Source organism: Oryctolagus cuniculus, chromosome 2, assembly GCF_051225735.1.
Source record: "Oryctolagus cuniculus isolate XC-2025 breed Fujian yellow rabbit chromosome 2, ASM5122573v1, whole genome shotgun sequence".
Classification (NCBI taxonomy): domain Eukaryota; kingdom Metazoa; phylum Chordata; class Mammalia; order Lagomorpha; family Leporidae; genus Oryctolagus; species Oryctolagus cuniculus.
This window is the reverse complement of record NC_142868.1, coordinates 49,714,963-49,787,051: the sequence shown is the minus strand read 5'-3', so window position 1 is coordinate 49,787,051 and position 72,089 is coordinate 49,714,963.

Below are 72,089 nucleotides of genomic sequence, written 5' to 3'. Positions count from 1 at the left end.
CCACCCCTTTTAGCATGTTCTGCTGCTGTCACCAGTAACCTGCAACTCAGTGGGGTCCCTTACCTTAGACCTGAGCCAAAGTTATCAGTACAAGCTTAATGTAAAACAGCAGATACCCTTTTCCATGTTACCTATTCCACCATGTATAAAAGGATTAGTTAGATAATAACCCTATAAGCCTTCACAGACAGGTAACTGCCTTTTTTTTTTCCAATCCACCTGGATTTCAACAAGAGAGATAAAGAGAAAAGTTGCACTTCTATCTTGAGTTATACCTCCAGCAAATCTAACTCAATATGTATAGGCTCTGCTTTATAGTCTTTATGTGTTTTATCTTGCAAATCTTTATTCAAACAAAAATATAGTGCTATATTCTTGTTTTAGTTCCCTTAAGTTAAAAATCCTAAAGAAAATCTTTCAGAGAAATATCTTCTTATGAGGCCTTGGTAAAAAGAAAAAAAGGGGGGGAAGAAAATGCTGGGTTATCAATAAGCAGCATTGGATGGTTACAAATGAATGCAGCCCTCCTCCAGGGACAGGGCTGTATCCAGGCAGAGGCTGGCAGCACTGCAGCATTGCACATAAATGAGTGATGCTCTGCAGATAAAATGCAAATCAACCTGTCTTCTAGGCAGCAAGCCCGTTCAAGGAGGAAACCTTGCTCTTTACTGGAAGCACACCATCTTCCCTGTCCACACTCCCTAAATGCCTGCCATTTCAAGAAGAGATCAAATAAAGGACTGGCCTCAGGGAAGAAGCACTGTCCTTGAGGAAGATCTTGACCATTCAAAGCAATTATCGAATTCCATTTGCTGAAGATACAATTTGCTTCAAGTATTTAGATGTAATAGGATTTTTCCCTTTAATTCATTTCTTAAGATGTTTATAAAACACCCCAAGGAAATTTAACTGCAAACATTTATGTCTATTTTCAAGCATTTGAAATGATTATTATAGATTTAAAATGTATAATTCTGCAGCAGCTATGATTGATTTAAAAGACAGAAAAAGTTTCAGAGAGCATCTAGTCTGATGTCATAAGCTGTCCATAGCAGGAAAGCTCCTTTGAAACATTCTTGAAAATTCTAATTTTACCTGTCTGAGAACAGGAATTGGATCAATTATCAAGGCAGCTCATCTCTTTGAAAGCTAATTGACAGGAGTTCCTCTGTACAGGAAACTGAAACACACATCACTTTCTTCCCACTACCCCTGACCTCCTGCACACAGCCACCACTCTTATCGAGTCAACCCTAATTAATTCCACCTGCTCTTCTATGTGAGCGCGTCCATGCCATCCATACTTGTACATGGATTATGAAGGACATGCCACACTGTGAAATTTACCAGTACCATACCTGTACTAGAATATTGCACCTTTATGTTTCAATAAATGCTAATATTTCTTTAATATTCATCTCTAAAATTTGAGGACTTTACAATTAGAATGAATTTTTGAATATTCTCACATATAAATGTCTTCAGAAAGGGAAGTGAAGGGTAATACGATTTATATTTCTCAGATGACATTTTCTCATTCAATATATCTCCAACATGTGCCTTGTGTAGCACTGTTCTACCTGTTCAAATGAACACTAAGAGGATAAGCATCTGCTCAAGTTCACACAGTGGAAGGGTTCAGGACATCACATACCGATCCTCAGATATCTAAAACCATTGTCTTTCTATTGTCTCTCTTAATCTGTCTCTCCAGAGATACAGGAATATGGGGCTCGGAGAGTATGGGGTTCAGTGGGAGACAAGCAACCCCGCCTATGTGCACCAAGCATCAAGTTGACTTTTAGTGGTCCGTTGTTAAACAGGAATTTACAGTCAATTAAGGAAAAATTGTCAAAGATAGATGAACTGACATTTTAAAAGATGGGAAGGACACAGATATGGAATAGAGAAATATGCTTTTAAAATCTACATTAATAATATCAAAGATAAAAGATGTTATAATCATGAAAACAGGTTGCTCCAAAAATGATATTAAGAAAACAATCTAAGAGATGTTAAAGATTAAAATGACAAAGGTAAACCTGAAAAAATCTCCCAAAAAGTAGGGAAAATATAAGAAAATTCGATAGCCTTTGTATAACACCCAATCAAAAACATAGAAGTCACAGAAAAAGAGAATAAAGAAACTGGTTGGTTAGAGATCACCCATGAAATAGCTTGAGAATATTTCTCAGACTTATAGAACATGAGCATCCAGATAAGAAGGGCCAATTTTATGTTCAGCATGATGGATGAGCAGTAGCGTCACTATAAAATTCCAGAAATCTAGAGATTCAGAAAAGATTCTCTTTTTTTTATCCATATTAAATTCTTTTTTTTTAACTTTTATTTAATGAATATAAATTTCCAAAGTACGATTTATGGATTACAATGGCTTCCCCCCCATACCGTCCCACCCACCCACAACCCTCCCCTTTCCCACTCCCTCTCCCCTTCCATTCACATCAAGATTCATTTTCGATTCTCTTTATATACAGAAGATCAGCTTAGTATACATTAAGTAAGGATTTCAACAGTTTGCTCCCACACAGAAACATAAAGTGAAAAATAATAGATGATTTTTTTTAAATGATGATGAGATCAGATCAGACCTATTGTCATGTTTAATCCCAGTGAGAGTCAAGTTGGGAGTTGATAATTTCTTTTCTTTTTTTTTTTTTTTTTTTTTTTTTTACAGAGGATCAGTTTAGTATACATTAAGTAAAGATTTCAACAGTTTGCACCCCCATAGAAACACAAAGTGAAATATATTGTTTGAGTACTCGTTATAGCATTAAATCTCAATGCACAGCACATTAAGGACAGAGATCCTACATGAGGAGTAAGTGCACAGTGACTCCTGTTGTTGACTTTACCAATTGACACTCCTGTCTATGGCATCAGTAGTCTCCCTATGCTCCAGTCATGAGTTTCCAAGGCTATGGAAGCCCTCTGAGTTCTCCGATTCTTATCTTGTTTAGACAAGGTCATAGTCAAAGTGGAGGTTCTCTCCTCCCTTCAGAGAAAGGTACCTCCTTCTTTGAAGACCTGTTCTTTCCACTGGGATCTCACTCACAGAGATCTTTTGCCAGAGTGTCTTGGAGATTCAGAAAAGATTCTAAAATCTCCAGAGAGAAAACTGGTTTCATATAAGAGAGCTATAATCACATGGTGTTAGACTAGACAATGACCACTGGAAGTCAGAAGAACATGGAATGCTTTCAAAGAGAAATTATTTCTAATATAGAATATTTTCAGCCAGGTATTCATTTAGGTATGAGGATAGAAGAGAAGACATTATCAGCTACTCAGAGAATCAAAGAAAAATAAACATTATACAAGATCCAGAAAGTAGGGAGTATATAACACAAGATAAAGTAAGAGAATTCTCAGCATTGGAGTGAATGGAGATGTCCGCAGGGCGTCTGTGCATGGCAGATTTAAAGATCATGTGAAAAAATCCTGGAATTTGGATAGGTATCTGGCTTAGAGGTTAAGATGCCGGTTGACATGCCAGGAAGTCTGGGTTTCATTTCTAGCTCTTCTCTTTATCCAAGCTTCCTGATGCATAGCCTGGGAGGCAGCAGGAGATGTGTGAAGTGGTAGGAACCTGCCACCCACTTCGGAGACCTGGACTGAGCCCCTGGCTCCTACTTTTGGACTGGCTCAGCCCCAACTATTGCACATATTTGTGGAATGGACCAGAAAATGGGAGCTGTCTCTCTCTTTATCTGTGTCCTTCTCTCTCTCTCTCCCTCTCATATAAGTAAATGTTTCTAAAAAACTTCTGGAATTTTTATTTTAAAGTTATATTAAAAATTTTCTAGAGGCCAGTGCTGTGGGGTAAAAGGTTAAGCCTCTGTATGCAGTGCCAGCATCCCATATGAGCACTGGTTCCAGTCTCAGCTGCTCCACTTCTGATCCAGCTCCCTGATAATGCACCTGGGAAAGCAGTGGAATATGGGAAGATGGTCCAACTACTTGAGCCTCTTCACCCACATGGGGGATCCAGAGGAAGCTCCTGGCTCCCGGCTTCTACCAGAGCTGCAGCCATTTGGGGACTAACCCAGCAGATGGAAGATATTTCTCTTTCTCTCTCTCTCCTCCCCATCCCCTCTCTCTCTCTCTCTCTCTGACTTTCAAATAATAAATATAAATCTTTAAAAAGAAATCTCTTTGTGATAAAGGCATTGTGGTAAAGTGGGTTAAGCAATGCCATCCCATATCAGCACCAGTTCAAGCCCCGGCTGCTCTACTTCTGATCCCACTGCTGGCTAATGTGCCTGGGAAAAGCAGCTGAAGATGGACACAGGTATAAAATGTATGTGTAATGTGGAGGCAAATGTCTATCTCACATAATGATTACTAAAGTAATTGTTTGGTCAATCAAGCAGCATCATCATTTTCACTTGAAAACTCACTTTAAATTCTTCAGATCTGGGGCTGGCACTGTGGTGTAGTAGGTTAAGTCTCTGCCTGTGATACATATGGATGCCAGTTCATGTCCTCTACTTCATCCAGCTCTCTGCTTATGGCCTGGGAAGGCAGTGGAAGAGACAGCCCTAGTGCTTGGGCCCCTGCACCCACGTGGGAGACCAGGAAGAATCTCCTGGCTTCAGATGGGTCCAGCTCTGGCTGTTGAAGTCATTTGGGGAGTAAACCAGCAGGTAGAAGACCTCTCTGTCTTTCCCTCTTTGTAACTCTGCCTCTCAAATTAATAAATAAGTCTAAAAAAATTCTTCCGATCTAAGCTAACTTAGTTGTAAAGGCAGTGAAGCAGAAATGTGTATTTAAATAAGTTCTCTGATTCCATCCAGTGCACAGAAAAGTTTGAGAATCACTGATGTAACCAAAATTCCATTATCTGAATTAGAGACAGTGGAAAGTTACTTACATGTGTGTAATGGGTATGTGCAAAGAGGAAATTTGGTAACTAATGCTTAACTCAAATAATCAATACAGTCAAGACATAATAGAAGCCCACAGGAGATAAGGGCAGAAAACCTAGAATAGTCAATGAAAAGCATTCATTGCCACAGTCTGGAGGCACTGGAATGGATGAGAGCAGGGGAAAGCTGCTACAAGCTTCATCTGAAGCAAAACAACTGGAATCTAAACCATGGACATGTTTTAATTGATTAAAAGAAAAATAAATTTAAAAATGAATTCACCTGCTCAGTACAGCCAACCTAATGTCCTCAGATGAAATACAATCAAGGATATTTTCCCTTTGTGAGTTATAAAAAGAGCATCTGGTGTATTTAAAAAGGTCCTTGTCTGAAGATACTAAAGCCATTTAAATGAATTCATACACATCCCTTTAAAATCACTCATACATCATAAACCACAGGTATCAATGTTCTAAAATATTCAACTACAAATTGAAATTACTATTGCTATCATGTATGTTGGGTTTTTAATGAAATGTCAATGTCTGAGGACATTTGGGGGTGAAGTAATGTACTATGCCTTTAATTACTAAGTCTATTGGCTAATATAATATACCCACATATATAAAAGGGAACTTGAAAAACTTTCTAGAAATTTCATATTATGAAAAAACTGTTTATTAGCTTCAAAAATTTTGCACCAAAATAAATTTCTCCTTTAATTCCACTGTTGCAGGGACTTTTTAAAATAACTTTTTAATAACTCATTTGAAGGGAAAAATGGTTACCTGCAATTTAGAGACAAGATTTCCTGGCATAAAGGAGGCACTGCAATTGTTTAACATCACCCAGCTGGTGACACTGCCTCCAGTGACAGCCTGTAAACTCTATTCAGATTATAATTATTCCTATTTCTACTAGTCAGACTTATGCACCATCTGCAGCCACTTAATTACAGGAGACAGAAGACCCAGTCTTTCCACTATGGTGTAAGGATCACAGTAAAATAAAAATGAGCAAGATTACTACATAATCTTTAACAAGAAAAACAATGTGTTAATCACCAAAATACCAGGTCCAGTTTAGTAGCCAATAGAGATAACCTCCTTTTCTACATAACTCAGCCCCAACTCTTGATACATGGATTAAGTGAGGGAAAACCTAGTTCTCTAAGCATCCTCTCCTTAGAGTGTTGCTGCAGGTTCTTCCCTGCAGTGTGAGCACAAACTCACCCTAACCCCTACTCAGTAGTTAAGCTCTCCAGAGTCCACCTTGTTTCCAGTTTTACCCAGCAGACATGAATGGAAATAATGCAACATGGTCGCACATCAGCCCTGGTTGAGCAGAGAAGCTTGGGAGGTTGTATAGATTCTTGGTTTATAACCAAATTTCTCTCTCTTAAAAACTAATATCTCTGGGATATTCCATATTATGCACACATTCAGTATTCATTACAAATGTCACGTTCTGAGACAAGGAGCCCAGGTCCCTGGCTTCTTAGGCATTCCTATGTTTTTCTCATGTATGGCTTCCTAACGTGCATTTATGGGTCTCCACCTTTCGTTCCCTAACTTCCTTGGCTGCTTCTACCTACATCAAACCCCACTCTGAGTTCTTTGCTTTCCTTAGTCCTGGACAGCCTGCTTGCCAGCTCGCTCACTGTAACCTCACTTCCAACTTGACATTCTTTCATTGGGAAAACAGGACCAGAAATGCCTGACTGCACACAGGAGCAGGCGCCCACACTCTGCCCAGCAGCTGCGAGGATGACTGTTAACGATAATATAATGGGAAAAGCATTGGTGTAAGACCAAAGCCGACATGAGGCCGATTGAAAACAAGGATGTTTTCTCTTTACTACACGCATATAATTTGGTTCTGTCTATTGACGTGAGAGAGAAATTGCAGAAACCCCAAGAGACAGACTAGTTTAAATATTTCTCAAGACCTTTACTGCTTCTTAAATGTAGTGTCAAACCTCATCCAAATCATTGTACCTCTTCTGCCATCTTCTGCATCAAGAAACAATCCAAGTGTTTCCCCAGCAGTCTGGGCCCCATAACCAGCGGAGCTGCTATGGAGGGCAGTCAGCAGCTGTGCTGGTGTGACACAGCATCCCTTCCAACTGCAGGACGCTGGGCAGAAAATTCCAAGGGTGCAGCGCGGGGAAACTTCCTATTATTACTCTCAGCAGAGAAGTATGTCTTCTGATGAAACAGATTTCTATTCTTTCTTAAATCTTTTTATGTTAAATATAAAACACAATTCGCAGATAGAAAAGTGCATGAAACATGTGTACACCACTGAAGAAATTATTGAAAACACCCTAAAAACTACCTCCCAGGAACAAGAGAGCGAAGTTTCCATCCTAGAAACACTCAACACCCTGTTTTTAATCAGTTTTCTCTCTTCTATCCTGGGGTAACCCTGACTTGTCTTGGATGATAATAATTTATTCCCTTGGTTTCTGTAACAGTTTTAACACATATGCCTGAATCTCTAAATAATATAGCACTGCCTATTTTTAACCTTTACATAAATGGAATTATACACCATGTATTTGGGATGTGGTTGTTTTTCTTATTATTATACTTTTGAGATTTCTACATGTATTTGTAAAATGCATAGTTAGCAAACATTCATTCAGTTTTTCTGGTAAATGTTTCCTCATTTGATAGATTAAAATATAAATATGCCTGTTGGTGAAGATCTTTTTATTTCTAATTTAAGCCGATACCAAAACACTGCTGAAAATATTTTATGCATATCTCTGTTCATCTTAAAAGTCCTTAATAGATACATTAAAAGTGAGCCATTGCTGTGGTACAGTAGGTTAAGACACCACCTGTGATGCCAGCATCCCATATGGACTCCAGATCAAGTCCTGCTACTCCACTTCTGATTCAGCTCCCTGATAAGACACCTGGGAAAGCAGTAGAAGATGGTCCAAGTATTTAGGCCCTCACCACCTATGTGGAAGACCTGACCTGAAGAAGCTCCTGGCTCCTAGCTTCTGCAACTTCCGCCTGACCCAGCCTCAGCCATTGTGGAAATTTGGGGAGTAAATCAGCAGATAGAAGATTCTCATTATCTCTCTCTCTCTCTCCCTCCCTCCCTCCCTCCCTCCCTCTCCCTCTCCCTCCCTCCTTCTCTCTTGCTTTCTCAAACTCTGCATTTCAAATGAATAAAATTATTTTTAAGTAATTCTGAATTCAAAGTTGAGTCTTTTAAAAAGAAATTTTTTCTTATTGCTAATATATATATATATATATATCCAATTCTGAAGAGGAATATGCAGGTTCTTATTTTCTTACTAGTCTAATTGTCCCATCTGCTTTCTGTGACCTAGAAAAATCTTTCATGACAAGATCAGAGGAATCAGAGACCCTAAAAGACTATTTTTCAAAGGGGAACTCATCACACATGGGTCCTAGGATTGCAGTACTGCCATTTTTCAGTATAAGACCTTAAGAAAGCAACTGGACTTCACTAAGACTACATTTATGTCAAATTCAAAAGAAGATGATTATTATATGTAAATTATATTAGACACAAGGCAATTTGCTATCCATAGAGTTAACTCCCTTATTTAAGCATTTCCAAACCTTCGTAGTATAGGCACCCACACCTTCATGTTCCTATTTCCATCTCCCAAAGATGTCTGGGGGAAAAAATGAAATACTATATGCAAGTGTTTGGCACAGAGATGAAATGCAACACATGTTCATTATAACTGATCTTGCCTCATCAGTCTAAGCATGTTTTTTAAAATATTTCCAGATCCTGAGCACATTATACAGATGTCTGATCAAGTAAGAATACCTGATTTTGTCATCCAACTTACTTCCATGCGATCCCTTTCTTTGATTAGTTGCAGTTGAAAGTAAGTGCAGAAACAAGAAGACAATGGAATGCACAAGTAACGTAAGATTTAAAGTGAGCTTGCATTCAAATGTAGTAATTTTCTTTAAAATCTCTTCAGTCCCCTGATCAAAGTATACTAAGAAACTGGAACTTAGATTTTAAAAGCAGCATTAATTAAATAAATTCCTTGTCCCTGGAAAGTACTGCTTAGAGCTAAATCTTGCATTAGTTGTACATTTAGGTTACTATGAAAAATAAAGAGAAATATGTAAGGAGTCTTGTGATGACATTTAAGATCTATTTTTTCTTCATGTGTTAGGTCGCAGGCTTTATCATGTTATTTTACTTTGACAGGAAAGTAAGGAATCTTCCGCAATTCCTATTGACAAGGCTTGTCCTGCCACCAGGTTGAGAAGTTGCTTTGGTCCCACCACTTAGAGTAGGAGGAAGTGTGTCAGAGGGCAGTGACAGGGAGCACAGGAGGCTAAGAAACAGTTATAGAGCAGCTTTTGTTCCCCCACCCAGCTCTGCTGCTTCCCAGCTGTTCTGTTTGATCTGATGATAGCCAATAAGGCAATGCAAGTTGCTAACAAGACAAAGACTTCATGCATATCATGGCTCTTGACTCAAAGTCTGAAGAAAAAGGAATGTATGGGCCACTATGCATGGGAAAAATGTGTTGGGTACAAACTGTGTAATGCATTGCATAAAATAGACATTCACAAACATGTTTCAACTGTGAAGTCATGGAGTTATTGCACCGATTTCACTTTTTCTACCCCATGGTACAGACATTGCATTGCTATTATTTTACAAAAGATGAACAATATCCATCCCCCAGTTGCCCATCCTCCTTCTTGTGCTGCAGTTTCTAAAATCTGCTTTACTTTGCAATTTTTTTTTTTTTTTTGCAGTGTGAATTTAGTGCCTTGAAGCCAATCCCTTGGGTAGCTCTGTCAGAATCTTTAATTCACGTCTGACAGGCTGATTCCTGTGAGTTCTTTACTGTTATGTGATGGGAGGTAAGAGCCTATAGCTGAGACAGGAGCCACATGGGGCAGAGGGCATGGTGTTTCACAATCTGAGAAAAAAGAGCATTTCAACAGAATAAAACACCACGTTGTGGCCGCTTACACTGGGCTATGATAACAAGGTAGTTCTCTAATCATCAATGCAACTCTATTTCTCTCTTTCTCAGTGCTGGAGTGAGATACAATTCAATGTATTCCCTGGCAAGGGACTTGTCTATGACAGCAGTAGCTATAAAGCAATGAGGCTGAACAGAAGACACGGTTTATGTAATTTTTTTTTTTTGACACGCAGAGTGGACAGTGAGAGAGAGAGAGAGAAAGGTCTTCCTTTTCTGTTGGTTCACCCCCCCCCCAATGGCCGCCGCACTGAGGCCACTGCACTGAGGCCGGTGCACCTCGCTAATCCGAAGCCTGGAGCCAGGTGCTACTCCTGGTCTCCCATGCGGGTGCAGGGCCCAAGCACTTGGGCCATCCTCCACTGCCTTCCCGGGCCACAGCAGAGAGCTGGACTGGAAGAGGAGCAACCGGGACAGAATCTGATGCCCCAACTGGGACTAGAACCTGGGGTGCCAGCACCGCAGGCGGAGGATTAGCTCCACTGTAATTAAGTCATAGCATAGTTTAAGATTAAATAATTTTATTAAATTCTTAATAATTTGGGCTGGCACCACAGCTCACTTGGCTAATCCTCTGCCTGCAGCGCTGGCACCCTGGGTTCTAGTCCCGGTTGGGGCACCAGATTCTGTCCCGGTTGCTCCTCTTCCAGTCCAGCTCTCTGCTGTGGCCTGGGAAGGCAGTAGAGGATGGCCCAATTGCTTGGGTCCTGCACCCGCATGGGAGACCAGGAGGAAGCATCTGGCTCCTGGCTTCAGATTGGCATAGCGCTCCAGCCATAGTGGCCATTTGGGGGGTGAACCAAGGAAGGAAGACCTTTCTCTCTGTCTCTGTCTAACTCTGCCTGTCAAAAAAAAAAAAAAAAAAAAAAGAGTAAATAGCTGAGAAATTTTACATAGACCAAATCCTATGTATTGTCAGACACCAAGCAATTTTATCACAGTCACTGTGAGTCCAGAGACCAAACTATACCACCATCTTTTAAGAAACAAGACTTTCAAGAGATACAAGATATCCTTAGCAATAACGTCAATGTAGCTCCAGTGGGCTTAAGTTCTTACTATTTGTCAAACAATGTATCATAGGATTTACATGCCTAATAGCCATACCTCTCTACAAGTTTGCAGCATAAATTGATGATGCCTATTTTACAGATGACAAAGAGAGGTCCAAACATATTAAAGAAACTTACATGGGATCACCTGACTAATAAGTGACAGAATTGGCATGGAAATAAAAATTTGCCTCATTCCAAATCCTATTTTATGTTTATTATCCTACTTATTTATACTTCTCACCTGTTCAGGAGCATTCATTCATTCGATCATTCCTTCATTCAGAAGTTATTCAATGCCTAATATGTATCAGACACTATTCTAGATGCTAGGATTGTAGCAGTGAATGAAACAAAGGCCTACTCATGTAGATCTCACATTCTAGTAGGCCTTCATCTATAAAGAAATGTAAAGCAGGATTAGGGATGAGACTAATGGATGACTACTTTAAATAACGTGGTCAGGAAGCCTCTTTCCAAAAACCCAACATTGAGTACCTAGATAAGGAAGGAGTAAGGTGGGTAGATGTCTGGGAGAAGAGCTTTCCAGGCAAAGGGGAGAGGAAGCACAATGTTCGGAGACACAATGATACCTCCTAGAGTAAAGGGTAACAAGGTTAAAACTGCTGGAGCCAAGCGAGCATGGAAAGAGTAGCAGAAAATGAGCACAGGGAGGACAGCAGGGACCAATCTTGCAGAGGCTTGTATGTCACATCAGCAACTGTGGATGTTAAGTGGGATGGGAAGCCACTAGAGGGTTGAAAACGCAGTAAGGGAAGATCTTATTTCCAATTAAAAAGGATTATCTTGACTGCTGTGTGAATAATTTGCTTTAGGTTAAGAAAGGAAGCAAGGAGAGGAGCTAAGTGTCTATCTCAGAAGCCCAGGTGGATAGGGAATGTGAAAGAAAGAGAAATTAACAAGACAATACCCAAGATTGTTGGCCTGAGAAATGATGCAAGGAAGTGCTGTCATTGATACTGGAAGACTAGAACAAAACCAGATCTGGAAGGGAGAGATGCATAACCAAGAGTTTAGATTGGAACGTGTTGACCAGGAGGAGTCTGTTAACACTGCTATTCAGATATGGCTAATAAAATTTTTAATATAGGACTATAGATTCCAGGGTGTTTCCAGGAATAGAATTATTAGCAGTCTCAATAAATCATTTCAAAGCACCTCTTTTCAAAACTGTTCACTCTGTGCTTTCAAGTTAATCTCCTTTTTCTTATTCATCATTAAATTTATTAAGATTTATTTTCTATTAATTGGAAAGACAGAATTCCAGAAAGAGAAGAAGGAGGGGGAGAAATATTTCCCACCTGCTGGTTTACTCCCCAATGTAGCAATAGCCCAGACTGTGCCAGGCCAAAGCCAGGAGCCTGGAACTTCTTCCAGGTCTTCCAGGTAGGTTCAGGGGCCCAAGCACTTGGGACATCTGCCACTGCTTTCCCAGACATATTAGCAGAGAGCTGGATTGGAAGTTGGAGCAGCCATGTCTCTAACCAGCATAGTTTAACCTGCTATGCCACAATGCCAGCCCCTAGATTGATTTTTAAGAACAATAATTTCCAATATATATTATGCCAAACATAAGTACTTTAAATGCATTATCTTCTTCAATTTCACCACATACGTAAGATGACGGTACTATTATTATTTTATTTTGGAGAGACATGAAAATTAAAGCAAAGAAAACTTAAAATACTTTAAGATACTTTAGCTATGATTGCCTTTCCACAGGAACATCAAAATACATGCAAAAGTGTCATATCTAATTTTTTATTTTCAGAAATCTCAAAAATAACAAAAAAGCAGATACTTAATCAAGAAAAAAGAAAGTGTTCAGAAATGCTCTTGTCATTCAAGGAAATTGCCATCAATACACTAACAACATAGGCTTAATGATCGGTGACTTCAACTGTATGCTGTTTATATGTTGGAAGACAACACTTTTAAGATGTTACTAATATCCAAGGTAATCTGAACACTCTCAATTCTTGTGACCTTTTTTTTTTTTCAGAAATGGAAAAGATAATGATTCATTTCATGCTAAATTGCAAGGAACCTGAATAGCCAAAATGATTGTTTAAAAGAAAAAAGTTGGACAACTCTTATTCCCAATTTCAGAACTTACTACACATTGCTACAGTAAAGAAACAATATGGTACTGGCATAAAAGTACTCATATAGACCAGAGAAAAATTGTGAATATAGAAATAAACTCACACAGCTACAACCAGCTGATTTTTGACAAGGATTTCAAGGCCATTCAATGAGGAAAAAATAGTCTGTTCAGTTGCTGCTGAGACAAAAAGATGATTGCATGCTAAAGAATAAATTTGTACTTTTACTATATGCCACATAGAAAAATTAACTCATAATGGAGCATCCTAATATAAAAGCTCAAACCATAAACCTATTAGAAGAACACATATGGTAAATCTTCATTACTTTGGATTTGACTAAGAATTCTTAGGTGTAACACCAAAAGCACAAGCAACAAAAATAAAACAGATGAGATTTTGTCAAACTCAACCTTTTCAAATCAAAACACTTTACCAATAATGTGAAAAGATAACTTATAGGATGAGAGAAAATCTAAGAGTCTAGTATCCAAAACATATAAGTAATTCTCACAAGTTCACAAGAGAAAAAATTGAATTTATAAAGTGGAAAAAAAGCACTTTGAATAGGCACTTTTCCAAATGGCCAAAAAACACATGAAAAGACATTCAATATAATTGGTCATTATAGAAATGCAAGTCAAAACCATAATTAGGCACCACTTCACATTCATTGCCAGAGGATTTGATCAGAGGATCAAATAAGCAGAAAATAATAAGTATTAGGCAGGAAGTGGAGAAATTAGATTCCTCTTCTATTGCTCAAGGTAATAAAAAATGTTTCATCCATACAGAAAATAGCTTGGGTATTCATGAAAAATTAAGCATAGGATTTTCATATGATACCACAATTCTACTCCTAGGTGTACACCCAAAATGTTTGGAATCAGATACTTATACACATGTACACACATGTTCATAACAGCACTATACACAATTTTCAAAGGTAGAAACATTCCAAATGTCTTTGACCAATGAAGGATAAGCAATTTACTCTATACATATAATGGAATCTTATTCAGCCATAAAAGGAATGAAGTACTGATACCCACTACTGCAATGTGGATGAGTCTCCAAAATGTTATCTCAGGCAAAGGAAGTCATACACAAAATATTGCATATTGCATGATTCCATTTGTATGAAATATCAAAGCAGACATTTAGTGCAGCACTTAAGACACCAGATGGCCGGCGCTGCAGCTCACTAGGCTAATCCTCCGCCTTGCGGCGCCAGCACACCGGATTCTAGTCCCAGTCGGGGCGCCGGATTCTGTCCTGGTAGCCCCTCTTCCAGGCCAGCTCTCTGCTGTGGCCAGAGAGTGCAGTGGAGAATAGCCCAAGTACTTGGGCCCTGCACCCCATGGGAGACCAGGAGAAGTACCTGGCTCCTGCCATCGGATCAGCGCAGTGTGCTGGCCGCAGCGTGCCGACCGCGGCGGCCATTGGAGGGTGAACCAACGGCAAAGGAAGACCTTTCTCTCTGTCTCTCTCTCTCTCACTGTCCACTCTGCCTGTCAAAAAAAAAATTAAAAAAAAAATAATAAAAATTTAAAAAAAAGACACCAGATGGAGGTAGGTGTCAGTGCAACCTGTCAAGCCACCATTCTGGGACACCAGCATCACACATATGGGTGCTGCTTCAAGATCCAGCATCCTGAGAGCAAAAGATGATGTTTCAAGTGCTGGGGCTAATGCCACCCATGTAGAAAATGCTGGTGGATTTCATGGCTCCTGGCTTCCATCTGGCCCAGTCCCTGGCTGTTTTTGTTTTGGCACTTGGGAAGTGACCCATTAGATAGAAGATTCTCTCTCTCCCTCTCTCTCTCTCTCCCTGTGTGTGTGTGTCCCTTTCTGTTACTTTGTCCTTCAAGCAGATGGGAGCTCTCTTTCACCTTCTCTCAAGCCTCTCAAACAAGTAAAAGAAATAAATATAATAATGCATAGGGACATTTTGCAAATCAGTGGTTGTTAGACACTATGTGGTGGGAATGAACTTGGAGGAACTGATTCATGGGTAAGGATAAAGAAATGTTTCAGAATTAGAGAAAGGTATTATTGAATTGTGAATGTACTAAATGTCACTTTTTCACATTAAAATGCTTAATTATGTTATTTGGATTTCATTTCAATAAATTATTAAAGTATAAAAATTTTCAAAATCTAGAAAGAGTCAGACTCCAGAGACCACACTCTTCATATTAGCTGGCATATTTTGTGATAGGGTTGCCAAAACATGTGTTTTTAAAAGATAGATTTATTTATTTATTTATTTAATAAATATAAATTTCCAAAGTACAGCTTTTGGATTACAGTGGTTTTTCTCCCCCAATAACTTCCCTCCCACCCGCAACCCTCCCATCTCCTGCTCCTTCTCCCTCCCATTCACATCAAGATTCATTTTCAATTATCTTTATATACAGAAGATCAATTTAGTATATATTAAGTAAAGATTTCAACAGTTTGCACTCACACAGAAACACAAAGTGTAAAGTACTGTTTGATTACTAGTTATACCTTTGATTCACATAGTACAACACATTATTTTTAAGTCAGAAACAGAGAAAGAGAGAGAGAGAAACTACTCTTCTATCCACTGGTTCACTCCCCAAATGATCCAAACAATCAGATGTAGGTCAAGCCAAGGTCAGGAATCAGGAACTTCACTATGTATCCCACATGAGTGACAAGACCCATTTGGACCATCTTCCACGGCCTTTTCCATATGTATTACCAGGAAGCCAGATTAGAAGTGGAGCAGCAAGGGCTGAAATTAGCACTCTGACATGGGATGCAGGCATTGCAAGTGGCAGCTTACCCCAGTATACCACAACGTCAGCCCCACCATGATAGGTCTTACAATGCTGTTGGTTTTCTTTTAACTGTTCTCAAATACTACCTGTCTGTTGACTTCCCAAAAAGGAAAGATGGCTTTTGATTTGAATAAAATATTATAGATAGTAAAAGACTAATGAATTGTGATATTCAACTAAAGTGAGTTAGCAGTGATGATATATATTAAATACTTCTCTAGTAGGGAAGCTTAGAATATAAACCTCAATACGTGTTAATAAATGAGATTGAGAATTTGCAAACAAATTCATTTAAAAAACTCACTTTCCTGACATTAACATGGATTTGGTCCTTGCCTTCCATCAAGTACTCTCCATTATCTTCTTTAAAGTCATGAATTTCCAGGGTTTGTGGCTTGCATTTCAAATCAAATAAGAGAGACAGCCTGTCAATAGAAAAGATCTCATAGTTTGAAAACCAAACCTGGTCCACTTGTTTGAAAGAAGAGACCTGCACCAAGACTGATCCGAATCAAACTAAACTAAAGACTCTGATGGGTCCATCCTACTTCATATAAATTATAAAATACCCTTGTTTGGAATGTAGTTCTTAATTTAACTCACTAAATCCATAGAACTGCTCTTTTTGATTTTCAAAAAGCTCAATTCATCAGTCTGACAAATACTTATTGAGCACCTGTCACATGTCAGGCTCATCTGCATAATGACAACACAATGCCAAAAAAGTATAGACTTGGATTCTAGACAGAGCCATATCAAGTAATGATTTGTATGAGAGATATTCTAAAGCTCATGGAAATATGCATTGTGCATGAATTTGAAAAAAAATTTTGCACCAAAACCTACTTTCCTTTTTTCCATGAATTTTTAAACTATACTCATACAACATGATAAATGCTATTACATAAGTTAACTTAGGATGCTATATACCAAATAATGGAGAATTATAAATTCTACCATAATGTAGTTAAATATTTATAGGAAAGCCAGGGTTTTACTTCAGAAAGCATCAAATATCACAGTGCTGGTTTAAGTCCAAGCTATTCAGCTTCTAACCTAGCTTCCTGTAATACACCTATGAAAGCAGTGGATGATGACCCAAGTGCCCTTGGACCCCTGCCATCCATGTGGGACACAGGGATGGAGTTTTCTCTCTTTCTCTCTCAATTTCTCTTGCACATGCAAATGCATGCACTGCCTTTCAAATAAATAAATATTTAAAAATATGGGCAAACTGGTATTTATTTTAAACGCAAAGGTACATGTGGATGTATATATGCTACAAAATTAAATCATGTCAGGGACTCGTGTTATGTACAACAAGATACAAATTACCATCTCATCATCAGAATTTTTGCAAAGACAAAATCTTAAAAGAGACAAAGATCTTTGTGAAGTATAAATTGTCTGCCAAAACAGAATTAAATAGCACACTAATTTTTCTAATGCCTGAATCTGAAATACAGTCAACAATTTCATAATTCTCAGAGGAAACACATACTTGTATCTTCCCCTACATGAAAGTTTTTATTTCAGACTCCAGCTATAGCTAAGCCAGCGGCCACACAGATCCAAGCATGCTGGGTGCCTTGTATGTGACCCTTCCAAGTGGTGCTCAGGCTCTTAACACACACATCTAACTAGGAAAAGCAGTCTGAGAAGCTGTTTCTTGTTCTCTCTCCCATGCTTTCTATGCCACCACCCACCAACAGGCTTACACAACTTACATAGCTTGCTCTCTCTCTTTCTGACACATACACACACACACACACACACACACACACACACACATGATCCTTGTACTCTTCCTCCCTCATTCTAGGGTTCATCATTTTAGGAGGAAAAAATAACCTGATAAAGAAGTAACAAAAATGAATACTCCCCATCCCACAGGTCCTTCCCACTTCCTTAAGACACTCCCCACTGTTAAGAGCTGTGTTTACTCCTCTGGCTCTGTGAGGTCTTTCTAGACTGTTCCAAACTGCACCAAGTTCTCCCTTCCTTGAATCCTGTCAGTGGTTACTGTCCATAGCTCACATCTTCACAGCCATCCATTCTCCTTGGTAACACCCACACCCACTTCCCACTGTACACTGTTGTTCCACCTCTTCAGTGATTCCTCATCTGTAAAATCTTTACCCATAGCGTCTCCACCTTCAATAATACTGTCAAAATGAAAGGTAATGAAGTGTTTTAAAAATAAGAATCACAACATGTCACACAGAAGGTGCTAAATAATAATTCCTCCCCCTCCCTCTCTTGTATGTCTCCAGTGATCAGTACAGTTCTTGGTTAAGTGGCAAATCTTCCAATAAATAGCATAAATGGTTATTGATTGATTCTGCCCTTCTCGTTTGCTATTCTTTTCTATTCGCTTTGGATTTACAGAATTTTTCAAAGCTATGGGGAAAGATCCCAGTGCTCTTTATGAACTTCTTCTTTGATTAATTTCCTCTCAACTATTGTCCTGTCTAATTACATCAGGCCTCTTCAGGCCCATTTTCAGTTATTAGCTGACTCAAAGGCATGTTTGTTTATGGGTTCTACTTAAATTTCTATTTTACATGCTAATTACTTTTGATGTTATTAAAGTAAACAGTTCAGGAAAGCTGCCAATGTGTGTACTATGAATCTATCACTGGTGAAAGCTCTTATTTCTGCCAAGCAAGCACAGAATGTATAAAATATTCAGAATGAAAGCTGATTTGCTCATGTAGCAGAAAATATCCCAGAAGATCTGCAGCTCAGCACAGAACAGCAGGTGAGCCCAGGAGATCTATCACGCAGGCCTCATATTCCTATTTAAAGTAAAATAGAAGAAGATGCTCTTGACTGTGCTTAGTGCGTGACCTGAAATCTAGGAACTGTGACAAGCCTGGTAAGTGGATGTGGACTATCTTGTGCACTAATGAAATCCGAGTCACTGCTGCTCCACTCTTCAGATCCAGCTTCTTGCTAATACACCTGGGAGGCAGTAGATGATGGCCCAATTACTTTGGATCCTGCCATCCACACAGGAGACCCAGATGGAGTTCCTAGCTCCTAGCTTTAGCCTGCTCTAGCCCTAGCTGTTGTGGTAATTTGTGGAGTGATTCTGTGGATGAAGTCAATCTCTCTCTCTCTCTCCCTCTCTTTCATGTGTGGATCTGCTTTTGCATAAATAAATAATATAAATATTTTTAAAAACAGAAATAAGGATTAGAACTGCATATGCACCTGAGATAGATGATCCAGTGACTGACACTCATAACAAAGAAATTACAAAACTCCCTCCACCCTGATTGTGTGCCTCATGCAAATTAAGAAGCAGATAAGAAAGTAGACATGCATTGATTCTCTACCAAAGACAGTGTTCATTAATTATACTAGAGTGTGGCTTAGCACTGCGATAATAAATGGACTCAAAGGCAAAAATGATTTCTAGAAGCAACCAATTCTATGTGTGTCTTAATTTACATTCTTTTGACTCTAAGATGGAAGATGCACAGGATAATCATCAAACATAACTGATTTTCAAGATTTATGGTTCAAGGTAAAAAGTGAGCTCACATATTTAATTCTTCCTGTCAATTCCCAGTCATGTGATACAAAGGAATGTAAGATTTCAAAATACATACTTTGCCTAAATTCAGACAAAATTGTCATTCACAGGTAGAAAATTTCAAGGACATTTGGCTAGCACTGCAGCTCACTAGGCTAATCCTCTGTCTGTGGCGCCGTCACCCTGGGTTCTAGTCCCGGTTGGGGCACCAGTTCTGTCCCAATTGCTCCTCTTCCAGTCCAGCTCTCTTCTGTGGCCCGGGAAGGCAGTAGAGGATGGCCCAAGTGCTTGTGCCCTGTACCCGCATGGGAGGCAAGGAGGAAGCACCTGGCTCCTGGCTTCGGATCAGCACAGTGCGCCGGCCGTGGCAACCATTTGGGTGGTGGTGAACCAGCGGAAAAGGAAAACCTTTCTCTCTGTCTCTCTCTCTCACTGTCTAACTCTGCCTGACAAAAAAAAAAAAAAAAAAAAAAAAAAAAAAAGCTGAGTCACACATGAATATAAAAGTATTACAGAATGACAATTATCCCCTCTTCTTCCAACTCCATTATCATTCTCCACCTAAGCATTTCAAAGATTTTGCAGCAAATCTTGAAAAAAATCACTATCTGGCCATTTTTATTCACCCTTGACAGGCCTCTAAGAAATCAATAGGACAGAAAAAGCAATTCTTAATGCATGCATTAGCTATACTAGAAGTAACAAAGTGCTTATGCAATTGATTTCGTATTCATACATAGGTGTGGATGTAGCAGAGCTTTGCTGGGAATCAGGCATCCTAACTAGTCTGTACAGAGAAGCTTGAAGTCATGTGATTTGGGCACTCATGAGTTTCAGCAAGCAATCACAAGTCTTTCAGTGACTGTAGCTACTTAGTAGCTATTGATAAGATCTGTATTTCAGGGGCTGGCACTCTACCAGCATGGCATGGGTGCCAGTTTGAGTTCCAGCTGCTGTACTTCCAATCTAGCTCCCTGCTTATAAGGCTGGGAAAGCAACAGAAGATGGCCCAAGTCCTTGAACCCCTACAGGCATGTGGGAGGCTCAGAAGAAGCTCCTGATTACTGGTATCAGCCTGGCCCAGCCCTGGCTATTGTGGCCATTTGGGAAATGAACCATCAGATGGAACCTCTCTTTCTCCTTCTTTCTTTGCAACTCTGCCTTTCAAGTTATATATATATATATATATATATATATACACACACACATATATATATATGTATACACACACACACACACACACATATATATATATCTGTCTTTCAAACTTAATCTCTTGAACACCTACTCTTTTCTGAAATCCTCTCCCATCCCAATCTACTTCTAGTCTCTATCTACTAATCACAAGTATACACCATACATGATTGCTGTTATCTAGCCACACTTAATGATGGCTGCACATGCCACACAGACCTCCCACTATGGAAGCTTTGCATTCATTATTGCACAGGATTCCTTTACACACCCTTTCATTCTCCAGGAAATCAGATAACTTCCCTTCAACCCTTTCATACCTGCTATACTTTGTAAATCCTCCCAATGTTTCCTCCAGCTCACTCTTTCTGCACCTATTTCCTCTCCCCAACACACACAATTATATCTTCAAAGTTTCCCACTCTATTGCTCCTTTCTCATAAATGTTTAGTTCTCTCATATTCTCTTTTTAGTTGTATTTTTTGAAAATTATTGCATTCCAATTCTTCCAATCCCATTTTTTCCTCAACCCATTGTATTATGGTCTCTACCACCAAAATCCACTGGAAATTGCTCTGGACTAGATGGCCATAAATGTCATTAATAACTTCACTGTACACTTCATCATCTTTCTTATACTTTATCAACAATATCTAACCCTTTGTATCACTTGTATCATTTATCTCTAAAAACGCATGATGTGAGGCTTACTGTGCTGGCTCGTGTCTGACTAGCAACCAGACAAGTGGAGAGACTCCTGACTCTGGTGGGGAAAACAAAGGGCTGTGTGGGAGGACTCACAGTGTGGCTAGACTTTGGGCAGTCACTGTAAGAGACACCACATGCTCAGAGCTTCCTGGTTACCTGGTGAGGGACATTGCCGGGGAATCTGAGCTTATACCAAGGACTGCACAGATCCTTTGTATGGTCCTTGTGGCAGAATGGGGGAATATTATACCCACTGGAGCTAGTGCTCAGTCACTGGTCTCCCTTGAGGAGAGGAGCTCAGATAAACAGAATAAACCTCCCTTCTGATTAAAAAAAAAAAAAGGAGATTTACCATGCCAAACCTAGGTGTATCACCTTAGACAAGCCTGGTGAACTGAACAGAGCTACCTGACCACGCCCACCACAGGCCTCTAGAGAGTCAGTGAAAGCAGACACTCCACTTATCAACAGAGGAAAATACAAAGATAAAAGCCACCACAGTGAAAAAACAAAGAAGAAACCAATGATTATCTCCTCAAATGCCAAATAACAAGTGCACCAATTCAAGGAACAAGAATAAGGAAGCCAACATGATGTCCCAAAAGAACAAAACACTTCAATACTAGATTGTGAAGATGATGAAGAAATGCCAGAAGTGGAATTAAAAATTTGATCATAGGATTACATAGAAGTAATCAGAAGCAAATGCACAAACTACTGAAATATGTACAGGACATGAAAGAAAATTTCTCCCATGAAATTCAGATGTTAAGGAGAAATCACAATGAAATAAAATGCAAAACAGAACAAATAAAAAAGGCAGTGGAAAGCCTTAACAACAAAATTGTTGAAGCAGAATAAAGAATATTTGACTTCTAAGAAAAAGCACAGGAAATTATGCAGTCAAACCAAAGACCAGAAGAGGAAATTAGAAAACTAAAAAACACTGTTACTTTACAGGATACTATAAAAAAAAAAAAAAACACCAACATACAGGTTCCAGGAGTTCCAAAGGTGTGTAAAGAGAGAAAGGATTAGAAGGCCATTTTAGTGAAATAACAGAAAACATCCCTAATTTGGAGAAAGAAAGGGACATTTAAGTACAGGAAGCACATAGAACTCCTAATAGAAATGACAAGAAAAGATCTTCACCTTGACATATTATAATCAAACTCACCACAGTAAAACATAAAGAAAAGATTCTAAAATGTGCAGGAAAGAAATGCCAGATTACTTTAGGAGGATCTCAAATTAGAATCACAGCAGACTTCTCATCAGAAACTCTACAAGCTAGGAGGGAATGGTGAGATATATTCCAAGTCTTAAGTGAAAAAAAACTGTCAATCCAGAATACTATATCCTGAAAAGCTCTCATTTGTGAATGAAAGTGAAATAAAGATCTTCCATAACAAACAGAAATTGAAAGAATTTGTCACCACCCATCCAGCCCTACAAGAGATGCTTAAGGATGTGCTGCACACGGAAACATAGAAATGTGGTCATCACTACAAAAGAAGGTAAAGGAAGAAATCTCTCAGTAAAAGTCCAAAGGAAGTTCAAAGTAAAAAATAGGAATATTTTTGGTAAAATGGCATGGGAAAGTCGTTACTTATCAATAGTCACCTTGAACGTAAATGGTCTCAACTCTTCAGTTAAAAGACACAGACTGACTTCCTGGATTAAAAAACAAAACCCATCTATTTTCTGCCCACAAAAAACACACCTTATCAATAAAATGAATACAAACTGAAAGTGAAAGGATGAAAAAAGATATTCCATGCCAACAGAAACCAAAAAAGAATTGACATAGCCATCCTAATATCAGCAAAATAGATTTTAACACAAAACTGTTAAAAGAGACAAAGAAGGGGACTATGTAATGATTACAGGATCAATTCCACAGGAAGATATGACTACAATAAATGTATTTTCACCTAATTACAGGGTACCTGGTTATTTAAAAGAAATGTTAAGGGATCTAAAGGGAGACATAGACTCAAATACAATGGTAATGAAGGACTTCACTGTAACACTTTCAGCAATGAATCAGATGGAAAATCATCAGGAAACAGAATTAATCAACACTACAAACCAAATAGACCTAACAGATATCTACAGAACTTTTCATCCTACAGTTGCATAATACAAATTCTTCTCACCAGTGCATGAACTTTCTCTGGGACTTACCATATACTAGGCCATAAAGCAATTCTCAGAAAATTCAAAAAAAAAATCAAAATCATACCATGCATCTTCTTGGACCACAATGGAAAGAAGCTGGAAATTAGAAACTCAGAAATCTCTAGAACATATGCACAAACATGGAGACGGAACAACATGCTCCTAAATGAACAGTGGATCATAGAAGAAATCAAAAAAGAAATCATAAAATTTCTGGAAACAAATGAAGATGACAACATAGCATATCAAAACTTATGGATAACAGCAAAAGCAATGATAGGAGGAAAGTTTATGGCAATTTGTGCCTGCATCAAGAAATTGAAAAGCTACCAAGTAAGTGAGCTATCAGTGCATCTCAAGAATCTAGAAAAACAACAGCAAACCAAACCCAAAACAAGTAGGAGAGAAATAATTAAAATTAGGGAAGAAATACACAAAATTTAATTTAAAAAAGATCAGCAAAATGGAGAGATAGTTTTTTTGAAAAAAAATAAACAAAATTGATACACCTTTGGCCCACTAACCAAAAAAGGAGAGAGAAGACCTAAGTCAATAAAATTAGAGATGAAGAGGGGAATGTAACAACAGACACTCCAGAAATAATAAAGAATCTTCAGGAATTACTACAAAGAGCTGTATGCCAACAAATAGGCAAACCTAGAAGAAATGGATAGATTCCTGGACACATACAACCTTCCTAAATTGAGCCATGAAGACATAGAAAACAAACAAACCCATAACCAAAACAGAAATTGAATCAGTAATAAAGACCCTCCCAAAAAAGAAAATCCCAGGACTGGATGGCTCCACTGCTGAATTCTGCCAGATATTTAAAGAAGAACTAATTCCAATTCTTCTCAAGTTGTTCAAAACAACTGAAAGGAAGGGAAACTTCCCAAATTCTATTAAGCCAGCATCACCTTAATTCTTAAACCTGAAAAATATGCAACAGAGAAATAGAATTACAGACCAATTTCCCTGACGAACATAGACACAAAAATCCTCAAATTTTAACCAGTTGAATCCCACAACACTTATGAAAGATCATCCACCCCGACCAAGTGGGATTTGTCCCTGGTATGCAGAGATGGTTCAACATTCAGAAATCATCAATGTAATATAATCACATTAACAAACTGCAGAACAGAAACCATATGATTATCTCAATAGATGAAGAGTAAGCATTTGATAAAATACAGCACCCTTTTATGATGAAAATTCTAAGAAAATTGGGTATAGAAGGAACATTCCTCAATACAATCAAGATAATTTGTGACAAATACATAGCCAGTATCCTATTGAATGGAGGAAAAGTTGGAAGCATTTCAAATGATATCTGATACCAGACAGGATGCCCACTCTCACCATTGCTATTCAACATAGTCCTGGAACTTTTAGCCAAAACCATCAAGTAAAAGAAATCAAAGGGATACAAATTGGGAAGGAATAAGTCAAACTATCTTTATTTGCAGATTACATGATTCTGGATATAGGGAATCCAAAAGACTCCACCAAGAGACTATTGGAACTCATAGACGTGCTTGGTAAAGTAGCAGGATATAAACTCAATACACAAAAATCAACAGCCTTTGTATACACAGACAAGGCCAAGACTGAGATTGAGCTTGTAAAATCAATCCCACTCACAATAGCCACAAAAAAATCAAATGCCTTAGAATACATTTAACCAAGGATGTAAAAGATCTCTATGATGAGAATTACAAGGCAATAAAGAAAGAAATAGAAGATACAAAAAAATGAAAAAATCTTCCATGTTCATGGATTGGAAGGATCAATATCATCAAAATGTCCATTCTCCCAAATGCAATTTACAGATTCAATGCAATACCAATAAAACAACAAGACATTCTTCTCAGATATAAAAAACAGATGCTGAAATTTATATGGAAGCACAAGAGACATGAAATATATAAAGCAATTTTATACAACAAAAACAAAGATGGAGATATGACAATACCAGATTTGAAGACTTACTAGAAAGCAGTTATAATCAAAACAGACTGGTACTGGCACAAAAATAGATGAATAGAGCAATGGAAGAGAATAGAAATGCCAGAAATCAATCCAAGTATCTACAGCCAACTTGTATTGGACCAAGAAGCTAAAACAATCACTGGAGCAAGGACAGTCTCTTTAACAAATGGTGCTGGGAAAACTGGTTTCCACATGCAGAAGTATGAAGCAAAACCCCTACCATATACCTTACACAAAAATCCACAAAACATAGATAAAAGGCCTAAATTTATGATGTGATGCCATCAAATTATTACAAAACAGTTGGGAAACCCTGCAAGACCTTGGCACGGGCAAACTATTTTTGGGAAAGACCCCAGAGGCATAGGCAGTCAAAGCCAAAATTAACAAATGGGATTACATCAAATTGAGAAGTTTCTGTATGGTAAAATATACACTCAGGAAAGAGAAGAGGAACCAACAGAATGGGAGAAATTATTTGCAAACTATGCAACTGAGAAAGGATTAACAAAAGAATCTACAAAGAGATCCAGAAACTCCACAACACCAAAACAAACCAGTTAAGAGATGGAAAAAGGACTTAAAGAGACATTTTTCAAAAGTGGAAATCTAAATGACCGGCAGATGCATGAAAATACGTTCAGAATCACTAGCTGTCAGTGAAATGCAAATAAAAACCACAATGAGGTTTCACTACACCACAGTTAGAATGGCTTTCATACAGAAATCAACAAACTACAAATGCTGGCAAGGATGTTGGGAAAAAGGTACCCTAATCCACTGCTGGTGGGAATGTAAACTGGTAAAACTACCACAATGGAAATCAGTTTGGAGATACTTCAAACATCTGAATATAGACCAACCATATGACCTAGCCCAGGTAGAAAGGCCTACATACAGAAATCTACCAAAAACAGATGCTGGCAAGTATGTGGGGAAAAAGGGACACTAACCCACTGTTGGTGGGAATGCAAACTTGTAAAGCCACTATGGAAGTAAGTTTGGAGATTGCTCAGAAACCTGAATGTAACCCTAACATACAACCCAGCCAACCCACTCCTTGGAATTTACCCAAAGGAAATTAAATTGGCAAATAAAAGAGCTGTCTGAACCTTAATGTTTATTGCAGCACAAGTCACAATAGCTAAGATATGGAATCAACCCAAATGCCCATCAACAGATGACTGGATAAAGAAATTATGGGACATGTACTCTATAGAATAATATACAGCAGTAAATAGACAATGAAATCTAGTCACTTGCAACAACATGGAGGAATCTGGAAAACATGCTGAGTGAAATAAGCCAGTCCCAAAGGGACAAATATCATATGTTCTCCCTGATCGGTGACAACTAACCGAGCACCAAAAACGAAACCTGTTGAAGTGAAATGGACACTATGAGAAACAGTGACTTGATCAGCCCTTGTCCTGACTGTTGAGGAAAAACTTACTACTTTATTCCTTTTAGTATTTTTTTTCACTTAATACCATCGGTTGAACTCTTCAATTAATGCACAATAATTCTTAGGCGTTTAAATTTAACTGAAAAGTGATCCTTGTTAAATATAAGAGTGGGAATAAGAGAGGGAGGAGATGTACAGTTCGGCACATGCTCAATCACACTTAGCCCTAATGGTAGAGTTAGAAACGTGCTAAGGGATTCCACTTAAATCCCATCAATGTGGCATGTACCAATGCCATCTCATTAGTCAAAGTGATCAGTTTCAGTTCATAATTGATCATAATGATAGGACTAAGAGTCAAAGGGATCACATGAACAAGACTAGCAGACCTAAATGAAAGATCTTTGTGAATGAGATCCCAGCGGAAAGAATGGGCCATCAAAGAAGGAGGTACCTTTCTCTGAAGGGATGAGAGAACTTCCACTTTGACTATGACCTTGTCTAAATAAGATTGGAGTTGGCAAACTCATGAGGCTTCCATAGCCTTGGCAGCTCATGACAAGAGCTTCAGGTGATTACTGACGTCATAAATAAGAGTGTCTGTCAGTTGTTAAATCAACAATGGGAGTCACTCTGCACTTACTCCCCATGTAGGATCTCTGTCCTTAATGTGTTGCACAATGTGAATTAATGCTATAACTAGTACTCAAACAGTACTTTACACTTTGTGTTTCTGTGTGGATGCAAACTGTTGAAATCTTTACTTAATATATACTAAGTCGATCTCTTGCATATAAAGATAATTGAAAATGAATCTTGATGTGAATGGGATGGGAGAGGGAGCAGGAGATGCGAGGGTTGAGGGTGGAGGGAAGTTATGAGGGGGAAAAAGCCACAATACCCAAAAGTTGTACTTTGGAAATTTATATTTATTAAATAAAAGTTTAAAAAAAAAGCTGGGTGATAAAAATGCCATCTTAATTGTCAAAGTGATCATATTAAGTGTTAAAGTGAACATATAGATAGGATTAAATTTTAAAGTAATCATATAAATAGGATCAAGTGTTTGGTAATAATAATATTTACAATTACAAAGGAGAGAATGTACCAACATGGGAAGCAGTCCACACAGCAGACTCATAGAATGACAATTGCTTTAAGTAACACTCTGACCTCAGAATCAGCCCTTAAGTCTTCCTGGTCTGGCTGAAAAGCCTATGAGATCATGTAAGTCATGGAAAGCCAAGACACTGTGGCAAAAAATATACTACATGAAGGATCTCTGTGAATGAGGTCCCAACGGAAAGAAGTGGCCATCAAAGGAGGATATAATTTTCTCTAAAGGGAAGAGAGAACTTCTGCTCTGCTTATGACTTGTCTAAATACTGATGGAGTGTGGGGAGCAACTCGGACTAGACTAAGTTACTGAAATTAAGACTTATTCTATGCATCTGCTCTCCCACAATATGGCACTGGGAGAGGAGTAAACAACTTCTACACAGCTGCCTCCAGTTCGACCAATAACCTGCAGGAGCTGATCCTGCTCCTGATTGGAGGAGAGCAGCATACTCGGCGTGTGGGTAGCAGAGTTGGGATTGGTGGAAGAGGACTATAAAGGAGGAGAGAGACAACATGCATGGGGAACATCTAAAGGGAACATCCGGATAACATCTGAGCAGCCCCCGAGAGAGCCGGCCGGCGGTGTGCCGCTCCCCCACGGAAGTGGGGAAAGTGGCAGGGGGAACCGCCCCTCCACGGAGGTGGAGGGGTTGGCAGCCAACCCGGGAACGACCAGCAGCAAACCGGGGAAGGGCCGAGCAGACAAAAGAACAGCGCAGGGTCCTGTGTCGTTCCTCTGCGAATGGGGGAGCGACAATGGAGATTGTGAACTCAAAGGGCTTCCATAGCCTAGGCAGCTCATGTCAAGAGCTTTGGGTGGTCACTGACATCATATATAAGATTGTTAATTGTTAAATTAACAACAGGATTCACTGCACACTCTCTGTCCTCAATGAGTTGTATTATGAATTAACTGTAAAACTAGATCTCAAACAGTGTGTGTGTGTTAGAGTTGGTCTTTTGTGTACAAAGTTAATTGAAAATGAGTCTTAATGATGAATGGGACTGAGAAGGGGAGAGGAAGGAGGAGAGAGGGAGAGGAAGGGTGGGAGGGCAGGTATGGTGGGAAGAATAACTATATTCCTCAAGTTGTTCTTATGGAATTTAGATTTGTATTGCTTAAAAAATAAATTAAAAAAACACATCATGTGATCATTTTTAAAAATTACTAAAACCCAGTAATTTTCAGAGTCTGAATTAAACTATTGTTGTACATGCTTGGATGTCCTTTGGAAAGGAAGGTGAATGTTTGGTTGACCATTTAAATAAAGACAGAGATATTTTCATAGGTTACCATCCAATCTTTTCTTTTTCTGCTATTATTTTAGCATAAAAGCAGTAGTTACATTGCTACAATCATGATTGACATAATTTGCATTAGGAAGAACAATAAAATAAATAATATTGAACCATTACAGTGCCAACATTTCTTCTATTGTTAATTTTTCTGGAAATTAATTGCAATTAGTTAATTATTCTGTTAATTGAAAATGTGGGAAAAATGAATGGAGAAAAGCTGAAACAATTTCTACTAAGATTTACATCCAGACAAGGATGTCCATTCTAATCAGTTTTACTCTATATGATCCTGGAAATTATAAGCCATAATCATTAGGAAAGAATAAAAAATAAAAGTCATAGAAATGGGAAATGAAGAAGTCAAATTATCCCCATTATGGTATGACATGATATTATACATAAGGGAACCAAAAAGCAACACCACAAGTCTGTAAGAACTGAGATGTATGTTCAACAAAGTTGCATGATATAGAATCAATACCAAGAATCATTAGCATTTTCATACATCAACAATGATCTAATTGAGAAATAACTCATAAGAACAATCCCATCACAATAGCTACAAAAATTATATATCTTGGAATAAATTTAACCAAGAATTTAAAAGACATCTTCAGTAAAAATTACAAATTCATAATTAAATAAATTGAAGTTGAGAAGTTGACAATAAATGTAAATAACTCCTATGTTCATGTACTGGAAGAATTAACATTAAAATATGTATACTACTGAATGAGATTTATAGATTCTATTTTTTTCTTAAAGATTTATGTATTTATTTTAAAGTCAGAATTACACAGAGACAGGAGAGGCAGAGAGAGAGAGAGGTCTTCTATCCAATGTTTCACTCCCCAGTTGACCACAATGGCCGGAGCTACGCTGATCTGAAGCCAGGAGCCAGGAGCTTCTTCTGGGTCTCCCATGTGGGGGCAGGGACCGAAGGACTTGGGCCATCTTGTACTGCTTTCCCAGGCCATAGCAGAGAGCTGGATTGGAAGTGGAGCAGCCAGGTCTTGAACTGACGCCTATATGGGATGCCAGCACTTCAGGCCAGGGCTTTAACCCACTGCACCACAGCGCCAGCCCCTACAGATTCTATTTAATCTGCATGAATATCCCAATGGCATTCTTCACAGAATTATTTTAAAAATCCTAAAATTCATATGGAAACACAAATGATCCTTCATAACCAAAACAATCTTCAACAATTAAAACAGAGTCAATTTAATGCTCATTAATTTGACTTCTTGACTTTCTTATGCTGATAATTCAACAGGTCATGTAATAACTGTTATTGTTTAATGTGATTTCTCAAAGTTTCTGGTATATGCTAACTGAACTGAATAATACTTTGCTATTATAGGAATTGATTCTCTTACTCCATTAACTGTAAATTAATAAGCTGATTTTGAAATCTCTATCCTAAACAGTAATAATTTTTCATTATTTTATCTCTCAAATAAAAGCCATTCTGGCATAAAATTTCAAAATCCATAACTATTTAACCTAGAAATTTTCTACTGTCACGTATTTTAAAAGATTATGCTCTTTGCACCATGAACCACATCATTATGCTCACCGAAAATTGGCACACAAAATGACTTTTATAGGAATACATAAGCAAGGACCAACATCATAGCATTAGTGGGTAAAGCCTCTGCCTGCGACACCACCATCCCATATCATATGGGTGCATTTTTGTGTCCCGGCTGCTCCACTTTCAATCCATCTACCTGCTAGTGGCCTGAGAAAGCAGAAGATGGTCAAGTGTTTGGGGTCTGCCACCCATGTGGGAGACCCAGATGAAGCACCTGGTCCCTGGCTTCAGTTTGGCCCAGCACTGGCAGTTGTGGTTATCTGAGGATTGAACCAACGGATGAAAGATCTCTCACTCTCAATCTCTGTCCCTGTCTCTCTCTGTGTAATTCGGAATTTCAAAATAAATAATCATTTTTTAAAAGAAAACATCAGCATATTCATGCTACTGTTGTATTGGGGTTTAGTGAATGCTGTCAGTTATTACTGGTTTTATTTATTCTGGCAATTGCAAAAGTGCTTTCTTACATGTATGTGAAATCTGCTCATTTCATTTTTTTCCAATTTTTAAGTATGTAAGCACATGGCCCCTTTGAAGATATTCTGTTTCTATTTTTATATTTATATTTCTGGGTTTTATTGAACTCCACGTTCATACTTTGTTTTGAGTGTGATCCCAATATAAAATCAATCTAAATGATCTAAGGATTAGATAATAAAGAATTTTATTCTAAGTGTAAAAACTGAGTACTGAATTTTTAAAATCATTTTTCTTCATTTGAACGGCAGAGAGAAAGAGACAAACACACAAAGAGAAACACCTCACTCAATTGTCCACAAATTTTCAGGCCAGGCAAGGCTAATGCCTGGAGTCCAGAACTCAATCCAGGTCCCCACGTGCAGGGCAGAACCTGAGTTTGAGCCATCACCTGATTCTTCCCAGTGTCACCTTTAGCAGGAAGCTAGAATCAAATGAGGAACTGGAAATCAAATCCAGGCAAGGTATCTTAACCATTGCATCAAATTTCCATAGTAATTATCATTTTAAAGAATCAATATGGGGCCGGCGCTGTGGCACAGTGGGTTAAAGCCCTAGCCTGAAGCACCGGCATCCCATATGGGCACTGGTTCAAGACCCGGCTGCTCCACTTCCGACTCAGCTCTCTGCTATGGCCTGGGAAAGCAGTAGACGATGGCCCAAGTCCTTGGGCCCTTGCACCCACTTGGGCGACCTGGAAGAAGCTCCTGGCTCCTGTCTTCGGATCAGCACAGCTCCAGCCATTGCGGTCAATTGAGGAGCGAACCAGCGAATGAAAGACCTCTCTCTCTCTGCCTCTCCTTATCTTTCTTTGTACCTCTGACTTTCAAATAAATAAATGAATCTTTTTTAAAAGAAGAATCAATATCATACTTCATGGATGTTATTTGTGATCCTACTTACATCCAAATTTCAGAGCAATATGAATTGTTTCATGTTGTAAAATATTACATAGGCTCTATCTGCAATTCTGTATGCTGTACTAACTTAGTTGCTTCATTAATTTATATCTCTACGATTATGAAGTAGACTCAAAGAGGAGCAAGAAAATAGATGGTCAGCACCACTGGGAAAGGAAACTTCGTTATTCAACATTCTTTTCCACATATGCAATCAGAAGAGGTTTGACACGTTGATTAATTTGTCCTCTCTCTTACCTAAGCCCTTGCACTTCCCACCTCCCTGCACTCTGAAACAGTGTCCTGTGCTGTGGTCAGCAGCTGCATGACCTGTACATCTTAACAGAATCAGGACATGGTAATTTTTTGTTTGGAAGGCAAAGCAAAGACCCAGAGGTGTGGTTTTCTGGGGCCTTAATGATGCTAGTCAGAGGAGTGTATGTTAAGAGGTACAGTCTGCAGTGGGGTCAGTGCTGGCACTGGGTTCTGAGGGACAAAGGAGCCCAAGTATCACTTAAGAATTTATTACAGATTTATGGTGAAGGAAGTATCTCTAAAGCACAGGTGAATGCCAGGGTTGTGTTTCTCCTGGCTTATGGACAGTATTTTCCTGTTAAAAAATACTCTTATTGCTGGCACTGTGGCTCACTTGGTTAATCCTCTGCCTACGGCGCCGGCATCCCATATGGGCACCGGGTTTTAGTCCCAGTTGCTCCTCTCCCAATTCAGCTCTCTGCTGTGGCCTGGGAAGGCAATGGAGGATGGCCCAAGTGCTTGGGCCCCTGCATCCGCATGGGAGACCAGGAGGAAGCACCTGGCTCCTGGCTTTGGATGGGTGCAGTTCTGGCCGTTGTGGCCATTTGGGGGTTGAACCAATGGAAGGAAGACCTTTCTCTCTGTCTCTATCACTGTCTATAACTCTACCTGTCAAATAAAAAAAATTTTAATAAAATACTCTTATTTTCATCTCCACTTGGCAGAGGAGGAGAGTGGGCCACAGAGGTGAAGCACTGAGCTCATGATCCCAATGTAGCACGGAAAGATATGAAATGGGAATCCAAGCAGTCTGCTCCAGACCTATGCTTTTTCATGTTTATACTACTTTGCAAAATATCTATTATGTTTCAGCACAATAAAAGTCAGTACGCTTCACCACAATTCAGTAACTCAGGACAAGGCTGAACAGAAACTAACTCTTCACCTTTGGGGGTGGCTATTAGACTCATTCTTCACTCAGCAAATTAGTAATTAAGTGAAAGAATTATGGAATTTATATTGTCTTTCCTAGTTGGACCTCTTTTTCAAGGTAACAAAGTAGCCCTAATCAATGAAGAAAAGAGGAAAAAGATGAAAGAAGCAAAAGCATTCATTCTTGTAAAAAAACGTGTTTCTGAATACCCAGTGAAAAGAAGAGATACTGCCTTAAAATCACTTATTTCTTTACTTTTTTTGTTTTCTGTCTTCCCTTTTGCCATTCAAATGATCTCTTTTGCAGATGCTGTCTAATATAATAGCACACAAATCACTCTAGAGGGAGTCACTTACCCATTTTCCTCTGGACCAAAAGTAAGCAAGTTAGAAGAAGAAATTAATTATGTTAATGTCCTCAAACCTTGCCAAAATATTTCCTGCTACCTCCATTAACATTTAGGATTGGAGCCACAATTCAGAGTAATATATTCTAGCTGTGTTAATACAAACTTCCATATTAATGTAATCATTAAAGTTCTGCAATTTTTTTAAAGATTGCTTTTATGTTAATCTTGCAAATGCAAGGTGACCAGAATGTTATTAGATTGAGTAATGTCGGACACGAAGAATGTTCAAAGAGAAAAATTGCATGATTTGAAATTGCTTCTGCGACATCGATAAAATTTTCAAATATTTAAAAATACTGTTGCTATAATTCCAAGAAAATTCCCCTTAAAGAGTAACTGAGATATTGGTAAGATATTATCACAGGCAGGATTTGGGGGCCAAGCAGCATCCCTGTAACTCATTGTAACCTTTCACATTCTTAGTGAATCAACAGAATATTATCCTAATTCTAGAAGAATTCCACTCCAACTAGTATTATCAGTTAGCTTAACTCATTCTTATGATTTAATTAACTTTTATTAATAAACTGAAAAGTTTACAAATGGGGCTTGGCATTGTGGCATAGTGGAAAAAGCCATCAGCTGTAGCACTGGCATCCTATATAGGTGCCAGTTCGAACCCTGACTGCTGCTCCACTTCTGATCCAGCTTCCTGCTAATGGCCTAAGAAAGCAGCAGATGGCCCAAGAAGCTCCTGGCTCCTGGCTTCTGTCTGGTCCAGCCCTGGGCGTTGTGGCCATTTGGAGAATGAACCAGCAGGTGGAAGATTTCTGTCTCTTTTTCCTTCCATTTCTCTGTAATTCTGACTTTCAAATAAATAAAAATAAATCCGCTGCTGTTGTATTTGCAATTTTTCAACAGATTCATAAATTCTCTCAAAACCATACATTTTGAATAGTGACATTTCATACATCGTGGCAAGTCAAGAGTAGAAGACTGAGAAGGGAGGAATGGAAGGAGGCTACAGTCTCCTTCAGACTACCCCATGTGACTGTCTGTCCCACTAATGTGTGAGCCATGTCCATTCTGCATAGGTGCAAAGAACCAGGGAAACCACAATTATTACTGTATTCCTGAATTCATCCCCCTTTTCCTCTGAATACTGCAATCCACAATATCATCAACCATGGAGTTCTTGAAGATAGTGTTTCACAAATAATGCCAACTAGTTTTCTGTTTTAAAGGGCCTTTCATTGGGGCCAGCATTGTGGCACAGTGGATAAAAAGTTGTTTCCTGTGACACTGGAATTCCATTTGGGCCCTGGTTCAGGTCCTGGCTGCTCTACTTCCAATCTAGCTCCCTGCTAATGCACCTGGGAAAGCAGCAGAGGATGTCAAGTCCTTGGGTCCCTGCACTCACGTGGTAGATCCAGCGGAAGCTCCTATCTCCTGGCTTCAGACCAGCTCAGATCTGTCCACTGTAGCCATGTATGCAGTGAACCAATGAGTGGAACATCTCTGTCTCTCCTTTCTCTCTGTAAAACTCAACCTTTCAAATAAATAAATGAACCTTTTAAAAAGCAAGGGAATGCTCATCAATACCAAAGTGTTTAAAAATGAACACATCAATTCTCTCTTTTTTTTTTTTTTTGGACAGTGAGAGAGGAAGACAGAGAGAAAGGTCTTCCTTTTTGCGGTTGGTTCACCCTCCAATGGCCAACGCTGCCGGCGCGCAGCAGCTGGCGCACCGCGCTGATCCGATGGCAGGAGCCAGGTACTTATCCTGGTCTCCCATGGGGTGCAGGGCCCAAGGACTTGGGCCATCCTCCACTGCACTCCCTGGCCACAGCAGAGAGCTAGCCTGGGAGAGGGGCAACCGGGACAGAATCCGGCGCCCCGACCGGGACTAGAACCCGATGTGCCGGTGCCGCAAGGCGGAGTATAGACTAGTGAGCCGCGGCACCAGCTGAAAACATCAATTCTTTAAGGTTTAAGGTAGCAACTGAATTCTCTTCTCATGAAAAATGACAATTATCATCACCAAACAGCATGTATAGATTTCTACATTGCTACATTTGGGAGACTCCATTAGGGTCTTTCCTAGTTTACCACAATTTCCCGAATTCCAACCTCCCTCCTTTATTTTTCTGATGAGAAAACAGGAAAAATAAAAGGTTAAAGGAACTTGCAGCCTCTCTGTAATTCTTTTTTGTCTTAAGATTATTTATTTATTTTGAAGGCAGAGTGACAGAGAGTGGGGGAGACACAAACACATATCCGAGAGAGAGAATGAGGGATCTTTCATCTGTTGGTTCCCTATCCAAATGGCTACAACCACCAAGTCTGGGCCAGGCCAAAGCCAGGAACCAGGAACACCATCCTGGTTTCCAACATGGGTCATCTTCCTCTACCTTCCCAGGGGAAGCTGCATCACAAGTAGGGAGGCTAGGACTCAGCTAGGCCCTCCAATATGGGGATGTCATCTGTGTAAGTGGCAGCTTCACCCACGGTGCCACATCAGGAACCGCACAGCCCTGTAATTCTTATCTACATCCAAAAATGTGAGGGAGAAAATACCATCTTGCTGAGGAAAGGAACCAGGGCTATTTTCTGATGCATTAGAGTAACCAAAGAACTCAGGGGACCAACCAGAGAGATTCAGGGAGAGACAGGTCACGGAACAGCGTGCCAAGATCAAGCACTGAGTTCACCAGAGAGCCAGTGCGAGGGCTAAAGGTGTGGGAGATGAAACTGACTAGATTACACAAAAGAACAGAGGAAGCCCAACTGTTGACACTTGGGTCCTTGTTTCATGCTTCTACATTTGAATGATCTTCCCCAGGAGTCATGGAACAGAAGGTTTTTGTCTCAGTACGAGGACCAAAATAGACAAATGCCTTATTGCCTGGGTACACCACTGCTGAAAAACCAAGCTCTTAAGGCATTAGCAAGGCTTAGTGGAAAGTTTCCAAACTTGCCTGCTCCAAGGAATTATCAGAGATCTATTTAAAACACAAATTTCTGAACCCGTCCTTTGGAGATTCTGATTCAGTTACTTGCAGGGCTCCAAGGAATCTGTGTTTTTCAAACACACTTTACATGACTCTAATAATCAGACAGGCTGGGGAGGAAAGGGGGTATAGAGAATGCATACTCTTCAGTAATAAAGCCCTATTCACTATTCACCATGCTCAGGAATGTTAACTTCCCTGAAACTCAGTTGCTCCATTTATAAAACAGAGATAATAATTACAGGAATGAACATTAAATGGATCCCATCAGTGGTTGCTACTCATGTGTGTGGTGTGATCCGCATTCAATAACATTTCTATCACTGTTCTGTTAGTTTTCTTAACAGAACTTTCAGATTTTAGACTCGGTATACAATAAAATATGCCCAATTATTTACGCAGAAGACAAAACCAGCCTAGTTTTAAAAGAAGAATGTTGAAAATTTGTACTGAATGATAAATAAGAATTATGAGGACAAGAGCTCAGATGTTATATGTTTGCTGAGCAAAGCTACTAAAATCAAACAAGAGGAGACCACAAGAGAGGTCAAGTAGTCTGAAATATAATTAGCCTCTATTGGCCTCTGGACTGTGATCTGCATACTTCGGCATCTACTTTTGCCTCATTTATCCCCTGCCTATGTTGACTCTACTTAATGTGACTTCCACATTGATTGTACTCCTGCTCATCCCAACCAAGGATTCTCTCCAACATGCAAACTTCCTGCCACCATCCATGGCTCCAGTTTTCAATTCTAGGCTTTCATTCTAAAACAACTTTCTCTTGGGACCAATACTAACCTAACAGATACTAAAAGTGGATTAAACCTCAAAATTCTTACTGAATATGTTGTAGACTTTCAGCTTCTTCCCATCAAAACTAGGTACAAAATAATAATTCAATAAAAGAAGAATTTCTCTGAGAATGAACAGTGTAAATTCCCATTTTTCTGAAGAAAGAGAGCAACAGGGGAAAAAATGATTAGAGAAAATAAAGGAGGATGAAATGTTTGCCTCCAATCCTACCTTATAGATCAATCATGTGCTTTTAATGATATCTTGGAGTTTATAGAGATTTATGTTCAGTAAACCCTTGAAGGTAAAGGTCAGATGAGATTAACAGAGATGGAACGTTAGAGGCCTGCAGAACGCGCATGAGTGAATGTGTCTCAGTGGCATTCATCTGCCTTGAGAGGAGCCTGAAGAATGGATCATGGTCGTATTCCGTGGAACTAGGCTGCATGGAGTCTAGCACTGAGAAGTGTATGCAACAGGAAATAGGGTAAATCATTTAAAAATAGGTCAGCATTTCCTTTGCAGAGGCTGAGCAGAATATAGGCAACTCTGCTCAATTTCACTCTAGAGTTACCATGCCTTTTAAAATATGTGTCTTCTGAAGCATTCAGCTCTAAAAGTCTCTCTCACATGTAATAATCCATTTTCTTAATCTAACAAGTAAAATATCATTAACCTGGCAAGCACCTGAAGAACAAAGAAGCCACATAAACCTTTTAAAACGTTTTTTAAACAACTCTCTGGTAGGTGAAACTTCCCAAGGAAAGAAAGATTTTAATAAGAGTAGAGTTTATTCAGAGAACTCTAGGACATAATTTCCTACATTTTTATAATTTTCTTTTTACCTACTTTCTTTCCCATTCTCTCTATACCTATTCCAACTACTATTGTCACTACTTACATAGACTCACTCTCTAACATTCTATTTAACTTAGCATTTAACTTGCAGTTTGGACTTAAGGGGCAAGGAAGCAGAGAAGGAAAAAGAAGGGGAGGAAAGTGTCAACACACATTATGTGCTCAGTGTGTTTTGGGTTTTGTCTAATGGTTTGGGGCACACTGGTTCATTTTGCACTCATAAATGCTGTGTCCTGCAGTTATTGTCATTTCTATTTCACAACTGAGACAATGAGACCCCAGAAAGTCCAAAAAATAGCCAGGAAAAAGTGCTAAGAGTTTTCTTTTAAACTCAAATCCAGCTCCTTCTACTTCATCAGATATGATTGGTTTATTGACAATCATCTACCCACATCATCTTCTTGGCCAACGGAACCTTTGTTTTCTTCAGGGAGCCATGTGTGAGGGCAAACCATCTTATCTCAGTAAGCTCAGATATTACTTCTGATAAATCTAAGTCAGGTAAATCGCAGTGCACTTGCCAATGTTGGATTTCAGGCATGTGTGATCTGACCTTGGTCAGTGAGGTACCATAGTTCCCCCTTTCTACATGGTTTCATTTTCTGTGGTTTCAGGCACCCAAGGTCAACTGTGACCCAAAATTATTAAACAGAAAATATTCCCAAAATAAACAATTCACATGATTGAAATTGCATGACGACCGGAGTAGAGCGGTGAGATTTCATACTGAACTGCTTCACCCTCGCCCAGGACATGAACCACTGCTTCGCATAGCGAAATCATGTTGCACACTCATTCTACTTGCCTCCCAGTGACTTAGCAGCCTTCTCAGATATCACACTGACTGTCATCTTATCTCAGTGTTGTGTTCCAGTAGCACTTATTTTACTTAATAATGGCCCCAAAGCCCAGGAGTAATGGTTCAGGTAATTGTGGTATGCCAAAAAAAAAGTCCAAAAGTGTTTTTTCTTAAAAAAAGTGAAATGGTGAACATTTTTGACTTAAGATTAATTTGAGAGGGAAAGAGACCATTCACATAACCCATATTATAACTTTAGTGTTATAATCATTTAATCATATAAGCTATTAATTTTTTGTCCTTAATTTATAAACTTCATAATGGATATGTATATATAGAACAAAATATAGGGTTTCATACTATCTGCAGTTTCAAATATCCAAGGCGGGAGGGGTGTCTATAACATAGCACCTGTAGATAAGGGGGCACTACTATGTCTGAAAAGTTTATTGGGAGGTTTCTGGGGGAGAAAATGTTCCTTGCTCTAAAAAAGTGAAAAAAGAGGGGCCAGCACTGTGGCATAGTGGGTAAGACCACCACCTGTGGTGCAGGCATCACATATGGTCACCAGCTTGAGTCCTAGGTGCTCCACTTCTGATCCAGATCCCTGTTAATGTTCCTGGGAAAGCAGTGGAAGATGGCCCAATTGTTGGGACCATGCATCCACGTGAGAGATCTGGAGGAAGCTCCGGGCTTTGGATGGGCCCAGCTCTGCCTGTTGCGGTCATTTGGGGAGTGAACCAGCAGATGGAAGATTTTCTCTCTCTCTCTCTCTCTCTCTCTCTCTGTCTCTGTAATTCTACCTTTAAAATAAACAAGTCTTTAAAAAGTGAACAAAGATGGGGCCAGCACTGTGGCATAGTGGGTAAAGCCACTACCTGCAGTGCCAGCATCCCATATGGGTGCCGGTTCAAATCCTGGCTGCTCCTCTTCCGATCCAGCTCTCAGATAAGGCTTGAGAAAGCAGTAGAGGATAGCCCAAGTCCTTGGGCCCCTGCACCCACATGGGAGATCTGGAAGAAGCTTCTGGCTTTGGATTGGCACAGCTCCGGCCATTGCAGCCATTTGGGGAGTGAACTAGTGGATGAAAGACCTCTCTCTCTCTCTCTCTCTGCCTCTCCTTCTCTCTGTATGTAACTGTGACTTTCAAGTAAAATAAATCTTTAAAAAATGTGAACAAAGATAATGTTATTAGATCAGATGTTGTTGTAATACCTGAAGCAATAGCAACTATATTTTGACTATATTGAGCCCTGCAACCAAAAGCAACACATGAAAGATGACGAAGTGAAAAGCCAAAAGAACCTGGGTCCTTGATAACACCATGAGCTAGTGAATTGTCCCCCACAGTGAGGCTGCTTCACCCAGGAACTCATGTTATGTCTCATAATAAATGTCCCAAGACATTTGGAGCTGGATTATCTGTTACTTGCAAAGGAAAGCACACTAATAGATATAAACTGCCTTGTGGGAGATAGAACAGATTAAGTACCAACCAGTATGAGAAGCAGAGAACACCAGGTAAGTTTATGAAGAATTTAAATGATATGGAAATGAAGAAGCCACCTGTAGAAGCATGTGTATAAACACACATAATACTGGAATGGCATCTGAACAACATTCTAGTGCAAAGCACTCTACAGGTGCTAAGAGTTCCTCTCTCTCCTTATGTCTCAAATTCTTACAGGGCTTCATTACGTTGGCTGCACATTGGCAACACTGGAAAACGTTTTTTTAACTTTTACTTAATGAATATAAATTTCCAAAGTACAGAATATGGATTACAATGGCTTCCCCCCCCTTAACCTCCCTCCCACCCGCAACCCTCCCCTTTCCCGCTCCCTCTCCCCTTCCATTCACATCAAGATTCATTTTCAATTCTCTTTATATACAGAAGATCAGTTTAGCATACATTAAGTAAAGATTTCAACAGTTTGCACCCACACAGAAACATAAAGTGAAAAATACTGTTTGAGTACTAGTTACAGCATTAAATCTCAATGTACAGCACACTAAGGACAAAGATCCTACATGGGGAGTAAGTGCACAGTGACTCCTGTTGTTGACTTAACAAATTGACACTCTTGTTTATGGCATCAGTAATCACCCTAGGCTCTTGTCATGAGCTGCCAAGGCTATGGAAGCCCCCTGAGTTCACTGACTCTGATAATTTTTAGACAAGGCCATGGTCAAAGTGGAAGTTCTCTCCTCCCTTCAGAGAAAGGTACCTCCTTCTTTGATGACCCGTTCTTTCCACTGGGATCTCACTCACAGAGATTGTTCATTTAGTTAGTTTTTTTTTTTTTTTTCCCCGCAGAGTGTCTTGGCTTTCCATGCCTGAAATACTCTCATGGGCATTTCAGCCGGATCCGCATGCCTTAAGGGATGATTCTGAGGCCAGAGTGCTGTTTAGGACATCTGCCATTCTATGGGTCTGCTGTGTATCTCACTTCCCATGTTGGATCGTTCTCTCCCTTTTTGATTCTATCAGCTAGTATTTGCAGACACTATTCTTGTTTATGTGATCCTTTTGGTTCTTAGTCCTATCATTATGATCAATTGTGAACAGAAATTGATCACTGGGACTAGTGAGATGGCATTGGTACATGCCACCTCGATGGGACACTGGAAAACTTTAAAAATACCAATGCCTAGGCCGTCCATGGAGAATCTTATATAATTGGTCCTGGGTACAACTTGGGCATTAAGAACTTTATTAGTTTCCCAAGGTGGTTGTATTATATAAGCAAGGTTGGAAATCATTGTTCTATCAAGTTCAACAGAAATCAAGCAAGTGACATTATTTCTAATTATTGATTACCCTAAGAACTAACCCAAGAATGGCCACATAATATCTGTGTACAATTTTTATTCCCTTTTTCCAGGAATAGGTTAGATTTTGAAAGAGTAGGAATGGAGTAGGAGCAGTCTGGGCAAAATAAAGTCACAAGTGGTCAGGGCACTCAAGGTTCTGAGAAATGAACTTCTTGGTGGTAAAGGAGAGGCCAGAGTACCTTGGTGTGAATGCTGGTCTCTTAGGTTACTTGGGATTCTAAGACATCAGCTGCTCATTCCGGACAACAGTGTCCTCATGGATAATACAGGGTTAGCCCTTCCCCTGCCTTCCTATTGGGTGCTGCAGGGATCACATTAAATAATGCATGTGGTTTGTTTCACAAATGACAAGGAATTACTGGATGTGTGAAGTTTGTGCTATGTGATTGAACAGTTATAACTTCAGCAGATGCAAGATTGTCATCCACTAGTCATTCTAACATGAGTCATTTTCAATAGTTAAGCTTTATCAGTCTTTTTCACTCATTATAATTCTTTGGGAGATTTTAGTAGTCACCAATGACCTGTCCTGACCTCCAGAAATTCTGAGTTGAATAGTGTGGAGAGGAGTTAGGGTATAAACACTTGTTAAAATTCATGTGTTGTGGCCAGTAGACAAATATCTTAAAACAGCAGTATTTTGTTATTTTTTTTTTCTTTCTGAGTGTTCAGAGTTCTCAGCCTCAATTTCCTGTTGTAGAAGAATGAGTCAAAGTCTGGCAGCAGCTGCAACCTCTGATCAGCCTGCAGAGAACGACTCTGGGAGTCCGCCCTGGTCACCTTGCTGCCCTCCGAGTTCACCTCTGAGTCATCATCTCCTATAAGCAGCCCTGGAGTCAGGTTTCTGTTCATCCTGACCCAGACGCCAGTGCTTCTAGCTCTGCTCATTCCATTCACAGGCTCTGCAGAAGCAGCTATCATAGGCACTTAACTTACCTCCCGCCAGTCATACAGAGGCCACAAAACAAGGGACAGAGGGTGGAAAGGAGAGAAGGAAAGAAAGTATCTTTAATTCCCTATGCCATGTAGCCTGTCTGCAATTGCATTTACTTCCTAAGGAGCCATACCAGCCTCATCACAACTCATAAAATTAAGTGAGTAACCTTACAGATAAGCAGCCAACTCTTACTGATGAAAGGCCCTCCAGCCCTGGGAGCCACTTGAACTTCATTTGATTTGAACATCATATATAAGGAACGTAGGATGAGCAGGTCTTGAAAACCTGATGACCTGAGAAAATATTAAATTGTAGAGTCCTCCTTCAGGGAAGATGCACCCTTGGGAATCCTGGGGATGGCTAAGACAGGCAGATGACCCTTAACTCCTGTAATTCTGAAAATGGACCTCTTAACCCCCAGACCACTGTGGGCCAACTATTCTCTCTGATCTCAGACATCCACCGTCTGTCTGCATTTTCAACAGAGTTATCAGTGGTTTTCTTCCAAATGACTAACCTACTCAGTGGACTGTGAACTCCTAGAAGTTAGAACACATCTTTAATTCATCTTAGAATCCAAGAGAGCTACAGCAGGCTTTGGATCTCAGTAAAAATGTGTGAGCAGATGGGTGAATGGATCTGATTGAATTATATCCTCATACCCCTCTAAAAGGAATATTTAAGCATAGCAGCTAAAGGTAAAGTTAAATAGATGAGTTGGAAAGAAGGATTTGAAAGAGAAAAATTAGTTTCAGAAAGTTACACCAGCTGTCTTGGGATGAACTACTCTGACCACATCACACCATTCATAACCCAGCTGCTCCTCTGCCCTTTCACTTACCATTAGGTGAGCAGATGTTGCTCTGCCCTTGGCTCCCTGCAATTTCTGCTGACGTTCAGTGCCTGTACCTATATACTCTTCTAGTACAGTCACTTATGCTAACTCCAACCTCAAGGAAAGGCAGTTTGGGGTTGTGTTTATTTTGTTTACTGTTTTCTATTTTAACTCTGTTCACTTGCACTATAATTTGACCAAAGCTGACAAAACCACTTTGAAGTACTGTCATGTCTGGGAGTGATGTTCTAATCTCCACTGTCGTCATACAGAAGTTGAGAAAACTAGTTCCCTAGGAAACATGACAAGCTGCACATCACAATGTGTTCTCTCCAGCATTTTAACTTTTGCATGATTTCCTACAGGAAGAGCACAGGAATAATCTATGATCTCCCCTTATTTCCTTTCAGTTAAGTCCTTTTGCAGATACAGAACCATGCTCAGTTTTATTTTGACCAATTTTATTTGAAGAGTTTGCTTTTTCGCTTAGGTTGCCAAAACTAGTAATTTAATCTTGAGGAGGTCTTGTGACCATGGGCTGCTAGAGCCCTTAATTTTCCCCTCAGATTTGTGTCATCATGAAGCAGGTTCTGGTTGTCCATAGTCCAAGATATTTCCTGATATGGATGTTCATTTGTGCTTACCTAGGTCACTATTTAATAGAAACAGCTCACTTAATGGAACAAGGTAAAAAGACAGAGTTCCAAGGCCAAACACTGATTCAAGTCAAAGTTAATTAACATTTACCCAGCACCTAATATGCTTCAGACATTTCTATTTCATTTAATCAGACAAATCACTAGGAATGCATTAAAATATCTCATCAATAAGTGAAAGTGCTAAGGCTCTGATATAATAGGACTTGCCTAAGTTTGAAAATAGTAAACAAAAATATGTATGTGGTAAAATCACAAATACTCGCATGTATAATCAGAAGAAAACAGGACAACTGTTTTTATACATGACAGAAGTGAGAATCTTAGTACATTAATGCTTCACATTTTCATCCCCCACTTAAATACCTGCAGTGATCATGTAGTATTATTAAAATTCTAACTAGTCTGTATATAAAGAGCATTAAAAAAAACTCAGTGGCTCTTAGTGTTCATGGGTGCCTTGTTAGCAAGCTTCTGATCCAGGACTTCAGTTTTCCTATGTATTCAACAAAGAGTCCCAATGTGAAACAGGCAGTGAGGAGCCAGGCACAGAAAACACCCCCCGTAGACAGGACCTGCCTTGAGGCTGCTCAACATTGAGCTCTGAGACAGACAGGAGAAGACAAGTGATAAACCCTAGAGAAGAGCTGCAGGTGCTTGACTTAGCAGTTATGACACCAGCTGGAATTCCCACATGCCATAGTAGGGTGCCTGGGCTTGAGTCACAGCTCCAGACTCTGCTCCTGATTCCAGCTTCCTCCTAATGCACATGCTGGGAGGCAATGGGATGGTTCAGACAATTGAGTTCCCCCCATCCATGTGGCAAACCTGGATGTTACTCCCAGTTTCGAGCTCCTGCAGGCATTTGGAGAGTGAATCAGTGGATTGAAACTCTCTCTCGCTCTCTCTGCCTCTCTAAATAAATGAATAAAAATATTTTCTAAAAAAATCTAGGGCTTAAAGGATGCATGGGCAGAGACCTGTGGGAGAAGGGGCTTATCCCAGGGGGAGTGGACTGAAGCCATTTTGGGGGTCCCAGAGAGCTTCCCTCATCTACCTGCCATGATTTGAATACATCCCCTAGAGTTCATGTGTTGGAAACATAACCCTCAAATTTACATGTTGATGGTATTCGGAGGTGACAGTTGGGAGGTAATTAGAACTAGATAAGGTCATAAGTTCATCCCATGATGGAATCCAATGACTTTTTGGGAAGAGAGAGAGACCTGAGCTGATGTGGTCTCTTGACATCCCAAAAGATGACATTTGTCATATTCTGATATCCACAGCATGTCCTTACCCAAAGCCAGCACCTCAGTGTTAGAACTCCCAGCTTCCAGAACTATGAGAAATAAATTTAGTTTCTTTATAAATTACGCAGTTTTAGCAACAGAAAATGAACAAAGACAACCTCATTCAGTTTCCTCATATTTTCACTGTAGATTCAGCAAATGACCACTGTTGTCAAAATTCCAAATCCCAGTGACCCTTACCTTCATTTAGGATCACTGAGTTACAGTGTGGGTATGTGTTATTCCAACTGCAAATTCTCTGCCAAAGTATTTTATGGGATGAACCCTGAGCTCAGAAATAAGAACAAAGGAATTGCATTTGAGAGGCAATGATATCAAATTGACTGTGCATAGCTGACTTTTGCACAATGTGTCTGGTTCTCCACAATGCATACATCTGCATTACCAGATTTTTGTCTAGCTTCTAAAATAAGCAGATCAATAACCTTTGAGAGGCTATGTGGCATTTTTACTTAATGATGTCTCCTCTGTTCAAAGTGGATTCAACATGGCTTAAAAGAAGACATCTTTACATTGATGATAGTTAAACAGATTTTGAGAAAGTTGTGACCGAGAGAGAGAGACAGAAAGAGAGAGGGAGAAGAGACAGGGAGGGAGAGAGAAGAGAGAGTGAGGGAGGGAGAGAGAGGGACACAGTGCAAGAGGGAGAGAGAGAGACATTGATGATAGTTAAACAGATTTTGAGAAAGTTGTAACTGATAGAGAAACAGAGAGAGAGAGAGAGAAAAGAGAGAGGGGGAGAGAGGGGGAGAGAGATAACTGGATAATCCAACCAGGCAAGCTGATATACTTGTTGTGAAGTACAAATATGCCAAGTTTCTCTGCAGTCAGGACAAAGAGTCATGAAAAATTAGCACATTCTTATTGGAAAAGAGTCAAAGGGTAAAGCAAATGCCATTTTCTCAAAGAAGCAGAGTTCTTTTTAAGCTAGTTGTAAAACCTAAATGGAATTCTTTATAGGAAACACTGAAAATTGGCTATGACCTTAACAACAGATTTTATAGCAAATACACCAAAGTAAATGTCACATGGCTTTTCTTAAGCTACAAATCATTTTAAAGCTACAGGGAGTTCTATTTTCTTTATATGTGCTATATTATTAAAGTATTACAAGCACTCTATAAAGTACTTATTAACAGATTTTCCAAATTAAGAAATGGAAGCTTAAAGTGATTAAGCAGCTCTCCCAACTTCACATAGTCAATGACTGACAGAGCTGGGGCTTAAACCAAGGCTTAACATCTTAAATTCTGGGCTAAGAATTAGTGTACAATTACATAAAGCAATTTGGCAAATTGTCCAATATGTAGGCTTCCAGTGGTCTAACACAAGACAACAAAAAATTAGATCCCAGGAGTAAATGGACATCATGTTGCAAATCATTTTCTTTAAGCATTATTTCTCCTATCTTGGCTTTTGATAAAATCTCATTAGCACACTTGCAGGTGGTACACTAGCAAAGGCTGCTGGCTGAAAATACCTTTAGTGCACATTCTAGATCTGGGCTGTGGCCTAGCCACATTCCAAACCCAGGTCCTTTAATCAAGTCACAGAACTTTCAGGAATTTTTTTTTTTTTTTATTTTTGACAGGCAGAGTGGACAGAAGTCACAGAACTTTCCTGGTAATACAATCCATCTCTTCTCATCTAGATTTATAGTTGTTGAGGTCAAGGAATGTTTACCAGACACACACACAAACACATACACATGGCTGCTTTACAAAGTTAATAAAAATGGGCATCATGGCACAGAGGATTAAGCCACCCTTTGGAACACCCTCATCCTAAATCATACTACCAATTCTAGTCCCAGTTACCCCACACTTCCTATCCACCTTCCTGCTAAAAGGCCTGGAAGGCAGCAGATATTGGCTTACGTGCACAGTCCCTTGCCTGCCACATGGGAGACCTGGATGGAGTTCCTGATTCCTGGCTTCATCCTGGCTTGGCTCCAGTTGTTGTAGGCCTCTGGGGAGTTAACCAAAGGAAAATCTTTGTCTCTCTCTCTCTCTCTCTCTCTCTGTGTGTGTGTGTGTGTCGTTCTGCCTTTAAATAAAAACAAATACATCTTTTAAAAAATGTTTATCTTGATGCCAAATAAAAATTTTTAATAAGGCATACAAGAAATCTTCAAAAAGTTTTGGGTGGGGGCGTGTGCAGTAGAGGTTGGTGCGATGTTTAACACACCACTTGGCAGACCCACATCCAAAATTGGAATGTTTGGCTGGAGTCCCAGTTCCTCCAAGTCCTAACCACCTTCCTGCTAATGATCATATGAAAGCCAGTTCAAATACCTGGATCCTTGCCACTCACCCTGGACACCTGAACTGATCTCCAAACTCTTGGTTTAGATCTGGCCTTGCCCTGGCTATTGTGGACAATTGGGGAATGAACCAAAAGGTTAAAAATCTCCTTCTGTATCTTTTGCTATCTCTCTGCCTTTCAAATAAAAAAAGAGAAAAGAAAGGTTTATGGGAAATGCATTATAAAAAAACTACACAGGGATTTCAAAAGTGTTTGCACCAAGATAAACTTATCTTGTAATTCCATCTTCTATGAACTCTTTGAAGTACCCCATCTATCTATATATATATATAATATATATGCTAATCTAAGATTAAAATAGTTCTCATGTGCTTGGTGCTTCCCAGAGGACTGGGCTGATTAAAGCCTGAGAGAAGGAACCTCTAACAGGAGTGCATAACAAGCCCTGCTGGATGGTGGGCTGTGCAAGAAGTGAACTGAGGACATTCTTCTCAGGAGAAAACCAAGAGGCAAGATCCACAGGGAGCTAAATTTCCATAGCCATGGTGTTCTCTATTTTATTCTCCACTTGGTTTACATCCTTTAAAAGCTGCATTCAGTCCTTGGCAGCATCCCTGAGGCACTAAGGTTTAATGAACTCAGCTCTGACTAATCAAATAGCTTCCAGAGGAAACAGTATACTGGACAATATTAGATTCTTTCCACAAGGGTAATATGCTCAGAGAAATGAAGAAAGATAGATTTAACTGAATCCCAGTTACCTACCACAGGTCAGGGCTTGCCTAACACCTAGATACATAATTTAGTGTAGCAGAGTAGTATATTGTAGGGAATCAACATGGACACTCTGGAGCTGCATAGCTTTGGTTCAAATGCTCACCTTGTCAGTGAATGTGCTTCTGAAACCAGCAGGCATTTGCAGACCTTTATGAACATTTGCTCATCTTTATCAGGCTTGCAATAGACATACATTTTTGAGTTGTTCTTAATATTCACTTCTTACATTTAAAATCATTAGTAAGTGCCAGACACATATGAAGCATATAATAAATGTTGGATGTAATGATTATAATGTACAAGGAATTAAAGAAAGAGCTATAAGATCAAAGTAAGACTTAATTTGAATTCTCAAGGAATGAATTAAAACAAAATGGAGTAATTTAGATGGTGCTGTATCAGATAACCTTTGCTGCGAAGCAAATAGTCCCCAAAATTTAGTGGCTTAAAAGGGTAACCATTTTTCAGCACACATTTTTGCATATTGTCTACTAGACAGTTCTGAGCTGAGCTCAACAGATTTTAGCTAGATTTTGCTCTGTTTCACAGCCTGTTAGTAGGTGCCTAGGACTGGCTACTTCATCATTATTTTCTTTTGAGGTAGCCAGTTCTACCAGAGTCTTCTACACTAAGTCTCTGATAACCCATCAGACAAGCCCAGAATTATTTACATGACAGTTTCAGGAGCAAGACAAGAACAACCCCAGTGCACTAGAAGATTGCATCACGGTCACTACTGTCCTATTGGCCAAAGAAAGTCCCAGGAGGGAATCCATAGTTACAGCTGTGAGATACAGTGTTCCCAGTTTGGAAACAAGAAGGTATTAACAAATAAAGTGTAATGGCAAGAAGTATGCTACAGTGGGTACCTGAAAATATTTTCTGGGAGAAATAGCACTTCATTTTAATAATGATGAGTAAAATTCTGATGACAAAAGTATGAAGTGTATTCTATCATGAACCTAGCTAAATTAGAATAAACATATTTAGTGTGAGATACACTGATTTGAAAATTTCCAAGGGAAAGAGAGATTTTAATCCAAAGTCACCTGTAGCTCTTCTGTTTTTGGTATAATTTTAGTTAATGAAATGTCTACCAAACTATTTGTGTTATCTCTGCTCTGAATTACATCATTCCAGAAACAGTACTCAGCCTCTTCTCTAATTTTTACAATCACAATCCCTTTCTCAGAAAGTAGTGAGGAATTATAAAATGTAGAAATCAGAATTGCAAATAACGGGTGGTTGTTGTGACACAGCAGGAAAAGCCAGCTGCTTGCAACACCTGGATAGGACATCTGAATCCAGCTTTAGTCATCATCACTACTTGTTTCCAATCCAGTTTCCTGTTGATGCTCCTGGGAGGACAGTAGATGATGGTCCAAGTAATTGGGTTCCTGTCATCCTGGGAGACCAGAATGGAGTTCCTGGCTCCTGGCTTCAGCCTGGTTCAGATCTGGTTGTGGCCATTTGGGAAGTGAACCAATGGATAAAAGATCTCTCTCTCTCTCTCTCTCTCTCTCTCTCTCTCTCTCCCTCCCTCTTTCTCTCTCTCTCTCTCATCATCATTCTTTCATAGAAATAAATATTTTCAAGAAGAAATGAAAATAACTCAAAATTGAAAAGTAAACATTTTAATGACCCCTGGTTGCTTTGCTACTAGGAATATTTCACTGACAAAAACACCCCATGTAGCACCCAAGTATGTAGGCTCCTCAGTCTTTTTTTTATCCTCTTGTTCACCCAAATGTATAACAAATATAGCTTTCTCCATAACCTATTTTAAGTAGAACTCTACTACTATATAGGCTTGAACAAAAAGCCATGATTCTCAGTACAAACAATCTTCAGCTTAGCAGGGTTCATTCTTAAAAACACTTGTGTGTTTCTCTTCCTGTTTTTAGACAGAGTTTTCATTATTTCATAATTTATATTCTCTTTTTAACCAAGGAAAATCAGCAGCAGAATTATACACAAAAATGTGTTATGATCTTATTTAACAATGCTGAATCATAGATAATATCACTTCCTGATATTTTTATTTATGCTGCCTGCCACCCACTATTCTAACACCATCGTTTCACAAAACAATCTGGAACTCTACCATCACATAAGAGTTTAAAATTGATTCCATGTCAGGTATTCTAAGCCTAGGATGGATCTAGGCCCTCAGGACAATTGTGAGCAACAGGTGACCTATCAAATGCATAAAACAGAAAGAAAGTCTGTCAGGTTGGCCTTTGGCCCCAAATGTCAATTCATGGACTCAATCATCTTACTTTATTCTGCTAGTGCTAAAAAAGCACACTTCCCACCTACTTCAAGTACATCAATAATCTCCCTGTATGATGACTACTGCTATAACCTGAAGATTCTATTCAGGTGAAAATTGGAACTGGAGATCATTAGGCTAGGTGAAATAAGCTAGACATAGCACAGAAAGACAAATTCTACATGTTTTCATGTGAAGAAGTTAATATATACAGAGTATAAAAAGTGTGTGGATGCTGTATTATTTTGTACATAAATATTTCTAAACATTGTCTTCACTGAATTATACCCTCCACATAATATACCCTTTTTCACTTGATTATTCTTGTCAAGAATCTCACATTATGTGACAATAATACTCCCATGTCAAAGAAAAATAGTATTATACAATGTACATGTATAATATTTACATAGGAAGCAAATATGACAAAGTATTGAAAAAATAGATCTAAAGACAAATATTTTTAAAAACTCAAAATGTGTACTGAGATTTAGGAAAAAAAGAATTCAAACAGCAAATTCAACTTTGGCACATATGTGAACTATCCAATAAAACGAGTCCGGGCAGCAACAAAGAGGCTTGGACTCCCCTTAAGTTTTGGGTAGGCAGGGTTGATTTTGGCTTTTCAAACTCATTATCTCTTGGGGCTGGTGCCGTGGCTCACTTGGTTAATCCTCCGCCTGCAGTGCCAGCATCCCATATGGGCACCGGGTTCTAGTCCTGGTTGCTCCTCTTCCAGTCCAGCTCTCTGCTGTGGCCCGGGAAGGCAGTGGAGGATGGCCCAAGTGCTTGGGCCCCTGTACCTGCATGGGAGACCAGGAAGAAGCACTTGGCTCCTAGCTTTGGATCGGCGCAGCGCCGGCTGTAGTGGCCATTTTGGGGGTGAACCAATAGAAGGAAGACCTTTCTCTCTGTCTCTCTCACTTTCTATAACTCTGCCTCTCAAATAAATTTTAAAAATTTATAAAAAACAAGCTCATTATCTCTCTATATTTACTGACAAATTATTTAGGAAGCTCTATATATCAGCTCATACCCACGCTGTATAATAGAAAATGAGATTCAACCATTAACAAACAGGCAAGAAGAAAGGACAGGAATAATTTGAGAAGAGAAAAATGTCTTAGTGTTGACTACTGGTTGTCACTAAATTTGCACATACCTCACATTATTGAATGATGAAGAAAACAAAGCAAAATAAATGATACACAAGAAAATATACTACAGAATAATCAGCAAATGGAATTACTATGACTAAAATAAAGAATAATGATTAAAATGATCAATTGTTATTGGGAAGTGGAGGAGAAGGAAAAATATTTGACACTCTCAACAGAAAAAAAAAAAGCTGACAGTATCAAAAATGGCAGAGTAATGACTCCAAAAGCCCACTCTTTCAAAAAAAAAATGAAAATCATGACAAAATCTAGCAGAATCAACTTTTCTTAAATTCTGAAAAGTAACCAAAGCAGTCCTCTTCAAAAATCACCATTTAACTATTGTAAATTTTATGGCTTTTTAATTTATCTTAATATCATTCCTCATTCTCTAGTTCAAAGTTAACACTGGAAAATTTGAATTTCCTTTTTTTTTAACTTTTATTTAATGAATATAAATTTCCAAAGTACAGCTTATGGGTTACAATGGCTTCCCCCCCATAACATCCCTCCCACTGCAACCCTCCCCTTTCCCACTCCCTCTCCCCTTCCATTCACATCAAGATTCATTTTCGATTCTCTTTATATACAGAAGATCAGTTTAGAATACATTAAGTAAAGATTTCAACAGTTTGCTCCCACACAGAAACATAAAGTGAAAAATACTGTTTGACTACTAGTTATAGCATTAAATCTCAATATACAGCACACTAAGGACAAAGATCCTACATGAGGAGTAAGTGCACAGTGACTCCTGTTGTTGACTTAACAAATTGACACTCTTGTTTATGGCATCAGTAATCACCCTAGGCTCTTGTCATGAGCTGCCAAGGCTATGGAAACCCCCTGAGTTCACCGACTCTGATTATATTTAGACAAGGCCATGGTCAAAGTGGAAGTTCTCTCCTCCCTTCAGAGAAAGGTGAAATACTCTCATGGGCTTTTCAGCTGGATCCGCATGCCTTAAGGGCTGATTCTGAGGCCAGAGTGCTGTTTAGGACATCTGCCATTCTATGGGTCTGTTGTGTATCTCACTTCCCATGTTGGATCATTCTCTCCCTTTTTGATTCTATCAGCTAGTATTTGCAGACACTATTCTTGTTTATGTGATCCCTTTGGTTCTTAGTCCTATCATTATGATCAATTGTGAACAGAAATTGATCACTGGAACTAGTGAGATGGCATTGGTACATGCCACCTTGATGGGATTGAATTGGAATCCCCTGGTATGTTTCTAACTCTACCGTTTGAGGTAAGTCAGCTTGAGCATGTCCCGAATTGCACATCTCTTCCCTCTCTTATTCCCACTCTTATATTTAACAGCAATCACTTTTCAGTTAAGTTTCAGCACTTAAGAAGAATTGTGTATTGATTACAGTATTCAACCAAAAGTATTAAGTAGAACAAACAAAAAAAATACTAAGAGGGATAACATATTAAGTTGCTCATCAACAGTCAGGGTGAGGGCTGATCAAGTCACCGTTTCTCATAGTGTTCATTTCACTTTAACAGGTTTCCTTTTTGGTGCTCAGTTAGTTGTCACCTATCAAGGAGAACAAGTGGTATTTGTCCCTTTGGGATTGGCTTATTTCACTCAGCATAATGTTTTCCAAATTCCTAACAAGGATCACTTTTCAGTTAAAATTTAAATACCTAAGAATAATTGTGTGTTAATTACAGAGTTCAACCAATGGTACTAAAACAAAAAAAATACTAAAATGGTTAAAGTATTACATTGTACATCAACCATCAGGACAAGAGCTGATCAAGTCACTGTTTCTCATAGTGTCCATTTCACTGTTGAAGTGAAAAATTTGAATTTCTGATACCTATAACAGATGGAGCAGAATGAGTTTCATTTGCAAATAATTACAATTATTTGTTTTGAGCTGCCAGGTGGCCCCATGGAAGACCAGATCAAAAGGTGTATCCTTATCCCACCTAACCCAGAATTCACCTGGTGCTAAAACTGCTATCTAGGGTATGGTTATAGAAAATATTTACAATGACTTTATAATTTCCTACAATTGACTCTTCCTTTCATGAGAAATTTCTCTACTATGTGATGCTGCTTGTTAGCATTTTGCTCATAGTAGAAATTCTTTCAAAATACTCAATCCTCGCAAACCCTGCCATTGTTTTATTAACTAATTTGATGTAATAATACAATTTATTTTGTCATTTCAATACTGTTTTCATTATCTTTACCAGGAGTAAATTCTATCTCAAAAAACACTTTCTTTGCTTGTCCATAAGCAAGTCATCATCCATTCAAATTTAGCATGAAACTATAGCCACTCAGTCTCATCTGAGCTTCCACTTTCCATTTCAGTGCATCTATTTCCACCACATTTACTTCCTCTACTAAATTCTTGAACCCTACAGAGTTATCCATGAAGACTGGAGTCAGCTTCTGCTGAACTCCTGCTAGTGTTGAGAGTTTGACCTCCTGCCGCAAATCATTTACAGAAGTTCAATTTATTTTGCCCAGATCCAACAGAAAAGATAATATCTCCTGTCTTACAAAATATATTTCTTCAATTAGAGGACTTGAAAGCTAAAATTACTCCTTGATCTATTGGCTGCAGAATGGATGTTGTGTTAGCAAGCATGCAAATAACATTAATATCACTAGCCATTTCAATCAAAGATCTTGGATGACCAGATGCATTGTCAATGGATAGCAATAGCTTGATTTCTTTTTCTAAGCAGTGGATCTCAACAGGTTTAAATATTCAGCAAATCATGCTTTTAAACAGATGTGCTGTAATCCAGGCTTTGTTGTCTTACTTATAGAGCACAGAAAGAATAGATTTAACATAATTCTTTTTTATAAAAAAAATGTATCTATTTGAAAGGCAAGGTGAGAGGGGGAAAGGGAGAGAGGAGGAGAAGGAGGGGAGAGAGAGAGAGAGAGAGAGAGAAATGGAGAGATCTTCCATCCTCTGAGTCACTCCCAAATGGCCACAACAACCAGGATTGGGCCAGGCCAAAGTCAGGAGCCAGGATCCGGGCCTCCCTGTGGATACAGGGACCCAATCAGTTGGTCTATCTTCCACTGCTTTCTCAGACTTAATAGCACAGAGCTGGAACAGAAGCAGAGCAGCAGGAACTCAAATCACCACATATAGGGGTTGCTGGCATTGCAGGCAGCAGCTTAATCCACTATGCCACAACACTGCCCCAGTTTAATTTTTTAACAATCTAAGATTCTCAGAGTGGTGAATGAGCATTGACTTCAACTTAAAGACCCCAAATACATTAGCTCCTAACAAGACAGCCTGTCCCTTAAAGCTTTAAAGTCAAGCAGTAACTTCTAACGGTGAAAGTCTAGATGTCATCTTCCAACAAACTGTTTTGCCTACAGTAAATCTCTTGCTTAATGTTGTCACCTTCATCAATTATCTTAGCTAGATATTCTGGGTAACTTACTGGGGCTTCACCTTGCACCTTTATGTGATGGGAAATACTTTCTTTCCTTAAATCCAATGAACCAATGTTTGTTTGCTAGTTTCAAACTTTTCTTCTCCAGCTTTCATAGGACTGAAGAGACTTGGGGCCTTGGTCTTAATTAGGCTTTCCCTTAAGGAGATGTTGTGGCTAGATTGATCTTCTGTGGTGTAGCAGGTGAGGCCACCACCTGTAGTGCCAGAATCCCAAATGGGCGCCAGTTCAAGTCCTGGCTGCTCCACTTCTGATCCAGCTCTCTTCTGCGGCCTGGAGGGCAGTGGAAGGTTCCCAAGTCCTTGAGCCCCTGCAGAAACCTGGAAAAGGCTTCTGGCTCCTGGCTTCGGATCATTGCAGCTCTGGCCAGTGTACCCCATTGGGAATTGAACCAGCAGATGGAAGACCTCTCTTTCTCTGCCTCTCCTCTCACTGTGTAACTCTGAATTTCAAATAAATAAATTAATTAAAAAAAAAAACTATTCCTAGATTCCAAATAAAGTGCTTTTGCACTCTTTTTATGTGTTCACTGAAGTTTCACTTCAATTTCGTTTGAGAACTGTTTCGTTTACCCCTCACAACTAGACTAAGGTATGGTGCAAGAGGCATAGCTTTCAGCCTCTTTGTTTTCAAGGTGCCTTTCTGACTAAGCTAAATCATTTTTTTAAGCTACACATACCGTTTTATTGCAAACCCTTCCCAGCAAGACATTTTGTTTTGCAAATACAACTAAAAAGGTAAGGACACAATTGGCATTTTATCATACAAATTGTCTTATATTATTTTGCACTTGGTAAAATATTGTGAACATTTTCTGCTATGGCAACAATAAACCATTCTAACTTCAATTTTGGAATTATACCATAATGGTATGGTTTAGTTTTATTCTATTTTAAGTAACAGTGCCATGAACATCCTTCTCCATAATGTTAAGAGCCTGCCTCTGTTCATTTTCTCAAGTTAAATATCTAGAAGTCAAACTCATGAGTCAAAAAGTAGTTAACATGGGTAGCATTTTTAGGTTTTTAGATAAAAACAAAAAGAATTTCAGTATGTTGCACTCAAATATTCCCAGAAGCAAAATAAAAGAGAATTATCTCTTCTATGGAAAAAATTTTGTATAACTGTTTCTACTTTCAATAAACATCTCCCTGACCACATTCCCCCTTCCATCCACCTGTACCACTTGGGACCTCACCCCATTACATCATAAATAAACAGAGAAAATATCAAACACACACAAAAAAAAGGTGGTATTGGATTGGAGAACAATTTAAATCTAAGCTTCCTCATAATGTTTAGCCACATTCACTTCATATATATATATATACACACACACACGCACACACACACATACATGCACATTATTGTTCTTTGAAGTACGCATAAGTATCACATAAAATGGGATTTATGACAAGGATCGTAAAGTAAGGAAAGAAGGGAATATTAATATGTAAGGAGTGTAATCCCTAGAAGATAACATTTATAAACATCCATGTATTACACACTGTATACATTCCACATACAAGAAAAAAACATAGTTTGCCTTTTCTGTGTCTGGCTTGTTTCACTTGGTACAATTATCTCCAGTTCTATTCATCCTGTTGCAAATGTCAGGATCTCATTCTTGTTTAAGATTAAACAATTGCATAGTAACATCAAAGATCACTGATCATAGATAACCATAACAGATATGGCAATAATTAGAGTTTTTTTTCTTCATACTATTTGTTGAACTTCTTACTTAACATAAACAGATGTGTATAAAGTTCATTGAAAATAGATCTCTGTAAATCCAGAAATCCAACAGAGACATGAAGTGAACACATGCTTTTGGGAAAATGGAATCAATAGATTTGCTCAATGCAGGGTTGCCACAAACCATAAACTTGTAATACAAATATGATATCCGGGAAGTACAATGAAGTATAGAGAAATAACATGAAGTATGCCTATAGTTACAAATGCCTTAATTCAAAAGAAATAAAGGTTTCAAATAAATGACCTAAACTTAACTACAGGGAAGAGAAAAACAATCAACTAAACTGTAAACAAGAAGATAGACATTAAAAAAAAGTTAGAGAGCACATACAGGCTTTAATACAGAAATCAACAAACAACAAATGCTGGCAAGTGTTGGGGTGTTAAGCCTGAGGCCGACCTCTGACCAGAAGGCGACAGTACAGACACTGCCCGACAAGGCAAACAGGAGAGGTAAAGTTGAGGGGTCAAACACACTGCAAGCACCATGAGTTTTGTCGAAACAGGAACTACTTTATTGAGGAAGTGCACAGGCTTATAAAGCTTACAATACATGGGCAGTAGGGGAGCCAATCAGCAAAAAGCTCATGCAGGCATGGGTGGACCATGCACAGGGGCATCTTAAGCAAAGTATAGAGATCATGCACTGTCCACGTGTACGGAACCAAAGCAGACCTATCCCTGCCGATGGTCTGATCTTACGTAGCTTAACTGCAGCAGCCACAAACATGCCCCTTGAACATCTGCCAGGAGCCATATTGTAATGGAGGTTTTAGGCCATGCCTAACAGCAAGGATGTGAAGGAAAAGGTATCTTAAGCCACTGTTGGTAGAAATGTAAACTGGTAAAACCACCAAGGAAGACAACATGGAGATACCTCAGAAATCTGAATATAGACCTACCAAATGAGCCAACCTTCCCACTCCGGGAATTTACCCAAGGAAAATGAAATCAGCATATTAAAGAGTTATCTGTACCCCCATGTTTATTGCAGCTCAATTCACAATAGCTAAGACATGGAATCAACCGAAATGTCTGTCAACTGAAGACTGAATAAACAAATTATGGGATATGTACATCATGGAATACTACACAGCAGTAAAAAGAAAAAATGATATCTGCTCATTTTCAACAGAATGGATCAAGCTGGAAAACATCATAAGTGAAATAATCCAATCCCAAAGGGACAAATACCATATGTTCTCCCTGATCTATGATAACTAATTGAGCACCTAAAAGGAAATATATAGGAATGAAATTGCCACTTTGAGAAACAATAAATTGAATAGCCCTTGAATTGATTGTCAAGGAAGAGGTTTTTTTTCCCTCATACTATTTGTTGAACTTCTTACTTTACATAAACAGATGTGTATAAAGTTCATTGAAAATAGATCTCTTTAAAAAATAAGAGTGGGAGTAAGCGGGAGGAGCAAGTGAGGTGGGAGGATGGGCACGGTGAGAAGAATCACCATGCTGCTAAAGATCTAATTATGAAATGTATGAAGTTTGTGTTCCTTAAATAAAAGGTTTCTGGGGGGAAAAAGAACATACATGTAACAGGGAATAAAAATAATAGAAATCAACAAAAGTAATAGTTGGTTCTTAGACAAAACTGATGCATGTGACCAAGAAAAGACAGAAGATTCAAATTACTAAAATCCAGAATAAAGTAAAGACATTTCGCTCTAATTTTCAGAAATGAAAAGGATATGTAATTTGGGACATGCTCAAGCTGACTTGCCCCAAATGGTAGAGTTAAAAACATACCAGGGGATTCCAATTCAATCCCATCAGGGTGGCATGTACCAATGCCATCTCACTAGTCCAAGTGATCAATTTCAGTTCACAACTGATCATAATGAAAGGACTAAGAGTCAAAGGGAGCACATAAACAAGTCTAGTACCTGCTAACACTAACCGATGGAATAAATATAGGGGAGAGTGATCCAACATGGGAAGTGAGATACTCAGCAGACTCATAGAATGGCAGATGTCCTAAATAGCACTCTGGCCTCAGAATCAGCCCTAAAGGCATTCCGATCTGGCTGAAAAGCCCATGAGAGTATTTCAGGCATGGAAAGCCAAGACACTCTGGCAAAAGATCTCTGTGAGTGAGATCCCAGTGGAAAGAACAGGTCTTCAAAGAAGGAGGTACCTTTCTCTGAAGGGAGGAGAGAACCTCCACTTTGACTATGACCTTGTCTAAACAAGATAAGAATCGGAGAACTCAGAGGGCTTCCATAGCCTTGGAAACTCATGACTGGAGCATAGGGAGACTACTGATGCCATAGACAGGAGTGTCAATTGGTAAAGTCAACAACAGGAGTCACTGTGCACTTACTCCTCATGTAGGATCTCTGTCCTTAATGTGCTGTGCATTGAGATTTAATGCTATAACGAGTACTCAAACAATATATTTCACTTTGTGTTTCTATGGGGGTGCAAACTGTTGAAATCTTTACTTAATGTATACTAAACTGATCCTCTGTAAAAAAAAAAAAAAAAAAAAAAGAAATTATCAACTCCCAACTTGACTCTCACTGGGATTAAACATGACAATAGGTCTGATCTGATTTCATCATCATTTAAAAAAAATCATCTATTATTTTTCACTTTATGTTTCTGTGTGGGAGCAAACTGTTGAAATCCTTACTTAATGTATACTAAGCTGATCTTCTGTATATTAAGATAATCGAAAATGAATCTTGATGTGAATGGAAGGGGAGAGGGAGTGGGAAAGGGGAGGGTAGTGGGTGGGAGGGACGTTATGGGGGGGAAGCCATTGTAATCCATAAATCGTACTTTGGAAATTTATATTCATTAAATAAAAGTTAAAAAAATGAAAAGTATAAAAAGAGAATAATCAATTGTGTGCCATAAAATTATATAACTTCTCACCTCATTCCATTTTTTATCTTTTGGAAAAATGTTGTATTATTCAAAGCTACTGAACAATAATTTTGGTAAAATCTTAAATGCTTCCCTCTCTGGTCTAAACAAATAAAATGAATTTAAAAAACAAACAAACAACAACAACAAGAATGCTGGTCCTAAGTTCTCCTTGAAAGACCTAACATAATAAAAGAGGCAGCTACTGAGTCCCTCTATATCTCTTTAAATCTTCACTTTGGTAGCAACCCAGATGATCTTTGAGAGCTCAAGGTTCCCACAAATACACACATCTGTAATTAAAACAGCTCTAGGAAAATCGGTATATTTGAGAACTTCAAATTTTGATATGTTCACTCCCATGACAATTTTCAGGACAGAATCTTCAATACTGGGTTTGACATATTGATTGACCTCCAGAAGGATGATTCAGCATTCAGTTATGTCTGAATATGTGTCACAGTACCAGGCCTTTTTTCTAAAACAAACTTTGAATAAAACTGCAAGTGATTGGGATGCCTGGAAGGACCAACCACCTTTGTTATACTGTAAAATATTTTGTTTCTCCTGAGTTATATTTTTAAATCTTAAATACTGGACTTAAACAATTATTCATAACTTAAACCAATCAGAAAGATTCAGTAGGCAATGAAGTATGCATTCATCTTTTCTAAATTTTTATTTATGAAAAACCCTAAGACATTCAGCAATCAATACAAGTAGAATCAATTATCTGTTAATCTCCTTGTATGCTCAGGAAATGAATCAGCAAGCACAGCAGTAAGAAGCTATTCTGCTTTTTTTATGAGCTGGCTACACAAGCAGTAAAATATGTAAGAGAGATGTAGAGGTTTGAGCTTCCAAAGTCCTACTTAAGATGTAGTATAATGGCCAGTTATACAAGAACTAAAACTTATGTAAAATCTTACCATGTATTAACTACTTGTATATGCATTATCATATTTAATCATCACAGAAAACCCAAGACAGGTATTTGTCTTGAATAACCCAAGGTACAGAAAGATGAAATGACTTGCTAAGAAACATAGAAATAAAGTCAAATTTCTAATACTGTGACCAAAGCTCCTCTTCATTTTACTGATTCATGGTAGAATCCATAAAGCCGCCATCAAATTTTGTTACAGTGAAATATGTTCTCATAAATGGCTTTTATATATACAGTTTCCTTACAGGAAATTATCTTTCTTGATGGTTTTTAGTCATTAGCTGTACAGTTCAAGCTTACCCTATTTGACCGGATATAATTAATTTCCCCACCAGTTTATAAGGAACTGGACTTTTAAATCTTACTGGACATTTTAAAAATCAAAGTTTAAACAAGCGTAACTAAGATAAAAGTCATTATGAGAAAGGCGTGAAACCAACTCAGTTACACTGGGATTACCCACGTCATGCTCTTTTTCAGATTCTAAAATCTTTCTTCCTTTCCACTAACACACTTCAGATTATATCACTCACATCAAGGAATAAAAGGATATGCATATTGCTTAAAAGAAAATATGATTACGATAAGAGGCATATACATATATACATATATATCATATGGATACAAATATATTTTGCTACTTTCTTCCAATTAGATAAATAATGAAATACTAAGTTGAGGGTGCTGCTTGAACTAGTGGTTAATATGCTCACTTCCCATATCAGAATACCTTAGTTAAATTTCCTGCTCTGCTCTCAATCCCAGCTTCATGCTAACACAGACCCATCAGGAATGGCTTTAGTAGTTGGGTCCCTACCACCTATGTGGGAATCTGCAATGAGTTCCCAGCTCCAAGCTTCATCTGGACATAATCCCAGTAATTGAAGCATTTGCAGAGTGAATCAACAGGTAGGAGTTCATTCTCTTTCTCCTTCCTTTCCTCCTCCCTTCCTCTCTCCTTCTATCCTACCAAAAAGATTTTTAAAAAACAAATGTTATTAGGAAAGCATAACACAAACATATATAAACATACAATTTTTATAAATACATGGATTTTATGAATATATATGTGTGTATATATACACACATGTGTTTGTATATTATAGGGAACTTCAAAAAGTTCATGGAAAAATTCATTTTTCTACAAAATTTTTAGAAATTCATCTATGCTTTTGCAAAATATGCATTTTCCATGAACATTGTAAAGATGTCTTTTACGGGGGCTGGTGCAGTGGTGCAGTGGGTTAAAACCCTGGCCTGAAGCTCTGGCATCCCATTTGGGCACCAGTTCTAGTCCCAGCCACTCCTCTTCCAATCCAGCTATCTGCTATGGCCTGGGATAGCAGAAGATGGCCCAAGTTCTCAGGCCCCTGCACCAATGTGGGAGACCCGGAAGAAGCTCCTGGTTCCTGGCTTCAGATCAGCGCAGCTCCGGCCATTATGGCCAATTGGGGAGTGAACCAGTGGATGGAAGACCTCCCTCTGTAACTCTTTCAAATAATTAAAATAAATCTTTAAAAAAAAAGATGCACTTTTGGTATACACATAATGAGTTAATCATGAAACTTCCAATGACAAACTTGCAACAATAAAGTGTTCATTCTCATCTCCCTTCTTCCCCAATGAGAAATCTTGTTCACATTTTTTTACTCAGCAAAGTTATTGACTGCCAGTGATAAAATACATGAGAAGTAGTTTTGGAGTTATAGATTCATAGAAATGAAGAAGCTAACTAGATGTTATTTGCTTGTAGCTTTTTTTTTTCCTTTAAGGGCATAGAGTCAAAATATTTTTCTCAAAAGTTAAGAGTTAACTTTCCTCCCCATAAAATACAATACTATTATTCATTTGAAATTTAATTACACTCAACTCATTTAGTTCATATTTATTTTAGAGTTCTTTTGACTATGTACAACATTATCAGACTGCAAGAAGTCAAAACTTCAAAACAATCTCAAAGATATACTTGGAAAAATGTCATCCCCACACTAGCCCTTCCATGTCATTCCTTGTTCCTCTATGGGCTGCCAATCTTATTATCTTCTAGTATATAACTTTTACAACTTATTTGGAAAAAAACAGACACATGCATAATTTTACATTTCCTCTTTTTCCTTAACCCAAAGATAACTACTACAGACATCCATCTTCACTTTGCATCCTAGAAATCTCCCTATCTCTCTTCCTGGAGCTCGAAACATTCTTTTTTGACAGCAGCAGGGTATTCTATTGGGTAGACGTTGTCTATTCAATTGCTCTTCTATGTATAACCATTGAGGGTATTCCATTATAGTAAATTACAAGAAGAATGTGCAATAATTATCCTTGTATAAAGGTACTTTCATATCAAGGAATACATGCCTTCAATTAAACTATAGAAATAGTAATGCTGGGTGAAGATATAAATGTGTCCCCTAAATATTCTCTGTAAGGACAGAGCCAGTTTACCTTCCCATCAACAATGCATGTAGGTGCTTAGTTTCCCATGTCCTTGACAACAATTGATAAGTTAATACCTGATAATTTTGGAGATCAGAAGGCAAAAACAGGCCATTACTTTGTTCAAATCAAGGTATCAACAGAGTTTGGCTGCTTCTGGAGGCTGTAGGGTACAAACTGCTTCACGGCTTTTTCCAGCTGCTAGAAGCTTCCTGCATTCCTTGGATTATATGGAGCCATCTTTCTCCATTGTCAAAGACAGCAATGTCATACGTCTTGTTCCCTTCTTCTCATCTCAACTCCCCCAAATGTAGTATTAAAAGTGGTTAACTTGGCACTGTGGTGTAGTAGGTAAAGCCATGGTCTGCAGTGCCAGCATCCCATATGGTCACCAGTTCAAGTCCCTGCTGCTCCACTTCTGATCCAGCTCTCTGCTATGTCCTAGGAATGCAGTAAAAAATGGCCCGGGTGTTTGGGCCTCTGCACCCCTATTGTAGACCTGAAAGAAAATATTGGCTCCAGGTTTCAGATTGGCCCAGTTCCAGCCAATGTGGCCATGTGGGGAGTGAACCAATAGATAGATAGATAGATAGATAGATCTCTAACTCTGCCTTTCAAATAAATAAATAAATCATTTTTTAAATGTGCTTAATTTTTTAAATGATTCCAAGATGGCAGAATAGGGAAGGAGCTTTCTGCTCCAGTCTAGGGGAAAATAGTTTAAAAAAAAGTGTAGGGAGTGCTATCTCAGGGAAGAGATAGAGAGAAAACGGCAGAGGAAACTCCACACAAATTAGAGGGACACTGCATATCTAAGTGGAGGCTGTAGATGTGCACAACTCAGGACCCCAGCAGCTGAGAGCCTCAGCACCAGCTTTGGAGAATGAAGTAAGACCAGACTGCAGTAGCCCAAGCCACCAGCAATAAAGCTCTGGGAAGAGCCTGACATGAGTCTGGATTGGAGTTCTGTGGGGGACAGCATACCTTTCAACCTAGAGTGAAAAAAAAGCAGGCACATTTCTCACTCCCTAACCACCTGGCACCATCATCCTGTAACTAGCTGAGAGAGGGCAGGCATCATTTTGGACATATGTAACAGCTGTCAGCTGTGTCCATGTGCCCAGCAACCAGCCAAGAGGACATGCCTAAGTCTGCCTGGGAGAACTGACAGGGACCTGGGAGCTCATCACTATGAGAGCCTTGTGTGCTGGGACTGTGAAAACACTGTGGCTGTGTGGGAGGGTGCAGGGTATGGCTGGGTCTTCGGGCATTCACTGTGGGTGGCTCCACACGTCCAGGGTTCCCCGATTTCCTGGTAAGGGCCATTGCTGTGGGGTGCATGCTCACATCAAGTTCTGTACAAATACTTTCTGTGGTTCTTATGGCAGCACCAACAAATATTGTACCCACTGGCTCCCAGGCATTGTTCCCCATGGAGGAGAGGAGGTAAGCATAAGACTATGCCAACAGAGCTAATCAAACCTGCCCTCTGGAAAAAAATAGATTTAAATCCCCCAGCTTGGGTGTCACCTTGGACATTCCTGTCACCCTGGAGCACTGAATAGAGTATCCTGGCCATACCTAGCACATGCCCCTGGGTATTCACTGAAAAAGCAGACACTCTACTCAGCCACAGAGGTACAGTCCAAAGATAAATGTCATCACAAGGAGTAACAGCAACAGGAAATTATCTCCACAAATGTCTGAAAATAAACCTAGCAATTCAGGAAACAAGAATAAGGACAACATGAAGCCCCCAAACATAAGAACACTTCAATATTAGAATGTGAAAATGAAAAGACTGAAACAATTCTGGAAGCATAATTCAAAATATTGATTACTTAGAAATAATCAGAAGCAAATCCACAAATTAAATAAATCCATACATAATATGAATGACAATTTTTCCATGAAATTGAGATTTTAAAGAGAAATCAAAATGATACATTGGAAACAAAGAATTCAATAGATCAAATAAAAAATGTGGTGGAATGCCTTAACAACAGACTTAGTGAGGCAGAAGAAAGAATATCCAAGTTAAAAGACAAAGTTTACAGACAAAAAAAAAAAAAAAACAAATTACAAAACTAAAAAACAGTGTTGGAGATTTATGGGATACTATCAAATGACCCAATGAGTTTTAGGAGTTCCTCAAGGAGTGGGAAGAAGTATGGATTAGAAGGCCATGTTAGTGAAATAATTACAGAATCTTCCCTAATTTGGAGAAATAAAGGGATGTCCAAGTACAGGAAGCACACAGAACTCCTAATAGACATAACCAGAAAAGATCTTTACCACAACAGACTGTAGTCAAACTCCAGAGTAAAACATAAGGATTCTAAAATGTGCATGAGAGAAATAATGACAGATTACTTTCAGAGGACTTCTAATAAAACTAACAGCAGACTGCTCATTAGAAACCCTATAGGCTAAAAGAGAATGGCGAGATATGTTTTAAGTCTAAAGAGAAAAAAAAAAGTACCATCAACCCAGAATAGTGTAGCAGGCAAAGTTCTTATTTATGGATGAAGGTGAGACCTTCCATAACAAACAGAAATTGAAAGAATTTGTCACCAGTCATCCAGACTTAGAAAAGATGCATAAGAATGTGCTACATACAGAAACATAGAAACATGGTCATAGCTATAAAAAAGTTGAGGGCAGAAAATATGCACATAAAAGCAAAAAGGAAATCCAATGTAAACAATAGGAATATTTATGGGAAAATGGCAGAGCCAAGTCCTTACTTATCACTAGTCACCTTGATGTAAATGGCCTCAATTCTCCAGTTAAAAGATACTCTCCAGTAAAAGACCAGCTGAACGGAAAAATAAAATCTATTTGCTGCCTATAAAACACATCTCCCCAACAAAGATACATGCAGACTGAAAGTGAAAGGATGGGAAAAGATATTCCATGCTAACGGAAACCAAAAAAGAGCTGGTGTAGCCATCCTAATATCAGCAAAATAAACTAACACAAAAACTGAAAAAATAGACAAAAAAGGACACTATGTAATGATAAAGGGATCAATTCAACAGGAAGATGTGACTATTATAAACATATGCACCCAATTATAGTATGACTGGCTATTAAAAAATTTTAATAGACCTAAAGGGAACATAGACTCCAATACAGTAGTAACAGGGGACATCAATAACCTGCTTTCAGCAATGGACAGATCAACTAGACAGAAAATCAACAAGGAAACAACAGAGTTAATTGACACCTAACTGATACCTACAGAACTCTTCATCCAACAGAGGCAAAAAACACATTCTTCTCCCCAGTGCATAGAACTTTCTCTAGGATAGACCACATGCTAGGCTGTAAACCAATTTCAACAAACTCAAAAAAACTCAAAATCATATCAGGCATCTTCTCTGAACACAATGGAATGAAGCTGGAAGCCAGCAACTCAAGGAACAACTCAAGAATGTATGCAAACAAATGAAGACTGAACAAGATGCTCCTGTATGAACAATAGGTCATTGAAGAAATCAAGAGAAATCAAAAATTTCTGGAAATGAATGAAGATGACAATAAAACATATATCAAATCTGATGAGATACAGCAAAAGCAGTGTTAAGTGGAAACAATTGGTGCCTACATCAAGAAAATGGAAAGGTACCAAATAAATGAGCTATCAATGCATATCAAGGACATAGAAAAATAGCAAATCAAACCAAAACTAGAAAAGAAATAATTAAAATTAAATAAATAAATTGCATCCAAAAACATAAAACAAAATATAATGAAACAGGCCAGCGCCATGGCTCACTAGGATAATCCTCTACCTGTGGCACCAGCACCCCGGGTTCTAGTCTTGGGGCATCGGATTCTGTCCCGGTTGCTCCTCTTCCAGTCCAGCTCTCTGCTGTGGCCCGGGAGTGCAGTGGAGGATGGCCCAAGTGCTTGGGCCCTGCACACGCATGGGAGACCAGGAGAAGCACCTGGCTCCGGGCTTCAGATCAGCACTGTGCGCTGCCTGCAGCACGCTAGCCACAGTGGCCACTGGGGGGTGAACCAATGGCAAAAGGAAGACCTTTCTCTCTTTCTCTCTCTCTCACTGTCCACTCTGCCTGTCAAAAAAAAAAATGAAATGAAGAACTGTTTTTTTGAAAAAAATAAACAATTTATACACCATTGTCCCAACTAACAAAAAAAGACCAAAATCAATGAAATTAGAGATGAAAAGGGAAATGTAACAACAGACACCAAATAAATAAAAAGAATCATCAGAAAGATGATACAAAGAGCAAACATCAGGAAACCTAGAAGAAATGGATAGATTCCTGGACACATACAACCTACCTAAATTGAGCCATGAAGACACAGAAAAGCTAAACAGATCACTAACCAAGATGGAATTGAATCAGTAGTAAAGACCCTCCCAGCAAAGAAAAGCCCAGGGCCAAATGGCTTAACAGCTGAATTCTACCAGACATTTAAAGAATTAACTCCAATTCTTCTCAAGCTATTCAAAACAACTAAAAGGCAGGGAATCCTCCCAAACTCCATTAACCCAGCATCACCTTAATTCATAAACCTGAAAAAGATACAATAGAGAAAGAGAACTACAGACTATTTTTCCTGATGTACATAGATGCAAAAATCCTCAACAAAATCCTAGCCAATCAAACTCAACAACACATCAGAAAGACCATTTACTCAGAACAAGTGGGAATTAACCCTGGAATGTAGGCATGATTCAACATTCACAAATCAATCAATGTGATACATCACATTAACAAACTGATGAACAAAAATATCATTATCTCAATATATGTAGAGAAAACATTTGATAAATGACAAAATCCTTTTATGATGAAAATTTTAAGCAAATTGGGTGTAGATGAAACATTACTCAACAAATAAGGCAATTTATGACAAACACATGGTCAGCATCCTATTGAATGGGAAAATGTTGGAAACATTCCCACTGAGATCTGGAACCAAACAAAGATGCCGATTGTCACCATTGCTATTCAATATAGTCCTAGAAGCTTTAGCCAGAGCTATTAGGCAAGAAAAGAAATTAAAGGGATACACATTGAAAGGAGGAAGTTAAATTATTCCTGTTGCAGATGATATGATTCTATAATATATAGGTGATCTGAAAGACTCCACTAAGGGACTATTGGAACTCATAAATAATTTAGTAATGTACATACAACCAAATTGTATGTACAGACAATGCCAGTGCTGAGAAACAACTTCTAAGATCCATCCTATTCTCAATACCTACAAAAGAAAAAATAAAATACTCTGAAATAAATTTAACCAAGGACATAGAAGATCTCTATGTTGAGAATTATAAAACATTTAATAAAGAAATAGAAGACAAAAAATGGAAAAGTCTTCCACGTTCGGGGATTAGAAAAATCAATATCATCAAAAAGTAATTCTATAAAAGCAATTTACAGAATTAATGGGATCTCAATCAAAATACCAAAGACATTCTGCTCAATTAAAGAAAAAACTATGCTGAAATTCATATGGAAATACAAGAGACCCCGAATAGCTAAATCAACCTTATAAAACAAAAAGAAACCAGAGGCATCACAATACCAGATTTCGAGATATAGTCCAAGGCAGTTATAACCAAAGCAGCCTAGTACCATACAAAAACAAATGGATAGATCAATGGAACAGAATAGAAATGCCAGAAATCAACACACACATCTACAAACAACTTACCTTTGACAAAGGCGCTAAAATCAATCCCTGGGGCAAGGACAGTCTCAACCAAAGGTGCTGGGAAAACTGGATCTCCACATACGGAAGTATGAGGTAAGATCCCTACCTTACAGCTTACACAAGAATCCACTGAAAATGGATCTAAGACATCAATCTAGGACTTGAAACCATCAAATTATTAGAGAACACTGGGGAAACCCTGCAAGACATTGGTATAGACAAAGAGTTCTTGGAAAAAAACACAGAAGCACAGGCAAAGCCAAAATTGTCAAATGGGATGATATCAAATTGATAAGCTTCTCCAATGCAAAAGAAACACTCAGCAAAGTGAAGAGGCAACGAACAGAGTGGGAGAAATTATTTGTAAACAATGCAACTGGTAAAGGCTTAATAACCAGAATATATGAAGAGTTCAAGAACAAAAACAACAACAAAACAAACAACCCAGTTAAGAAATGGGCAATAGACTTAATTATGCATTTTCAGTACTATTTGTCAAACACTTTACTTAGTATAATCTTATGTGTATAAAATTAATTGAAGATAGATCTTGGTTGAAAAAAAGAATGGGAATAGGATAAGGAGGAGGAAGAAGGGTGGTGTGAGGAAGGAGGGCGGGTACAGTGGTAAGAATCACTACTCTTCTAAAGTTGTAGTTATGAAATACCTGAAATTAACTGAGGACCAAAAAGGAAACATGTTGAAGTGAAATGGATACTATGAGAAACAGTGACTTGATCAGCCCTTGTCCTGACTGTTGATGTACAACTTAATACTTTATTCTTTTTAGTATTTTTTTGTTCTACTTAATAATATTGGTTGAACTCTGTAATTAACACATAATTATTCTTAGGTGTTGAAATTTAACTGTGTCGCTCCCCGTCTTCGTGGAGGAACGACACAGGACCCTGCGTTGTTCTTTCGTCTGCTTGGTCCTCCCCGGGTTTGCTGCTGGTTCTTCCCGGGTTGGCTGCCGACCCTTCCACCTCCGTGGAAGGGCGGTTCCCCGTGGCCACCTTCCCCACTTCCGCAGGGGAGCAGCACACCGCCGGCCGGCTCTCTCGGGGGCTGCACAGGTGTTCCTTCAGATAGATGTTCCCCTTAGATGCTCCTGGTGCATGTTGTCTCTCTCCTCCTTTATAGTCCTCTTCCACCAATCCCAACTCTGCTACCCACACGCCGAGTATGCTGCTCTCCTCCAATCAGGAGCAGGTCCTACAGTTTATTGGTTAAACTGGAGGCAGCTGCGTAGAAGCTGTTTCTCCCTTCTCAGCGCCATATTGTGGGAGAGCAGATGCATAGAATAAGTCTTAATTCCAGTAACTTAGTCTAGTCCGGGTTGCTCCCAGTTGCTCCACACAAACTGAAAATTGATCCCTGTTAAATATAAGAGTGGGAATAAGAGAGGGAGGAGATGTACAGTTTGGCACATGCTCAATTGGACTTGCCCCAAATGGCAGAGTTAGAAACGTACCAGGGGATTCCAATTCAATCCCATCAAGGTGGCATGTACCAATGCCATCTCATTAGTCAAAGTGATCAGTTTCAGTTCACAATTGATCATAATGATAGGACTAAGAGTCAAAGGGATCACATAAACAAGACTAGTGTTTGCAAATACTAGCTGATAGAATTAAAAAGGAGAAAACGATCCAACATGGGAAGTGAGATACACAGCAGACTCATAGAATGGCAGATGTCCTAAACAGCACTCTGGCCTCAGATTCAGCCCTTAATGCATTCTGATCTGGCTGAAAAGCCCATGAGAGTATTTCAGGCATGGAAAGCCAAGACACTCTGGCACACACACACATAAAAATGACCTAAATGAAAGATCTCTGCGAGTGAGATCCCAGTGGAAAGAACAGGGCCATCAAAGAAGGAGGTACCTTTCTCTGAAGGCAGGAGAGAACTTCCACTTTGACTATGACCTTGTCTAAATAAAATTGGATTCAATGAACTCAAAAGGCTTCCATAGCCTTGGCAACTCATGACAAGAGCCTCGGGTGATTACTGATGCAATAATCAAGAGTGTCAAATTGTTAAGTCAACAACAGGAGTCACTGTGCACTTACTCCCCATGTAGGATCTCTGTCCTTAATGTGTTGTACAATGTGAATTAATGCTATAACTAGTACTCAAACAGTACTTTACACTTTGTGTTTCTGTGGTGTGGGTGCAAACTGTTGAAATCTTTACTTAATATATGCTAAATTAATCTTCTGTATATAAAGATAATTGAAAATGAATCTTGATGAAGAATGGAATGGGAAAGTGAGCAGTAGATGGGAGGGTTGCATGTGGGAAGGAAGTTATGGGGGGTGGGGAAGCTACTATAATCCAAAAGCTGTACTTTGGAAATCTATATTAATTAAATAAAAAAAAATAAAAAATAAAAAAAAGGACTGCGGGGGAAAAAGAATGAATGCATTAACGAATGAGGCTTAAAATAGTGCTGAACCTTTAAGGACTCAGTATTAAGGCATTGGCATTTTTAAGATACATTATTTTTTCTAGCATATTTTACCATTTAGTGTCAAAATTTCTTTCTGGAATGAT